Here is a 71,827-nt window from a genome sequence, read left to right on the forward strand (position 1 = left end):
AAACATACTTGCATATACTACTTTTTGGTAAGGGAGGTGTGGCTCACCGGAGAGAGTATGGCTATTATAAACTTTTCCAATCCATGTAGGAGACTAGAGTTGGAGGAGCTGGAGAAGATGTGGAAGAGAGATCGAGGGAAGGTTGTCTGGTGTGGAGATTTTAATGTCCACAGCATACTGTGGGGAGAGAGGGATGATGGTAATGGGAGAACCTTAGAGTTTATTGAGGACAAAGAGCTTGTCTGTATGAATGACGGAACGGGTACAAGGGTGGATATAATAAGGGCTCCTGAGTCAGCTATTGACCTCACTATAGTAACAAAAGACGTTGCTGGTAAGTGTGAGTGGGACATCCTGAGGGATAGTACCACTGGGAGTGATCATTATCCAATTGAAACTCGGGTAGGAGTCCAGTTTGTATGTGATGCTGAGGTGAGAGGGGAAACATGGATTTTAGAAAAGGCAGACTGGGATAAATTTAAGGCGGTCAGTGAAGAGTTGTTGCTGAGAGTTGATAGAAATCTGGACATTGATCATTTAAGCACAGAGATCAGCTGCGGTATACTTACTGCAGCTGCATTGGCAATCCCAAAATCTAAGCCTAATACACTGCATAGAATTGTCCCCTGGTGGACAGCTGAGTGTAAGCAGGTTATCAAAGAGAGAAATAGAGCGTTTAGGCTTTTGAAAAGGACACACAACTTCCGAAACCTGATTAACTATAAGAAATCCCAGGCAATGGTGCAGAAAACTGTTAAGAATGCTAAAAAGGAGTATTGGAGGAAGTTCTGTAATTTGATTGGCTGAACAACCTCAGTGGAAAGAATCTGGGGAACGATCAAGAAAATAAAGAGGAATAGAAAAGCTTGTGGGTACCCAGTGCTGATGGATGGGCAGAATGTGTTTACTGACAGTAGAGAGAAGGCAGAACTTATTGCAAGAACGCTGGCTAAAGTACATAGTATGGGTAATTTAAACCAGAAAGAAAAAAAGGAGTAGAGAAGAAACTGTTAGAACTTATCAGTTTGAGTTTGGAGATGAAGGTGGGGCAAATGATGCTCTTAATGTGGACTTCTCAAGGGCCAAGCTCAGTAGAGCTCTCAGGAAATTAGGAAACACAGATGGGAGGGTCGGAGTAGCCTATGTTGTTCCTAGGTTAAATGTTGTGGTAACAAAACGAATTACAGATGACCTTACCGTGTACCCCGCAGAGTTACTGGCAATATGGCTGCATTACACTGGGTGAATGATCATGACATAAAGAATGAAGTAATAACATCAGACTCAAGTGTGGCGTTAATCAGCCTTAAAAACATACAGTCTGAAACTAGACAGGATAGTATATGTCATCGTTTCCTTGATAAATAATCTCACAAACTCAGGAGCTCTCACAGCATTTATATGGGTCCCAGCTCATATAGGGGTCAGAGGAAATGAGCTGGCTGATAAGTTTACCAAACGAGCAGCAGAGACGTCCACCGTTGATACTGACATCAGACACAGTAAAGGAGAACTGAAGAGTTTGATCAAAGCTAAAGACATTAGCAAGTAGCAGCACCTATGGGATGCTGGGTACACAGGGCGCTATTTCCGTGGTATTCAGCGAACTGTTGGCAGGGGAAGGTGCACACGCCGAAACAAAAGAGAGAAGGATGTGTTCTCAAGACTGAGGATTGGTCACACAGGACTGAATCACTCACTGTTTAAAATTAATAAACATGTTGACAGAACCTGCAAACGTGGTGACAATCTGGAGCCCGTGGAGCGTGTTCTTATACAGTGTCCAAAGTACCAACAACACAGACAGCTACTGTCCATTCAGCTGCAGGGGAGACAGGTTGACCTCAGCTTACAGAACCTACTTAAGCTAGGAGTCTGGTGGGATTTGCTTCAATTACTTTTATGAATATCTGAAGACTACATGTTTACTGTACAGGGTATAAGTCTACTGCCTGTTTTTTTTTTGGGGGGGGGGGGGGGGGTGTTAGCCTCCTGGCCAACACTGTAGTCCAGTTGGTGGCGGTAATGCTCCATATAAGATGGTTGCCAACCGGCATTAAACACGAAGAAGAAGAAAAAGCTTTTATTTTGAAGGTCAAACTCTGCAACTTTCTACAATATCCTTTTGGTAGTTAGCGGTTCCGTTCATCTGGTATTCAGCACAGTTTAAAAGTCTGTGTGTTTGGATAATCCAGGACCCTGATTGTTTTTAATTTACATTTTTTTAAACGGACGGTTCGATGTTTTTTATATTTGCCCGCTGACTCTGAGCTGTTTTTTTTTTTTAATACTGACACCTCACTGCGTTGCCGTTAGCTTACATGCTAGCGGAGTTAGCTTAGCTTACTAACTGGGCCTTTAGTGCGCAGAAACCGTTTGATTTAAGTTTGCGTCTTTGTGTGAAAATGTCTAAAGTACAAATTCTGAGAGCGTTACTGAAGCAGCAACTACCTGCAGATGATGAAGAAGAGATATTTGAGCTGCTTGAAAGAACAACAGCAGAATACGAGGAGGAACTTTGTGGTTTAAAAGAGCAGAACGAACGACAAAGAAAACTACTAGATGCTGCTTTCAAAGGCGATGACAGTTTTTATGAAGCAGGTTTGTTTCTTTGTTCTTCACTGTGGAATGAATGTAAAATATTCCGGATTTATGCTGCGTTAATGACGACGGTAAAATCGGAAAATCCAGATTTAGAAAAGCTGTACGTTGAGTGATCTCTGAAAACAGTTTGGATGCCCGCAGCAACATAGTCGAGCTTTGTTGTTGTCTTTGTAAGAACCACGTAAATAAGTTAATATAGCTGTTTGCTGTGAGTGGAAGATGGAAAATGGGTCAAATGAGGTTACTTCTGTTTGTGGTCTGCTCTCAATGACAGTATCAATGATCGTAGACATGTTTGCAAAAACTGTAGTGCCGGTAACTTCACTGAGTGATGATTAATGAGGCAAAACACCTTATTGATATCTATTATGAATAGCAGAGATACAGAGGAACATCATAAAACAAATTTCACTGAAATCCATAGGGGGCGCACCGAGATATGGCCAAATGAAAATCACCAAATATCGTGTTCTTAACATAAAGAGCGCCACCTATGCAAAAGCACCCTAACTAAACCACCTCCATTTATGCAAATTTGGAAAGAACTTGTCCCAGTGTATCCAAATATGCATAAATGAGCAAGGTTTATTCAGGGCGCAGGCCCTGGGAGGGTCCCAAATGTAGCCCAAAATGTCAAAAGTTGTAACTTGAAGCGGCGCCCTCAGTTAGCCTTGAAAAATATAACGCTAAATGGGACAACTCCATCCATACATTCATATACCATAAGATAATTGAGGCTTACTGAGGGCGCACAAAGATATTCAAAGGTCAAAATGCACATTTTGACTATGTCACTGTCACTGTTTTGGCCCTTTAACCCCTACCCTAAAAAGGGCCGTAATTTTCCGCCCGAAGGGATCTTTGGATAAAAAACGTAATTTTTGTCCGTTTGTACAATATATCTTCCCCTAAAAAAAAAAAAAAAAAAAACTTCAGTGGCCTACTGAAACATGATATATCACCCACTTCTATGAACCATTCCACAGTTACAGACGATGGCTCTTAAAAGAAAGTCATTTGAGAAGTGCTAGGTAACTGAGATGGCAGGTTTAAAGCTTTGGTTTGACACCGCAAGTACACAGAAACTTGACAGGAGTGCAGAACCTTCTGAGTTTGTCCACATTTCTGCACTACATGGAACGATTACGTGCTGTCTGGACCAGATCAGACCCCATCTACCTCCCACGGGAGCAGTATCCACTGCTATTGGTGATCTGGGGACGTGCTCAGGGCCCCTGTTGCTAGGGTCTGACCAGTGAAGTACTTGCGCAGTGTCAGGCTCTGGGAACTGTTCATTCCATATGAAGTCTTCTTTCACAAGGCTATGAACGGTTTGCCAGATTACTGGTGGAAAGTCAGCTACAACTGGTACCAGAGCATTAGAGATCAGATCCGGTGGAATGGCCGTCTTAGTCTGCTAATCATCATTCAGAGAGGAACAACACCGGGTACTCTGTCATCCTCATTCATGTTTAATCTTATTCACCAGGATCTTATTATGTTACTCCCCAAAACTGTGGTTAATATGCAAATCAACAGGATCAGCTTTATTGTCTTGTTATGCAGATGATACATTACTTTCACATTCCACAGTAACCAGGTTTCAGTCACTTATAAATACAGCTAATGACCTCATCTGCCAACATGTATTATCTTTCAACCCCAGAAGACACTGTATGACAACAGGAAAATGTATTTTGACCCACAACCAAGCTGGTCTCTGGAAGGACCTCCCCTCTCAGTATGTGAAACACTAATCTGTTCATACCTTGGTGCTAATTGACCATCTGATGTTTGACTGTATGCTGACACTATATTCAAAGCCTGCAGTTTGGTGTTCTACAGCCTTCACAGAGCAGGTCTTCATGGTAATGCTTTTACATCTTCAGCAGTCACACAGATACTATGGAAAACAGTCATACAGCTGGTACTAGTGTATAGCATATGGTGTTTTGATGTCAGTCACACACCACGGAGAACACTGGACAAGTTACAAGCCTGTTTAGTAAAGAACACCATGAGATTATCTTAAGTATAGCAGGAACAGTCCACTCCTCAGGGCACTAATTAATATTCCATCAGTCTTAGAACTCTATGATGTGTAGGGTGGAGGTGCTTGTGCACTGTGTTGAGAACCACTGTTCCAAACAATTGTGTCAAATGTCTAACTTCAAACCCACTTCACCTCAGTCATGTGTGTGTTTTTTCATATAGTTGTGCAGCAGCTGTTGGTAAAAGAAGATATTCCTTGTCAGAAACCAGAGTGGATTTGCACTCCAGACCAACAAAACCCAGATTGTCAACATGTTAAAGAAGAGGAGGAGGAGGAGGAGGAGCTCTGGACCAATAAGGAACACCAGCACTTTCAGTTCCTGAAAATTGATATGAATAAGTTCCCATTCCTCACTTCCATTGTCAAGTGTGCAGACAATGATATGAAACCTCAATCCTCACAGTTTCATCAGCCCCAAATAGAGACTAGAGAGGATGATACGCCTGCCAGCAGTTCAACTGTACAGAGGAAAACAGGAGCTGATGGAGAGGACTGGGAAGGATCAGTACAACTTAGTAAATTGGACGGAGATCATTATTTACCACCATGTACAGATGACTTGGGTTCACATTCTTCTGAAACTGACAGTGATGATGGGGATGTTGATTGGACAGAGCCCAAAGAACCGAAGTCAGGTTCTGAGAAAAATAAGAAAATTCCTGTTTGTGACAGGAGTTTTAATGCTGGGATGAAGCCATTTACCTATGAATCTGATCAAAGGCTTGGTTGCAAAGGAAATCTGATTAGATGTGTGAAAATTCATACAGGAGGAAAACCATTTAGCTGTTCTGAATGTGGGAAAGCATTTAGCCGAAATAGCCATCTGAAAACCCATATGATAACTCATACGGGACAGAAACCATTTCAGTGTCCTGAGTGTGGTCAGTCATTCGGTCAAAACTCTAATCTGAAGACCCATATGATAATACATACAGGAGAGAAACCATTCAGCTGTTCTGAGTGTGATAAAACATTTAGCCAAAACAGCCATCTGAAGACCCATATGATAATGCATACAGGAGAGAAACCATTCAGCTGTTCTGAGTGTGATAAAACATTTAGCCAAAGCAGTCTTCTGAAAACCCATATGATAATTCATACAGGAGAGAAGTCATTTAGCTGCCCTGAATGTGGTAAAATATTTAGCCACAACAGCCACCTGAACACTCATATGAGAAATCATACAGGAGAGAGACCTTTTAGTTGTTCTCTGTGTGGTAAAACGTTTGGTCTAAAGGGCAATCTGAAGATCCACATGATCAGTCATACAGGAGATAAACCTTTTCATTGCACTGAATGTGGTAAAACATTTGGCCTGAAGGGCAATCTGAAGATGCACATGATTAGTCATAAAGGAGAGAAACCTTTTTGCTGTTCAGAGTGTGGACAGCGATTTGTTGAAAAGGGCGGTCTGAAAAGACATACGAGAAGGCACTTTTTGTAAACTGTTTTAGTTGGCTTGTGCCAGTTTTTGTCATGTAAAAACTATAATACATGCATTACACAAGAGAATTTGCTTAATTTAAAATGGAAAATACTCCAACTACTTCCCACTTTTTAAAAATACCCTTTCATTGGTTGTTTTATGTGCAACAAATGACCATGAAACTGACCTCAGCTGTCTGTTTGGAAAGCAAAGATATTATGGTATGATAAATATAATTGGATGTAGGTACATTATCACATGAGTAAAGCTTTACAAAGATAAGTGGTTGGACATGTGTCAGTAACAGTGTTCAGTGGTTTTTCATATGTGATGTCAGTTAAACTTTGTGTGTCATTAATTTTCTCTCTGATTTAGCATATTAATTCCACTACATGTCTGAACTACATTATTTGCTTGAAATGTAGTCATTAAGAAATACAAACAGCATGTCACTCCATTGCAAAGCAGTTCTTAAAAACTTAGTGACCATGCAAGAAGTAGCCTTTTGAGGGAAGCCACCAAGACACCCATGCTAGTGTTAAATTCTAAAGGAGTTAAATTCTTCTCTGGCTGCAACTTGATAGAGTGGGAATAGTGTGAGTTTTCTATTTTGTTTTACTGGTTACATAACATCATGGTGGAAAGGAGGAGAGATGGAATTTTGTTTAAAAGAAGTTGAATTTTCAGCTGCAGTTTGCTGAAAGGCATGCTGGAGATTCAAGTCTAGATCTGATCTGTTTCCTTGTATGAAAGTTCTTCTCTATCCCACTCCATCATGAAGCTGTGATGGGTGATGCAACAGACCAAATTTGCCATATGCATAAGCTTTCTATTCACACTGACAAAAGCCTATAATTCCATCAGAGATGCCATGTGTCTTGGTGGCTTCCCTCAGTGGTCTCCATGTACAGTCAATCAGTTTTTGAGAACTGCCTAATCCAGATAGATTAACCATACAGTAGCATACCGTTTGCATTTCTTAATGATTCATGTCAATAAAGTCCAAGATATATTCAGTGACTTGGAAATGTTCATGTATCCATCCCCTGACTTATCTAAAAACAACTGGGTGTAAAAGTGATAATTTACTTGAGTTATATGAAAGGGTACTATTTTTGGATATCTTTATATCAAGTTGTAGAGATTTGTTTTCGGTTTAATTTAAAAAATTTTAATGTAGGGAAGTCTAAATTCCCACCACTGATGGTATGAGCCAATGTTTAAAAGCCCAAAGGGGTGAATACGTTTTATAGGCAGTCACTGTGTAGCCTGATTCACAGCCAAAAGGATATCAAAACATTCACTGCACTTCTGTTCCCTATTTTACCTGTTGCACAATTGTACTTTACTGTAAATTGATTAAATAAAATTTTAACCAAGTGTTATATGTTTATATACTATTGATTTGATAATTTGACAAATCCTGATTTCACAAACCAGGGGACAAATGGGATGGAAATGCCCCCATCCACGGGGTGCTAGCGGTCACGAAATACCTTGAGTTTGACCATTAATGTAAATGACATTATAGATTTTACAGTCAACATACTCGTATTTTACACCTATAGGAGATTTTAGCACATTTCACCTTTTTTATTTATTTTTTCTACCTGCTTACTCCAAGTAAGAGTCATGGGGAGGCTATCCCAGCAGTCATAAGGTAAGAGGAGGCAGGGTACATCCTGGACAGGCTGCCATTCTGTTGCAGGGACACAAAATAGACAGACAAAGACATTCACATGCACACCTATGGTCAATTTAAAGTTTTCAGTTCATCTAACCCACATGTCTTTGGAAGAGGGAGGAAACCCACACAAACAAGGGGAGAACATAAAAGCTCCACAAGGAAAGGCACACGCAATCCCACAATGTTCTTGCTGTGCAGCAACAGTGATAACCACTAAGCCACTACTGTGTTACCGATTCTACCACCATGCATCATTAGAACATTTAATGAGCCAATACCTTAAGGAGGAATTGTCTTCCATCCCACTAGTAGAGTTCTAGAGACTTGAATTAGTGCCAAGGTGAACTGAATCTGTTCCGGTAGCCCAACTCCGTACTAAGACACATTATGTGTTTTACCCTACGTGCCAGCGACGCATTGAAGAAGGATATGATCTATCCTGTGTCTGTCTGTGAACAAGATAACTAAAAACAGTGTCTCACTTGTTTGTAAGTGGCTTGTCCAAGCAATTTAAAGAGAACTTCCCACATTCATCATTTTTCTCATATTCTGAGTTGTCTGTGGTGCAACCAAGATTTCAGAGTGGCCCAGACCTGTAGCAGAAGTGCTGGAGTTAGTCTGCAGTCACCCCAACCTACCTTTTCAGTAATCTGCTGCAGATTTCATTACTCTGAAGCAGCTTTAATTTGAAACATGTCCCTGTTGTTGTAGTTACATACTGAAGCACAGTTGGTGGCGCTAGCGTGCAATTTTACAGTTCGTCAGCCACCAATGAAGAACTTCGCTAAGAAGATGGCTGCGTGTTCGTGAACTTTGTTAGCTGTGTTTTGTTTTGTCTTTCCAAAGTTCATGTGAGCTGCAACAGGAACGACCCACCAGCGCCTCTGTGCGTCGGGATGAAGCTTTTTTGGGGGAGGGGGGGGATGAGTCTCTCTGAGTGGAATTTGTGCTGTTTCACCGCTTTGTCATTTCCCGTTAGCTCACAGGGCTACGGAAATGAGCTTGCTAGCTGTGTAAAAGTGTCAGAAAACACGTCAAAATAAACCCAAATCTGAGCAAAAAACAGCATCGAAACAGACGAGAAAAGAGACGATATGGAGAATAAACTGCCGAGGACACTTTTAAAAGATGAAGAGACACAGCACATAACAGGTTTGTTTCGTTTTTAATTGTGTTGGTAATAATGCTAAGCTAACAGGCGCTAGTAGCTGCATGAAAAATATTTTAAAGCTTTTCTTGCTCTTATCTCCGTTTCCTACAAACGTCTCGATCTGTCTGCAAATCTGGAATTTGACGGTTCGATGTTATTATGATCAACTTCCACCCCGAACCAGGACCGATAAAATAATCATTTTTTAGTCCCACGACGGGGAAATATACGATGTTACAGCAGCAACGGGACAGAACAACTGTGCAAGTATGCAAAAATAAGGCAAAAGAAAATAAATACCAAAAACACATTTAAGTCAAGTTATGTGCAGAATAATAATGTATACCGCAGAATACACTATTTACAGGCAAGAAAAAAAGAATGCATTGTAATATTGCACATTGTTGAAGTGATGTTGTACATGACTGTACAAGTTACTACAGACGGCTGCCCAGTTCCAGATCACCTTTTTTCCGGTCGAGCTTGTGGTCGTTTGTAGACAAAACATCAATCTTTCCATTGGTACCAAGTATTAGCTGATTCGTGCTGATTACGAGAAACGGCGGTGCAAAAACTACAGCAGTGATCCGGAACTGGCAATGATCTGGAACTGGGCAAGTGACTGTATTGAACAAGAATGTGTAGTATTATTGCACATGGTAGACAGAAATATTGTTACTATAATGACAGCGATTTGGGTGATGTGAGTGCTGTTTGTGGAGCCTGAGAGCAGCAGGAAGGACCTGTGGTGCCGCTCCTTCGTGCACTGTGGGTGGAGCAGCCTGTCACTAAAGGAGCTTTCCAGTGCAGGCAGGGTGTCACGCATGAGGTGGGAGATGTTCTCCAGCAGGGATGACAGCTTAGCCACTTTCTCTCATGTCCTGCACTGAGTCCAGGGGACTTCCCAGGACAGATCTGGCCTTTCTAATCACTTTGTCAAGTCTCCTCCTCTCAGCAGTTGTGATACTGCTGCTCCAGCAGACCACTCTGTAGAAAATGGCTGAGGCCACTACAGAGTCTAAGAAAGTCCTCAGGAGTACCCCCTGCACTCCAAAGGACCTGAGTCACCTCAGCAGGTAGAGTCTGTTCTGGCGCTTTCTTGTAAAGTGCAGTAGTGTTGGTTGACCAGTTTATTGTTTAGACAAACACCCAGCTACTTATAGGAGACCACTATCTCAATATCTGTTCCCTGAATCTTTACTGGTGTCGGTGGAGAGTGCCTGTGCCTGCGGAAATCCATCACCAGCTCTTTTGATCTCCCCACATTGATCTGGAAATGGTTCGGCTGACACCAATCCACAAAGTCTTGGTTCACCCCTCTGTACTCTCTGTCATCCTTGTCAGTGATGAGGCCGACGATTGCAGAGTCATCAGAGAACTTTTGCAGGTGACAGTTGACAGAGTTGTACATGAAGTCTGCAGTGTAGAGGGTGAAGAGAAAGGGAGCCAAGATGGTTCCTTGCGGAGTCCCATGCTGCAGATGACAGATGCAAATTAAGGATGAAGCTAGGCTTCATTCATAGAAATAAGTCATGGTATTCCTGAAGACATCAGAAGTTCCTGATAACTGCTACCTTCTTCCATGTACTGGACTACAGTGATGTTGTGTATATGTGCACTTCAACCAGTTGTCTACAGTCCTTGACACCAGTGTACCCTTGCGCTCTGAGATCCATCACTTGTTGTAGCCACCTCACCCATCAGCAGTGTTGGTTATCACACAGTGTCACACTCTGTGCTGTAGCAAAACAATTTTTTAAAACATATTTTGCTCTCCTTTGCTTTGACCAAGTCTGTTTCTGGTAGATGCACATGTCATATAATCTTATTACCAGCTGATCAGGTAGCGATTTCCACATATTCAATTTCTGGTGACTCCTCTTTATTTAAAGTCTACCTTCCGAACAGTTTTGGTAGCCCAATAGGGCGACGTAATGGCATGGAGACACTGAATAACTTGACATCAGTCTTACCTAGCAGGATGTTTAGCCAAATCTTCAGCCAGGGTCAACTTGAATCCAATGATCAATGATACCTTAAATTAAAAATATATTCTAATTATGAACTGTTAAGTAATGCAGGGGTGGTGGCCAAGTAGTTAGTGTGCTTGGTTTCAATGCAGAAGGTTCCCGGTTCCAACCCCACCCGTGCCACGTGTCTCCATGTAATGTGGAATTGTGTCAGGAAGGGCATCTGACGTAAAACTTGTGCCAAATCAATGTCCACCTTGGATCTGCTGTGGCGACCCTGAGTGAAACAGCTGAAGGGACTTATTATGAACTGTCAAATACTGGTATTTATTTATTTATTTTGACTAACCTTCAATTTTTTGATAGTGGATCCCTACTCGACAAGCAGGATGTTCTACAAGGTGGAGAAATGCAGTGGTGGGCACAGTCCCGCTAATCCGCTAATTATCGAAGCTAACATTTTCATTCGCGGATTAGCTTTTCCGATAACTTTGAAAACCATCAGCGGACCAATTAGTTTCTGATAGATTTAGTTCCAATAACTTTTAGACTGCTAACATATTTTTGCGGGCATAGTGAATAAAGCTTAACAGTTAAAAACATTTGTAAAGTCTGAAATCATAGATTTTAATGCCTGTCTGTTACATGTTTTCTAGCAGACAGACAGCTATAAGTGGCAGCTCTCAATCCTCTGCCAGCAGAGGAGAGCTGGTTACCAGAACGAAAGGAAGAGGGAGGGGGAAAAAAAAGGATTTTTTTTTTCATGCCACGCAGACTTGCAGGCATATCACACAAGTCATGCAGAGGCAGACAGTTTTGACTTATGGTTAAAATTTTAAACAAAGTAATTCAGGACAAGTTATTGAAATTACCGTCACCTCTGTCATTTTACATAGTGAAAATATCAGTTATATGTTTTAGTTTTAAAGTAATACACAAATTTTTAAGGTTTTAGCTTTTAAAGACACACATGCATTATGGGAAAAATAGTTTCCTGACATTGGTTGGTCGGTATATAACACACAAGTAACTGTAACGTGTGGTGGGTTTTACAAATAAATCTGTACTTGTAAATATGTCATTTTTTTAATTTGTAAAAAAAGGCAATTTGAAAACTGAAACTTCTGTTTAAGTGATTCAGCACTTTTAACGAATGTGTGGCAATTGCTCTTCACACTGCCATGAACACTGCCATCTACTGGATGGCCAGTAGATGGCAATTTTCCCATAATGCGCGGCATGTGTGTCTGTAATCAGTAAACACTAAAACCTTCAAAATTAGTGCATTACTTTAAAACTAAAACATATAGCTGATATTTTCACTTTGTAAAAGGACAGAGGTGATGTTAATTTCAATAACATAACAGGAATTAGTTTGTTTAAAATTTTAAGCATAAGTCAAAAAACTGTCTGTCTGTGCATGACTCGTGTGATACCCCTGCATGTTTGTATGGTGTGAAAAATAAACGGGTTTTTTTCTGTCCTCTCCTCTCCCCTTTCCTTACCCGTCTCTCTGGTCACCAGGGGCCTCATGTACAAAGATTAACATGGACCTTCTACTAAATGTTGGCGTACACCAAAACCCTGAATCTGGCGTAAGCACAAATATATTCAGATGTATGAAAGTGTGCGTAGGCATAAATTCACGCACGTTCCGTTTGTACATCCCACTGAATGTGGAACTGAGCGTGGAACCAAACTTCTCCCTGGCCCCGCCCCATTTAAATATGTAATTTCATGTAAATAGGAGCAGGGATTCCCCACAACGTCACATCAGACAACATGAACACAGAAAAGAAATTGTACTATAGATGACTGGAAATTATGTGGAGACACGCAGGGACAGTTTATTCAGTGCGTTGTTAAACGGATTAATCATGAAACTGGAAAAATGTGTGTTCGTTGGAGCGACAGACTGCGAGTGTGTGAGGCCGACACGCAAAACAGCGCGCACACACTCACATTAAAAAGGTGAGGCGCGCCTCCGCTGACAGTGTGACGTTCACAATTTGCACTTATTTATTGACAAATACGGAACACAGGAAGCCTGTTAAGAAGCTCTGCAGCTCACCATCAAGCAAAAATAAAAAAAGACATTAATAATAATATTAATTGTAATAATAACATACAACCCCTGGCAAAAATTATGGAATCACCGGCCTCAGAGGATGTTCATTCAGTTGTTTAATTTTGTAGAAAAAAAGCAGATCACAGACATGACACAAAACTAAAGTCATTTCAAATGACAACTTTCTGGCTTTAAGAAACACTATAAGAAATCAAGAAAAAAAGATTGTGGAGGTCAGTAATGGTTACTTTTTTAGACCAAGCAGAGGAAAAAAATATGGAATCACTCAATTCTGAGGAAAAAAATTATGGAATTACCCTGTCAATTTTCATCCACCAAACTAACACCTGCATCAAATCAGATCTACTCGTTGACATTGACCCTATGCCATGACATTGACCCTATGTGTCTTTTTACAAGGAATGTTTTCGCAGTTTTTGCTCTATGGCAAGATGCATTATCATCTTGAAACATCCCCAAACATCCTTTCAATTGTCCAAAATATCAGTGTAAACTTGTGCATTTATTGATGATGTAATGACAGCCATCTCCCCAGTGCCTTTACCTTACATGCAGCCCCATATCATCAATGACTGTGGAAATTTACATGTTCTCTTCAGGCAGTCATCATTATAAATCTCATTGGAACAGCACCAAACAAAAGTTCCAGCATCATCACCTTGCCCAATGCAGATTCGAGATTCATCACTGAATATGACTTTCATCCAGTCATCCACAGTCCACGAATGCTTTTCCTTAGCCCATTGTAACCTTGTTTTTTTTCTGTTTAGGTGTTAATGATGGCTTTCGTTTAGCTTTTCTGTATGTAAATCCCATTTCCTTTAGGCGGTTTCTTACAGTTCGGTCACAGACGTTGACTCCAGTTTCCTCCCATTCGTTCCTCATTTGTTTTGTTGTGCATTTTTCGATTTTTGAGACATATTGTTTTAAGTTTTCTGTCTTGACGCTTTGATGTCTTCCTTGGTCTACCAGTATGTTTGCCTTTAACAACCTTCCCATGTTGTTTGTATTTGGTCCAGAGTTTAGACACAGCTGACTGTGAACAACCAACATCTTTTGCAACATTGCATGATGATTTACTCTCTTTTAAGAGTTTGATAATCCTCTCATTTGTTTCAATTGACATCTCTCGTGTTGGAGCCATGATTCATGTCAGTCCACTTGGTGCAACAGCTCTCCAAGGTGTGTTCACTCCTTTTTAGATGCAGACTAACGAGCAGATCTGATATGATGCAGGTGTTAGTTTTGGGGATGAAAATTTACAGGGTGATTCCATAATTTTTTCCTCAGAATTGAGTGATTCCATATTTTTTTCCTCTGCTTGGTCTAAAAAAGTAACCGTTACTGACTGCCACAATCTTTTTTTTCTTGATTTCTTATAGTGTTTCTTAAAGCCAGAAAGTTGCCATTTGAAATGACTTTAGTTTTGTGTCATGTCTGTGATCTGCTTTTTTTTCTACAAAATTAAACAACTGAATGAACATCCTCCGAGGCCGGTGATTCCATAATTTTTGCCAGGGGTTGCATCTGGATGCGCACATCCCCAAATGCGCCACGCTGGTTTTCATTCGGAACAGTTACACAAACAAACTATTTAAACACAGAACCCCGCCCCCCATCGTGCACCGTGCAGCCTCCACATATGATTTGAACATTGATGGAATGAAAAAAACAAATTCATCATGTGATAGCGCCTTTATAGCAAAATGTGTGCAGTCAGTTGCTCCAGTTACATTCAGGAAACCAGCAAAATGTGCTGTAATGTTGGAATGTGCCTGGATGAGATTTGGATGATTGGTAATCGAGTGGCCTTGGTAATCGAAACCGGTTTATGAGCCAATTATCTTCATTTGGACATAAATCCTCGCATTCTCTGAATACACACTCACATCAGATTGCACCATTTCCAGGGTCCTCTGACAACGCCACTGTTAGTGCCATTTTATGCAGCACTTTGCGTGTGGCTTTACATCCATACATATAATTGTAAACACATGGGTGTGTTAAATGTTCATCAGTGTGTGTCTCTGATGTGCACATCACTCTGATGACTTAACGGCTCTCAGCATCACCTTTACATGTCCACAGTGGAACAATAACTGTAGAAATGTGCGCACGCCAGCCTGGATTTTTGCGTGACGCACCGCACATTTCCATGGTCGCGTCACTTTTGATACATTTGCACGTGAACGTGGAGACGGGTGTACGCCAGGTTTTTGTGTGTAAACACTCGTACATGAGGCCCCAGGTCTCTTTTGCTGAGAAAAGGCTGATCTGAGACAGAAGTGCTGACTCGTTGTTTTGTCAGTAGCTGCCAGTGTACTGGTGTCAATACTAAAAGTTATCGATTTAGCTTTTAGCTGTAACTCCTGCAACATTTTTTTTTAGGGGTTTATCAGTTTAGCTTTATAAAAGCTAACTTTTCAGCTAGCGAAGCTAATTTTTTGGTTAGCTGTGCCCACCACTGGAGAAATCATATGCAAAAGCTCTCATTTTTTTATCATTCAAACTTTTTTAAGAAGCTACAAAACGCTGCTCAACACAAGGCTGAGTAATTGAACTAAAGTACTTGGATCAAAGTTTAACATGAGGTCACATTTTAATATTTGATTCATTGTGTCCAGCAGATATGCAGCAACTGTTGGTGACTAAAGATGTGGTTCCCACAGAGCAGCACAATGGGAACCACAGTCTTGACCTGGACGATCCAAAACACCCATATATTAAACAAGAACAGGAAGAATGCTTGATCAGCCGGGAGGGAAGACATGCTCAAGGACTGGAGGAGGCTGATATCACCAAGATTACACTGACGTCTAGCCATGTGAAGATTGAGAATGATGAAGACACTACTCAGTTCTCACAACTTCAACAGGCACAGACTGAAGAGAGTAAAGAAACAAGACCTACACACCGCAGCTCAGCTGAACAATTTAAAACTGAACCTGATCAAGATGATTGTGGTGGATCAGAACGAGCCAGTCACTTCGATCCACATAGTTACTTACAAACAAAATCTAATGACAAGAAGTCACCATCTTACAAATTTGTGATGGAAAACAGCAATGACAGTGTAGACAGTGATTTTTGGAAGGAGACCAGGGTACGCAAATCAAGTTCAAATGATAAATATCATATTGATGAGAATCTATTTAGCTGCTCCAAGTGTGGGGAAGGATTTGTTCTTCAGCATCATCTACAGAAACAGTTGAACATTCCAAAACAGAAACCATTCAACTGCTCTGAATCATGTCACAGGTTTGATTACAAGAAAGGCCAGGTGGATCATTTGAAAATTCAGACAAGAGAAAAGCAATTTAGTTGCTCTGAGTGTGGTCAGAAATTTAGTCGCAAGAATGATTTGAGGAGTCACGAGAGAATTCATACAGGAGAGAAACCATTTAGTTGCACAGTCTGTGGTAAAAGATTTACACAGAGGGCAAGCTTAAGTAAACACATGAGAGGCCATACAGGTGACAAACCATTTACGTGCTCTGAATGCAGTAAAAGATTCATTCAGCAGTCACAATTAGTTAGCCATATGAGAATTCACACAGGAGAAAAACCGTTTGCCTGCACTAACTGTGGGCAAAGATATGCTTTCAAAAACAGCCTGAAGATGCACCTGAGAATTCATTTAGGTGAGAAACCATTCAGCTGCTCAGAGTGTCACAAAAGCTTTATTTACCAGAACCAGCTAAAGAGACACATGAGAAGTCACACAGGAGAAAAACTATTTAGCTGCTCTGAGTGTGGTCATAGCTTTGGCTACAGGAACAATCTGGTGGATCACATGAGAATTCATACAGGAGAGAAACCATTTAGCTGTTTTGAGTGTGGTCAAAAATTTAACTGCAAAAACGATATGAAGAGACATTTAAGAATTCATACGGGAGAAAAACCATTTGGTTGTTCCGTCTGTGCTAAACTATTTCCTCAGAGGTCAAGTTTAATTAAACACATGAGAAGTCACACAGGAGACAAACCTTATAGCTGCCATGACTGTGGTAAAACTTTCAGCTGCAACAATGATATGAAGACTCACTTTAGGATTCATACAGGAGAGAAACCATTTATTTGTTCAGTCTGTGGCAAAAATTTCACTCAGAGGTCAAGCTTAAAGAAACACATGAGCGGTCATACAGGTGAGAAACCATTTAGCTGCTCTGAATGCAACAAAAGATTCATTCAGCAATCGCAATTAACTTACCATATGAGAATTCACACAGGAGAAAAACCATTTACCTGCACTATCTGTGGAAAAGGATTTGCCGTCAAGAATAGTCTGAAGATGCACCTGAGAATTCACACGGAAGACAAACTCTTCAGCTGCTCTGAATGTCATAAAAGGTTTACCTACCAGAATCAGTTAAAGAGACACATGCGAATTCATACGGGAGAAAAAAATATTTAGCTGCTCAGTGTCTTCTTCTTTTGGCCGCTCCCATTAGGGGGCACCACAGCAGATCAATCATTCCCATCTCATCCTGTCCACTACATCTTCCTCTGTCACACCAACCATCTGCATATCCTCCTTCAGAACATCAATAAGCCACTTCTCTGGCCTCCCTCTTCTCTTCCTGCCTGGTAGCGCCATCCTCAACATCCTTCTCCCTATTTACTCAACTCTTCCAACTCAACTCAACCTTTATTTCTAAAGCATGTTTAAAATGACAGCAGTTGACAAAACTGCTGTACAAAATAAAAATGGGCACCAAGGTACCCCAATGGTAAATAAATAAGTGAAAAATAACAATGAAATTACAACAGGCAATAAAACAAATAAAAGGCAAAGTAACATAAAGAGTAAAAAGTAGTAGGACATAGAGATGTAATCACTCATTTGGGAAATGCTAGAGAAAAGAAATGGGTTTTTAAAGAGGATTTAAAAGTATTCAGGGACAGGGATGATCTAATATTAAAGTGCAGACTATTCCAGAGCCTTTGGGCAGCTGCCTCAAAGGCTCTGTCACCTCTCATCTTTAATCTGGTTTTTAGGCTCTGGTTGGGGTGTAAGGAAAAAGAAGCTCTGAAGGGTACACCGGGGCCAGGCCATTGAGGGCCTTAAAAACAAAAGAAGTTTAAAATTTACACTGTAATGGACCGGAAGCCAGTGAAGAGTAGCCAAGACCAGCGTCACGTGGTTGTGGTTGTACTTTTTCTTTCTCAAAAGAAGATGAGCAGCAGTGTTTTGAATAAGCTGAAGGCGGTTTAGAGAGGTATCATCCAAGCCAACGTACAAAGTTACAATAATCTAGTCTACTTGTGACGAATGCGTGGATAACCTTCTCAAGGTCAGTCCTCGAGAAATGTGGCTTGGACTTGGTTAAGAGATGGAGTTGGAAGAAACTTGTAACAGCACTGATCTACTTATTAAATTAAGAAGCAGATCAGTCAAAAATCACCCTAAGATTCCTCACACAGGACTGAATGTTGGAACCCAGGCTGAACAGGCTGTGGAAGTGCTCCCCCCAAACAGGATAATCTCCGTCTTGGATTCATTAAGATTTAATAGATTAGCACTCATATAAGATTTAACCTCACTCAAACAATGCAATAATGGCTGCCTGGGTCCCTCCTCTGCACATGTCCAAACCATCTCAATCTCACTTCTCTGTCTCCAAACCGTCCCGCCTGAGCTGTCCCTCTGATATGTTCATATCTAATCATGTCCGTCCTTGTTACTTCCAAAGAAAAATCTTCAGCTCTGCCTGCCTCCTGTCTTTTTGTTAGTGCACAGTAAATTTTGCAGAGTAAAATTTACTCTGCTGGGATAACATTTGGTCCCAGTCCAAATAGAGTTAAATATACTCTACTACAGTGCTAAATGAACTCTTATCACAGTGTAAAAACTCTTACTGGAGTAGAAACATTTGGTTTGACAAGATGGTAGAGCTGATTTCACTCTATAATAGTGTATTTTACTCTGTTTAGACTGGGACCAAATGTTATCCCAGTACAGTATATTTTACTCAGCAAACTTTACTGTGTGCCACCTTCTCTAAGCTGTACAACTGGTCTCACTACTGTCTTGTAAACTTTCCCCTTCACTCTTGCAGATACTCTTCAGTCACAAATCACTCCTGCCACCTTTCTCCACCCATTCCACCCTGCTTACACTCTCTTCTTCACCTCTCTACTACACTCTCCATTACTTTGGACAGTTGATCCCAAGTATTTAACCATCTACTTTCACCACTTCTACTCCTTGTAACCGCACTATTCCACTGGGCTCCCTCTCATTCACACACATGTACTCAGTCTTGCTTCTACTGACTTTCATTCCCCTTATTTGCAGAGCATATCTTCACATCTCCAGGCTACGCTCAACCTATTCTCTACTCTCACTACAAATCACGATACCATATTCCATGGAAACTCTTGTCTGGTCTCATCTGTCAACCTGTCCATCACCACTGCGAACAAGAAAGGACTCAGAGCTGATCCTTGGTGTAATCCCACCTCCACCTTGAATGAATCTATCATTCCTACTGTGCATTTCACCTCTGTCACAATGTCCTTGTACATGTCCTGCACTACCCTCACATACGTCTCTGCCACTCCAGACTTCTTCATACAATACCACAACTCTTCTCTTGGCACCCTGTCATAAGCCTTCTCTAAATCCACGAACACACAATAACTCCTGTCCTTCTCCATACTTCTCCATCAGTTGCTACAAATGTGACCACATGTAAAGCTACAGAACAATTCCATTAATCCCATGAGAATTGGTACAGGACAAACTGTTAACTTGTGAGTGCAGTAAAAAATGTTGCTGTAAGAATGCCAAGAAGAGACATGCAAGCATTCTTACAGAAAATAAACCATGTAATTGCTCAGTGTGTGGTAAAATATTTATTTGTGGTTAAAGATGTAGTCCCTTTCGATTTTTTTATGATCAAAAAAATTAAAAGGATGTAAGTCATAAAAATGCTTTTAAAAAAAAAAAAAAAAAAAAAAAAAAAAAACACAGCTATAAGTTTTTCTAGGTAGTCTTTATAGCCATGTATGAGTGAAAAGGCCCTGGTCCATCAGTCAAATAAGAGTGTTGAATGAAATATCATAGTAAACCATTAAGGGCCCTATCTTGATTTACAGCACACAGTCTAAAGTGCACAGTGCAAGTGCATTTGGGATGTTTCAAACTCCACTTTGCTATTTACACAGTGCATAATGTGAACACAAAGTAGGGTTCAAAGGGCTGTATTCGGTCACATAAATAGGCACATGTATGTTTTGGGGAACAATGTAAACCAATGACAGTGTCAAGTGTCATTCCCTCTGAGAGTCAGGAACAATAGCAACTGGCATGTTGCTATTTTGTTTTCAAACAGAACTGAGAGGTTTTCTGGTGAGGAAAAAATGTGCACTGGAGCAGCAGTTGTCCACCACAGCTCCCTGAGGTAAAGCATTTGAGCACCTCTTGCAACATCTTATTCTTCTCGGACTGATCTCTACCCCAACAAGCACAGACAACCACTGGCTCAACCATAATTTGCAGTTTTCCTGAAACCGAACAGTAATGCCTGATTTGGCCTTTGACCCTGATGAACTGGCCCCTGACTCTCCCAGTAACGACTGATTTTGGGTTTAAATTCAGGGATCTCGAGCTGGCATTTGATTGGCCAACAGGCAGCACTATGTCAGGCTGAGGGACACCACATCTGACACTGATCAGCAGCACCGGAGCAACCCAGGGCACGGTGCTGGCCCTTCTTCTCTTTACCCTGTACACCTCAGATTTCTGCTACAACTCTGAGCTCTGTTACATCCAGACATTCGTGGATGACACAGCCATCGTTGGCTGCATTAGGGATGATATAGAGGAGGAGTACAGGAGCCTAGTGAGGGACTTTGCTGCCTGGTGCCACACAAACCATCAACTATCTACCTCCAAAACAAAGGAGCTGATCATTCACTTTGGGAAGTCAAGACCAAGACCACGACCAGTTCTGATCGAGAGAGCTGAGGTGGAGGCTGTGGATTCCTACAAGTACATCAAGCTGTGGCTGGACAGCAAACTGGACTGGACAACCCACACCAACCACCTGTACAGGAAGGAACAGAGCAGGCTGGACTTCCTGAAGAGACTGCAGTCATTTAACATCTGCAGGAAACTGCTGTGGATGTTCTACTCATCCGTGGTAGCCAGCATCCTCTTTTACACTGTGGTGTGCTGGGCAGCACATCCAAGAAGGACACATCCAGGGTGGACAAACTGATCAAGCGGGCTGGTCTGTGGTTGGCATGAAGCTGGACTCTGGTGACGGTGGCAGAGAAGAGAACACTGGACAAACTGCTGGACATTCTGGACGATGCCAGTCAGCCTCTGCACACCGTCATCAGCAACCAGAGGAGCCTCTTCAGCCACAGACTGCTCCTTCCCAAGTGCAGGACCAACAGACTGAGAACCTCCTTTGTCCCTCAGGCCATCAGACTCTACAACCCCTCACTCAGGGGGAGGTGGAGTAACAGGAAGACAGAGGACGGGAAGGAGAGGAATAGTAGTCGCCAGTAAGCTAGTAGTAAGCAGTATTTCTGGTACTTATATTTGTATTTACATTTTGCAATTATTTTTTACTTTCACTTTTGATACTCAGTGTGCTTCTTACACTGTGTGCTGCTATACAATGCTGCTGGAACCTCAATTTCCCTGAGGGAGTCTTCCCAAGAGATTAATAAAGTTCTATCTCATATAATCTAATCTCTAATCTAATTTTTGCCAATTTTTATTTTTTCTTCAAAAACACCAATGGATTTGATGAAACAACATTTTTCCTCAAAATTCCCACTTTAACTTTTGACGAGAACATAAGGCCTCACTAGAAACAGCAAACTCAAGGAATTTTACACATCTGTGGGTCCCAGTTTCCATGAGTCATTTGGAGTCCCTTGAGTCAATGTTAGTAAGAATTCAGAATTACCACTGAAACAAATCCACTGCCTCCAACTGCAAATAAATAAATTGGGTCGAGCCTACTCTTTGTGTATTTGTAGTTTTGATTTAGTGCATTAAACACTGCATTAACATATAGTGAAAATCTTCTAAAATATGGACTCTTAGGCTGTAAAGTTAGTTAGTTAGGAATTAAAATATTAATATCATTCAACTACTGACCCTAAAGTGGATATTTTCTATGGTGGGAGGAAACCCGTGCAGACAGAGGGAAAGTGTGCAAACTTTGTAGAAAGGAACTGGGTGTGGGCTGAATCAAATCTCAGACCTTCTTGCTGTGATGCAAGAATGCTAACAACTGAGCCACCGTGCTGCCTTGGTCAAAATAAGTGAGATAGTCAGAGAGATGAACATAGACAGGAGTACAAGGAGATGCAGCGTAAGGTGAAAAGAGAAGTGGCAAAAGCAAATGAAAAGGCATATTGTGAGCTGTACAAGAAGTTGAATAGTAAGGAAGGAGAAAAGGACTTGTACCGATTGGCCAGACAAAGGGACAGAGCTACAAAGGATGTGCAGCAGGTTAGAGTGGTAAAAATGCACATGGTAATGTGCTGCCAAGCGAGGAGAGTGTGTTGAGAAGGTGGACGGAATATTTTGAAGAGCTAGTCCATGGGCCAAGCAGGTTTTTGGTACCACTTAAGGGGAATAAACAGCACTTAGAATCCAGCCTCAGTGTATCATGACCTACACAAAAATGTATGATAGCAATCTCAGGGTGGTAGCTGTAGCCAGGTAGGGGTCAGTGAGGAATTACACAGAGGTCAAACTTTAAAAATGCTCCAATCATGTTGAAACCTATATCACATTATTTGTCTGGTCATAACGATTCCAAAAAGGTATAGTTTGGACCATCTGTAATGGAATGTTTTGGAGTTATGGAGTAAAAACAGAAAAAATGGTGACAAAGGTCAGTTTCAGTTTGTACAGGGGTCAAAAGTTAAAGTTGCTCCAATTTCAGTACGCACATGCACTCATAATTACTGGTCTTTGATGTTTTTTATTCCTCTCCCTGAGCAAGCTAACGGGCATTTCCGGGAAACCTCTCACTCTGCAATTCTCGTCGTGTGACATACATATTAGCAAAACAGAAACATTCCAATGGTTGACAGACAGAGCGAAACAAATGCGGTTATATCAGATAACGAAGCTTCAGAGCTTTTATTTGAAAGTGATGGCTTGGATTTACAGAAGAGATGACACACTTCACCCCGAAACTCTTAACTTTTTCAGAGTCTGTTGGATTTTGGAACCTAAAATTGTCATGACGCTGCTGTTTGGGGAAAAATTAGCAGAACACAGTGTTCCTCATTATTTTGAGCAGTATATTTCAGCCTTCACTTAATTGACACTATGCATACAGTTTTCTGAGCCCATACATTTGCATGTGTTAGTTGTGAGGAATCTATGATCAATATGCATTGTTTTACATTTGACCAAAACAAACTGGAGCTGCCACTTGTTAGACCAGTTGTCCTTTTGTTGTAATCCTGTTGTAAGTTTAAAGTACACACCATGCCAACAAGGAGGTGTGTCTGAATCACTTCAGACATGCATAAAAGTAAAGTCTGAGGAAGATTCAGATTCATTCAGTGAATCTGTCAGTCGTGAGGAGCGATCAAAGAATCTAACTCCATTATGATTTACACTGAAGATCCATTTGCGGATGTTATCTGGTGGTACAGTGGGTGTAGGACCAGAAGGATGTGGGTTAATGGAGACCACTAACTCTCAGGTTGGCAATGGCAACCGCATGAATGATCCCACTAAATGGGGATTCACCAAACTCTATCCCTTTCTATATTTCAGTACATGATCAACAAAACAGTTTCACTGAAGAGGTAAAGTTGACACAACGTAAAAAATCGTGTGACTATGTTTGTACATCACTTTTATTTTGAAGTTCCACGTTACTCGCGCGCCTCCCTACGTTTTCAAACTTTACTAACAACATGGCGTCGTGTTCCTGAGCATTTTTTTTAAAGCTGTAATTTGCTCTTCTCTTTCTGAAATTCATATGAGCTCTAATAGGAACGTAGGAACAAACGGTCAGAGCGTCTGTGTGTCTGGATGAAGCTGTTTGAATGGACTTTGTGCTGTTAGCATACAGACCTGCGGAAGTTAGCTTAGCTTATTAGCTGCGTGAGAACATGTCGAGCGAAATCCAAATCTAAGTACAAGAAGCGTCAACGTACACGTTTGGAAACAGATGAAATGGACCACAAATTGCCAACTATAATTTTTAAAGTTGAGGAGACGCAGCAGAGAATAGGTTTGTTCCCTTTTTACTCTTGTGTTAATGGTGCTAAACTGACGGAAGCCAATGATTCACTTTGACGTTTTGATGACATAAAAAAAAAAATCCATCCACAAAATTCTTCTTTTGTACAGATTCGTGTCTGAGGTCTTTTTTTCTAGATATGATTCATACAGAGTGCCCAATGTGCATTGACCTTTGATTTGTATCCGTCAAGATTAAACTTCAGTTGCCGATACAGCTGCTGTTTTCTGCTGACGTCCTCTATGAAGTCTGATAAATATCTGAACTACATTTGGACACAAACACAATGGGCCCTATCTTGACAGTCTATGGCACACACAGAGCGTAAAGCCCCTTTCACACCGGGTTCGCTTCAAATTGTTTCCTGTGGCGTCACGATGACGCAGGAATGTCTGCGTCAGGGGGGCAGAGAGGAGATGAGGACGCAGAGGAGAGATCAGAGTGCAGACAAACTGTGTGCACTCTGATTTCTCCTCTAGTTTCTATTTGTTCTTGTGCTGAGATGCAGGTCTGCGCTCTGAGTTCTGTTATAGTTTATCTTTCTTCCTTTGTGAGCTGTGTGCGCACGTGAACATAGAGATGTCTGGAGTGATACTTGATGTGGACATGTCCTGTCTCTGGCAATCAGTCTGTGAGCAGGACTTGTGTCCTTTTTTGTCCTTTATTTAACAATGATGAGAGAGTTTGAGGGGAGCGCGAGGAACTGCCTGCAGCCAGCCAGTTTTTTGTTCACATGTGGACTGAAGATGTCCGGACTTTTGATGTGGACATGTCCTGTCTCTGGCAGTGAGTCTGTGAGCAGGACTTTTATGGACTTTATTTAGACACAGTTGTGAGAGAAGAGCGAGGAGCTGCAGCAGCAGTCAGGCTGCAATCAGCGTTTTTTTTTTCCTCTCTCTGCGCTTTTTGAACGTGTAGTTTTACTGCATTGTGCACATGGTTTAAAAACAATCCTGTGTGATTTATACTTCGGGAACAATAGAACACAGCAGGAATCATAAATTGGCCTCAGGTAATGTATTGTGAGGGTGTGGCTTCCAGTCACATTAAGTACCGTTGCGTTGCTTTGAGTTGCGCTGAAACCACTTAATTTCTGTGTCCTGTGCTTGACGCAGAAAAAATTAAAAATGTTAAATTTTTGGCGTCCGATTCACTTCGTCATTTCAACAAGACAATGCCAAGCCACATTCTGCAGGTGTTACAACAGTGTGGCTTTGTAGTAAAAGAGTGCGGGTACTAGACTGGCCTGCCTGCAGTCCAGACCTGTCGCCCATTGAAAATGTGTGGCGCATTACGAAGCACAAAATATGACAACGGAGACCCCGGACTGTTGAACAACTGAAGTCGTACATCAGGCAAGAATGGTAAAGAATTTCACCTACAAAGCTTCAACAATTAGCGTCCTCAGTTCCCAAACGCTTATTGAGTGTTGTTAGAAGGAAAGGTGATGTAACACAGTGGTAAACATACCACTGTCCCAGCTTTTTTGAAACGTGTTGCAGCATCCATTTCAAAATGTGCAAATATTTACACAAAAACAATAAAGTTTATCAGTTTGAACACTAAATATCTTGTCTTTGTGGTGTATTCAATTGAATATAGGTTGAAGAGGATTTGAAAATCATTGTGTTCTGTTTTTATTTACATTTTACACAATGTCCCAACTTCATTGGAATTGGGGTTGTATCAAAATAAACTGCAGTATCCATTTCTTTAGAATTCCATGAAAAACTCTCATCACACTGCACAAAATGACAGAGGAACCAACAAAACTCATTTGTTGCCCGATCGCTCGGAGCAACAATACTTTGAACATGTTAGACATAATGCCACAGTTATTGTCATGTGACTTTTGAATTTCATTCCAACTGGCATTTAAAAAGTGTTAACTCTGTCTTTCCGTCAGCTGTAGTAACCCTGTGTATGTGTCGCTGTGTTCACAAAATAAGTGAAATGGGTGAAAAGATTTTCACCAAAGCTGGTAGGAATATTTGCTGGGTGAGCAGCTTCAGAATTATGTTTTTTTTAAGCAGATTTTCAAAAATATAGTTTGAAAGACACATTTTCCAGGATATCGCCACAAAATGAACGTCTGGCCTATTTGTCTTGTAGCTGCCACTATTATATCTTGAAGTAATATAGGCCTACATGCACTCACAGGCTACGCTTCACCCTTTGTTTACTTGTTGATTATGAACTTTTATGTACTTTTTCACCACAGAGCCTGAACAACAGGAATGGAGCTCCACTCTGAACCAGGTTGACCCAAAGCCCCCAAAGATTAAAGAGGAACCGGAGGAACACTTTAGCAGTGAGGAGCTACAGACGTTGGCTGTGGAGGATGTCATTATGTTCCCACTCACTTCTCTGCCTTTGAAAACTGAAAGCAAAGACAAACTGGAGTCCTTACACTGTCATCAAAGCTGGGCAGAAAAGAGAGAGGCTGAGCCTCTGACCAGCAGCTCAGTAAAACACATGAAGATGGAAGCTGACAGAGACCCGATGAAGACAGAAGCTGGCAGAGAGGACTGTAGCGGATTGAATCCAGCTGGCAGTTTAGATCCAGATGGTTGTTTACAACTACATACTGATGTCAAGTCAAACATCTGTGATCCACATGCAACTGAAGGTGGCAGTGATTGTGTCAACAGTGACTTGAGGAACAAGATCAGGAAATGTCAACCAGGTACAAATTCATTCATTGATTTTCTATACCACTTACAGTAGTGTTCAGAATAATACTAGTGCTATGTGACTAAAAAGATTAATCCAGGTTTTGAGTAGATTTCTTAGTGTTACATGGGAAACAAGGTACCAGTAGATTCAGTAGATTCTCACAAATCCAACAAGACCAAGCATTCATGATATGCACACTCTTAAGGCTATGAAATTGGGCTATTAGTAAAAAAAAGTAGAAAAGGGGGTGTTCACAATAATAGTAGCATCTGCTGTTGACGCTACAGACTCAAAACTATTATGTTCAAACTGCTTTTTTATCAATCCTGTGAATCACTAAACTAGTATTTAGTTGTATAACCACAGTTTTTCATGATTTCTTCACATCTGCGAGGCATTAATTTTGTTGGTTTGGAACCAAGATTTTGCTGGTTTACTAGTGTGCTTGGGGTCATTGTCTTGTTGAAACACCCATTTCAAGGGCATGTCATCTTCAGCATAAGGCAGCATGACCTCTTCAAGTATTTTGACATATCCAAACTGATCCATGATACCTGGTATGTGATATATAGGCCCAACACCATACTAGGAGAAACATGCCCATATCATGCTGCTTGCACCACCATGCTTCACTGTCTTCACTGTGAACTGTGGCTTGAATTCAGAGTTTGGGGTTCGTCTCACAAACTGTCTGTGGCCCTTGGACCCAAAAAGAACAATTTTACTCTCATCAGTCCACAAAATATTCCTCCATTTCTCTTTAGGCCAGTTGATGTGTTCTTTGGCAAATTGTAACCTCTTCTGCACATGTCTTTTATTTAACAGAGGGACTTTGCGGGGGATTCTTGCAAATAAATTAGCTTCACACAGGTGTCTTCTAACTGTCACAGCACTTACAGGTAACTCCAGACTGTCTTTGATCATCCTGGAGCTGATCAATGGGTGAGCCTTTGCCATTCTGGTTATTCTTCTATCCATTTTGATGGTTGTTTTCCATTTTCTTCCAGGTGTCTCTGGTTTTTTTTGTCCATTTTAAAGCATTGGAGATCATTGTAGATGAACAGCCTATAATTTTTTGCACCTGCGTATAAGTTTTCCCCTCTCCAATCAACTTTTTAATCAAACTACGCTGTTCTTCTGAACAATGTCTTGAACGTCCTATTTTCCTCAGGCTTTCAAAGAGAAAAGCATGTTCAACAGGTGCTGGCTTCATCCTTAAATAGGGGACACCTGATTGACACCTGTATGTTCCACAAAATTGACAAACTCACTGACTGAATGCCACACTACTATTATTGTGAACACCCCCTTTTCTACTTTTTTTACTAATAGCCCAATTTCATAGCCTTAAGAGTGTGCATATCATGAATGCTTGGTCTTGTTGGATTTGTTTCCCATGTAACAATAAGAAATATACTCAAAACCTGGATTAATCTTTTCAGTCACATAGCACTATTATTATTCTGAACACTACTGTATATCAGTTAAGGGTCTATACGAGGTCTATTAGAAAAGTATCCGACCTTATTATTTTTTTCAAAAATCATATGGATTTGAATCACGTGCGATTGCATCAGACAAGCTTGAACCCTCGTGCGCATGCGTGAGTTTTTCCACGCCTGTCGGTTGCGTCATTCGCCTGTGAGCAGGCTTTGAGTGAGGAGTGGTCCAGCCCCCTCTGCGGATTTTCATTGTCAGGAAATGGCGGAATGATTTGGGCTTTTTTTTTCCATCAGAATGTTTTCAGAAACTGTTAGAGACTGGCAGCTGGACAGGTTGGAGTGTGATTGAGTGTGTGAACAGGTGTCTTTTATACAGGTAACAAGTTCAAACAGGTGCAATTAATGCAGGTAAAGAGTGCAGAACAAGAGGGCTTCTTAAAGAAAAATTAACAGGTCTGTGAGAGACAGAATTGTTGCTGGTTGGTAGGTGTTCAAATACATATTTCATGCAATAAAATGCAAATTAATTATTTAAAAATGATACAATGTGATTTTCTTATAATTTTTTTTTTTTAGATTCTGTCTCTCACAGTTGAAGTGTACCTACGATAAAAAATTACAGACCTCGACATTTTTTGTAGGTGAGAAAACTTGCAAAATTGGCAGTAGATCAAATATTTCTTTGCCTCACTGTATAATTTCATTGCTGCTTCTACAACAGACTTTGGTTTTTTCCAGTCATGTTTTCTCCTGCAATCTCCAGGTGAAAAATCTTCTCTGAATCCTTCAGAATTTCAGTTGAATCCCTCTGCTGTTAAAAGACACGGGGACTATGTTGTTGATTGTCATATTCTTTGATATGCCATGGCCTTCTTGCTGACCTTGCAGCTACATCATGCTAGTGTGGAGTGATTGTGAGCTAGTTAGCTAAATGAAACTTGGCTAAGTTCTAATTCAATTAAACTTTGTTGATGTAGGAGTTTATGTTCGTAAAATTTTAACTTAGCTCTGTTTTCTAATACACAGTGGCTGTTGGAGAAGAAGAAACTGATTTGGTGGCAGATTTACTTGGAAAGCCTTTTTCTGGAAGGACCTTCCAAGAAAAGTTGGAAATTGTCAGGAAGGGTCGACCTATGCCACAGCTAGCAACCCTGAAACAGCAGGGGAAAGGATTTGTGAGGCACTTTCAAACTAGCAACTACGAGAGGTACAAATGGCTTACGGTGTCTACAGAGCGATGCAGGTTATATTGTTGGGGATGCCTGTTATTCTCTACAGACTGGAATGGTGTTTGGAGCCACGCTGGATTTGCAAACCTGAACTGCCTCACCAAAGCAGCACTGAGGCACCAAAGCACCGCGGGACACTTGTATGCAACGGTACTGTTGAAAACGTTTGGAGACACCCGAGTGGATTTGTCAGTTGATGAGCAAGTGCAAAGCAACGTGGAGCTCCACAACGAAAAAGTCAAGAAAAACCGGGAAATACTGAAAAAACTCATTGATTGTGTCATTTTTGGGAGTAAACAGGAGTTCCTGATTAGAGGATGCGATGAAAGTGAGGAGTCAATAAATCTGGGTATTTATGTCCAGCTTCTTTCCTTTCTGGCTGAGCATGACAAGGACTTGCATTATCACCTTTCCACTAACAACGTGTTTACCGGGACTTCAGGTACAATGGTAAATGACCTGATTAGTGCCGCAGCTGAAGTGATGGAAGAGGAAATAAAACAGGAGGTCAGTAGAGCACCCTATGTTGCTGTTATGGTGGATGAAACCTCAGATTTGAGTACTGGGGCACTGCTGGCATTAGTGCTCCGTTATGTGACAGACACTGGTGTCAAGGAGAGATTCATAAGACTTGACAGTGTCGCTGATGATAAAAGTGCTGATGACGCCGCTGCACTCATCATCAAGTTCCTGGAGGAATACAAATGTCTGGAAAAAGTTGTTGCCCAGTGTTTTACTGGCACAGCCGTCACAGCCTCTGGAGTAAATGAGGTGCAGGCTAAAGTTAAGACGAGGGCACCTATGGCATTATTTGTGCACTGCTATGCACATCAACTTACTTTAATATTGACTCAAGGGGCATCAAAACTGAGAGAATGTAAGATATTTTTTGCACATCTCACTAGCTTAGCTGCATTTCTTTCCAGATTTCCTAAACAATCTCAGCTGTTTGGCAATATCTGCCTTCAGGTGGTACCAACAAGGTGGCAGTGTAGTTCCAGGTTGGTCAGCATGGTCTATGAGAAAAGAGTTTCTCTAAAGAAGTTATTTGAGGACATTTTGGAGCATTATGACGAGTACGACCAGGAATCTGTGCGCTCTGCTGATGAATACATGGTGCGTCTGGATGATTTTGAGTTTTGTTTTTTGCTTTCCACTTTTCAGGGAATCTTTAAGTGTTCAGATATGCTTTTTGGAATATTGCAAAACAAATCACTGGATGTACAGTTCTGTCTGAAAAGAGTGGAGGAGTTTTGTAACACCATCGAGGTGGAGAGAGGCAGATTTGGTGAGATTTATGAGTGGACTGTGCGCCAGATAGGTCCACCAAGCACACAGAGAGACCAAGTACAGGGGGACAGTTGTACAAGATACCAGAAACTCCACAGTGATATTTTGGACAACATCCTTGCCCAAATACAGAACCGGTTTAAAGACCACAAGAACTTTATGTTTTTCTCCCTCCTCGACCCTCAGCAGTTTCAGACATATCGGAAAAAATTCCCAGATGCTGCTTTCTCCAGCCTGTCACACAGCTACGGAGCTCTGTTTGACCTGCCTCGGCTTAAGACAGAGCTGACTGTAATGTATGCCATGGCTGATTTTGAAGGAAAAAGCCCTGCTGAGCTCCTCATGTTCCTTCAGCAGAAGGTTCTATGTGAAAGCTTGCCTTACCTTTACGCGTTGGCGTGCTTGACAGTGACTATCCCGGTATCTGCTCCCTCTCTCAATCTGGGGTTTTCTGCCCTAAAACGCTATAAAATGTATTCAAGCAGTGCAATTAAGCAAGATCGGCTGTTAGCACTGACCTCCATGGCTATCGAGAAGGAGCTTTTATTGGAACTGAAAAACACTGATGTACTGTATGACCGAGTCATTGAGCACTTCATAAAAAAAGAAAGGAGGATGGACTTTGTCTTCAAGTGATGAGCTGCTTTGGTAAGTTTGATTGAATTTTATATATCTTTTCTTGCTGCTGGTGTGAATGATGTCGATATTCAGTGACCTGGTTGTGCCAGTTGAGTGTGGCAGCTGGCAGGTGCAGAAATGTCTGACAGCTTGGCTGGAATCTGTTGAAATGTGATTGTTTACGGTGTTTTGTTTGTTTCGTGGTTATGTGGGTAAATGTGGCTGGCTGCTGTGAGTTGTGTTTCTTTGGTAATGACCGTTAATTCAACTTTAATATTTGGTGTTTATTTACTGATACTGTGCGCCTTCATCATTTCTTAATGTAAAGGTATGTGTTCATTTTGGAACTGTCACCGTACCTGACAAGACTGCCATCTGTTTGCCACGGCTACAGCTCTGGTCACACAGACTAATTATTTTCCTTCATTCATTTAAAATATTGCTGCAGTTTGTTATACAAATTTGTGATATTTTTAACATTAAATATGTAAATAACTGACACGAGATTTTTCTGTGATGAGTTTGAGACAACTGTGCTCTTATGATGTTTGTTTTTTTAACCTACAGATTTATATTCCAGTGATCAATCTGTGATTTTTTTTTTTTTTTTAGGCATATTCGCTGAAGAACATTATCTACATGTTGAAATCATAAGAAGAAGAGATGCATGTATCATGGATATATCCAAGGACAGTGTGGATAATCCACGGGTTGGGTCGTCCATGTAATTTAAAAAATGGCAGTCTGATTAGTTGTAGGTGGATGAAAAATCATTTTATGTACATCAGCGAAAATCTTTACAGGCGGGTGTCGCTGATTATTAAGATACTGGTGTATATCTTGTATGTCATACTTTCGCACATATCTTCTAAATCTTGGTCAGTAAGTAAGATAAGTTTGAGAAACGGCACAAAAATGCTGGTAGCAAAGTTTGACTTTTAACACAAAGTCACCTTTTAATATCCATTTTGTGTCCTACAGATATACAGCAGCTGTTAGTAACTGAAGATGTAGTTCACACAGAGCAGTACAATTGGAACCACAGTTTGGACCTGGAATATCCAGAATCCCCACATATCAAACAGGAATATAAAGAACTGTGGATCAGTCAGGAGGGTGGACATCTTCAAGGACAAGAGGAGGCTGATGCCACCAAGAGCACACTGACTCCTAGCACTGTGAAGAGCGAGATTGAAGTAAATCCTCAAACCTCACCGCTTCAACAGTCCGAGGAGAATACTGAAGCAAAACTGGACAACAGCTCAACTGAACACAGAAACAGAGAAGCTGATGAAGAAAAGTTAAATGCAAATAGGTCTTTGCAGAGCTCTTACAAATATGTGCCGAATGACAGCAGTGAGAGTGATTTATTGAAGGAGACCAGGGTATGCCAATCAGGCTCAAATGATAAATGTAATATTAAAGAGAAACCACTTAGCTGCTGTACGTGTGTGGAAGAACTTGTCTGCAAGCAGCATCTAAAGAAACACATGATGGTGACAAAAGAGAAGCCATTCAGTTGCTATCAGTGTTGTCACAGACTTATTTACAGGAACAGTCTGACAGACCATATGATAATTCATAAAGTAGAAAAGCCATTTAGCTGCTCTGAGTGCTGTCAAAAATTTAGTCGCAAGAATGATATGAAGAGTCACGTGAGAACGCATACAGGAGAGACACCATTTAGTTGCTCAGTGTGTGGCAAAAGATTCACTCAGAGGTCAAGCTTAAGTAGACACATGAGAGGCCACACAGGTGACAAAGAGATCCCAGCAGGAAGACATATCGAAGGAGGTGCAGTAAAACCTGATATTGTCATTTGGAACAAGCAAGAGAAGACAGCAAAAATTATTGATGTGACAGTCCCCAATGACTATGGCCTGAATAGAGCTAAGAGGGAGAAAATCACGAAATACCAAGACCTTAAAAATGATCTACGAATAACGTGGTCATTGAAAGAAATTGATATCATACCAGTCGTGGTGGGAGCAACAGGGCTTATGAAGAAGAACCTGAAGAAATATCTTGAGGCAATCCCTGGTCACCCAAGTGCCCATGAGGTGCAGATATCCACAGTTAAAGGAACAGTTACCATCTTGAAGAGAGCCCTCAGATACAATGCCAATAATGATTAATGATTAGGATGCAACTGTAGACCCCAGGGTTGGGGCCCATTGCACTCTGTAAAAAAAGAAATTGAAGAGAAATAAAAAAAAAAAGACAGAAACCATTTACTTGCACAGTTTGTGGTAAATGTTTCACTCAGAGCTCAAGCTTAAGTACACACATGAGAGGGCATACAGGTGAGAAACCATTTAGCTGCTCTGAATGTAGTAAAAACTTCATTCGGCAGTCACAGTTAAATTACCATATGAGAATTCACACAGGAGATAAACCATTTAAGTGCATTAACTGTGGGAAAGGATTTACATTCATGAACAGTCTGAAAAAACACCTGAGAATTCATTTAGTTCGTAGACCGTTCAGCTGCTCTGTCAGAAAAGCTTTATTGATGAGAACCAACTACAGAACCACATCAATCAATTTCAATCAATTTTATTTATATAGCGCCAAATCACAACAAACAGTTGCCCCAAGGCGCTTTATATTGTAAGGCAAGGCCACACAACAACCACGTAAAAACCCCAACGTTCAAAACGACCCCCTGTGAGCAAGCACTTGGCGACAGTGGGAAGGAAAAAACTCCCTTTTAACAGGAAGAAACCTCCAGCAGAACCAGGCTCAGGGAGTGGCAGTCTTCTGCTGGGACTGGTTGGGGCTGAGGGAGAGAACCAGGAAAAAGACATGCTGTGGAGGGGAGCAGAGATCGATCACTAATGATTAAATGCAGAGTGGTGCATACAGAGCAAAAAGAGAAAGAAACACTTAGTGCATCATGGGAACCCCCCAGCAGTCTAAGTCTATAGCAGCATAACTAAGGGATGGTTCAGGGTCACCTGATCCAGCCATAACTATAAGCTTTAGCAAAAAGGAAAGTTTTAAGCCTAATCTTAAAAGTAGAGAGGGTGTCTGTCTCCCTGATCTGAATTGGGAGCTGGTTCCACAGGAGAGGAGCCTGAAAGCTGAAGGCTCTGCCTCCCATTCTACTCTTACAAACCCTAGGAAATACGAGTAAGCCTGCAGTCTGAGAGCGAAGCGCTCTATTGGGGTGATATGGTACTATGAGGTCCCTAAGATAAGATGGGACCTGATTATTCAAAACCTTATAAGTAAGAAGAAGAATTTTAAATTCTATTCTAGAATTAACAGGAAGCCAATGAAGAGAGGCCAATATGGGTGAGATATGCTCTCTCCTTCTAGTCCCCGTCAGTACTCTAGCTGCAGCATTTTGAATTAACTGAAGGCTTTTCAGGGAACTTTTAGGACAACCTGATAATAATGAATTACAATAGTCCAGCCTAGAGGAAATAAATGCATGAATTAGTTTTTCAGCATCACTCTGAGACAAGACCTTTCTGATTTTAGAGATATTACGTAAATGCAACAAAGCAGTCCTACATATTTGTTTAATATGCGCTTTGAATGACATATCCTGATCAAAAATGACTCCAAGATTTCTCACAGTATTACTAGAGGTCAGGGTAATGCCATCCAGAGTAAGGATCTGGTTAGACACCATGTTTCTAAGATTTGTGGGGCCAAGTACAATAACTTCAGTTTTATCTGAGTTTAAAAGCAGGAAATTAGAGGTCATCCATGTCTTTATGTCTGTAAGACAATCCTGCAGTTTAGCTAATTGGTGTGTGTCCTCTGGCTTCATGGATAGATAAAGCTGGGTATCATCTGCGTAACAATGGAAATTTAAGCAGTGCCGTCTAATAATACTGCCTAAGGGAAGCATGTATAAAGTGAATAAAGTTGGTCCTAGCACAGAACCTTGTGGAACTCCATAATTAACCTTAGTCTGTGAAGAAGATTCCCCATTTACATGAACAAATTGTAATCTATTAGATAAATATGATTCAAACCACCGCAGCGCAGTGCCTTTAATACCTATGACATGCTCTAATCTCTGTAATAAACGTTTATGGTCAACAGTATCAAAAGCAGCACTGAGGTCTAACAGAACAAGCACAGAGATGAGTCCACTGTCTGAGGCCATAAGAAGATCATTTGTAACCTTCACTAATGCTGTTTCTGTACTATGATGAATTCTAAAACCTGACTGAAACTCTTCAAATAGACCATTCCTCTGCAGGTGATCAGTTAGCTGTTTTACAACTACCCTTTCAAGAATTTTTGAGAGAAGGAAGGTTGGAGATTGGCCTATAATTAGCTAAGATAGCTGGGTCAAGTGATGGCTTTTTAAGTAATGGTTTAATTACTGCCACCTTAAAAGCCTGTGGTACATAGCCAACTAATAAAGATAGATCGATCATATTTAAGATCGAAGCATTAAATAATGGTAGGGCTTCCTTGAGCAGCCTGGTAGGAATGGGGTCTAATAGACATGTTGATGGTTTGGATGAAGTAACTAATGAAAATAACTCAGACAGAACAATCTGAGAGAAAGAGTCTAACCAAATACCGGCATCACTGAAAGCAGCCAAAGATAACGATACATCTTTGGGATGGCTATGAGTCACTTTTTCTCTAATAGTTAAAATTGTATTAGCAAAGAAAGTCATGAAGTCATTACTAGTTAAAGTTAAAGGAATACTCGGCTCAACAGAGCTCTGACTCTTTGTCAGCCTGGCTACAGTGCTGAAAAGAAACCTGGGGTTGTTCTTATTTTCTTCAATTAGTGATGAGTAGTAAGATGTCCTAGCTTTACGGAGGGCTTTTTTATAGAGCAACAGACTCTTTTTCCAGGCTAAGTGAAGAGCTTCTAAATTAGTGAGACGCCATTTCCTCTCCAACTTACGGGTTATCTGCTTTAAGCTGCGAGTTTGTGAGTTATACCACGGAGTCAGGCACTTCTGATTTAAAGCTCTCTTTTCAGAGGAGCTACAGCATCCAAAGTTGTCTTCAATGAGGATGTAAAACTATTGATGAGATACTCTATCTCACTTACAGAGTTTAGGTAGCTACTCTGCACTGTGTTGGTATATGGCATTAGAGAACATAAAGAAGGAATCATATCCTTAAACCTAGTTACAGCGCTTTCTGAAAGACTTCTAGTGTAATGAAACTTATTCCCCACTGCTGGGTAGTCCATCAGAGTAAATGTAAATGTTATTAAGAAATGATCAGACAGAAGGGAATTTTCAGGGAATACTGTTAAGTCTTCAATTTCCATACCATAAGTCAGAACAAGATCTAAGATATGATTAAAGTGGTGGGTGGACTCATTTACATTTTGAGCAAAGCCAATTGAGTCTAATAATAGATTAAATGCAGTGTTGAGGCTGTCATTCTCAGCATCTGTGTGGATGTTAAAATTGCCCACTATAATTACCTGAGCTAAGCACTAAGTCAGACAAAAGGTCTGAAAATTTACAGAGAAACTCACAGTAACGACCAGGAGGACGATAGATAACAAATAAAACTGTTTTTTGGGACTTCCAATTTGGATGGACAAGACTAAGAGTCAAGCTTTCAAATGAATTAAAGCTCTGTCTGGGTTTTTGATTAATTAATAAGCTGGAGTGGAAGATTGCTGCTAATCCTCCGCCTCGGCCCGTGCTATGAGCGTTCTGGCAGTTAGTGTGACTCGGGGGTGTTGACTCATTTAAACTAACATATTCATCCTGCTGTATCCAGGTTTCTGTAAGGCAGAATAAATCAATATGTTGATCAATTATTATATCATTTACTAACAGGGACTTAGAAGAGAGAGACCTAATGTTTAATAGACCACATTTAACTGTTTTAGTCTGTGGTGCAGTTGAAGGTGCTATATTATTTTTTCTTTTTGAATTTTTATGCTTAGATTTTTGCTGGTTATTAGTGGTCTTGGAGCAGGCACTGTCTCTACGGGGATGGGGTAATGAGGGGATGGCAGGGGGAGAGAAGCTGCAGAGAGGTGTGTAAGACTACAACTCTGCTTCCTGGTCCCAACCCTGGATAGTCACGGTTTGGAGGATTTAAGAAAATTGGCGAGATCTCTAGAAATGAGAGCTGCTCCATCCAAAGTGGGATGGATGCTGTCTCTCCTAACAAGACCAGGTTTTCCCCAGAAGCTTTGCCAATTATCTATGAAGCCCACCTCATTTTTTGGACACCACTCAGACAGCCAGCAATTCAAGGAGAACATGCAGCTAAACATGTCACTCCCGGTCCGATTGGGGAGGGGCCCAGAGAAAACTACAGATGAGAATCCATACAGGAGAACAAAACAGTTAGCTATTCTGAGAGGGAGGGGTCATCGATTTGGCTACAGGATCAAAAATTGATGGAGCGCATGAGATGTAGGAGAAAAACCATTTAGCTGCTCTGATTGCTGTCAAAAATTCAGCTCTTTCTGATGCTTTGCGAACTGGACTACGGGTACTTTGTCTACTGTGTATATGTTTGTTCCATTTTGTAAAAAATAAAATAATTTGTTCAGCAATATATAAACATGAGAAACTGTTTAGTTCCTCGTCTGTGGTTTAAGATTCACTTGTGCTCAAATTCACACAGGTCATATTGGTGACAAACCACTGAGCTATTCTGAATACAATAAAAAATTCGTTCAGCAGTCCCAGTTAAGTAGCCATACGCAAGACCACGTTGGAGGGGGGGAAAAAACAGTAGCTGTACTAAATGTGGGAAAAGATTTTACTTCAAGAACAGTCTGACGAAACACCTCACAATTAAGACAGGGTAAATGCTGTTTAGCTACCTTGAGTGCTGTCATAAATTTAGCTCCAACAAAGACATTAAGAAACCTGCAAGAATTCATTCAGGACAGGAGCAGTTCTCTTGTGCTTGCATCAGAAAATTCACTTTTCTGATGCAACAAAACACTCACACTTTGTATTGGTACAGTATGTCCTCAGAACATCATCAAGGCTCGTCAGTCAAAAGCAGAGTGGTACCTCACCTGTGAACAGTCCAGCTTAGAAAAAAAAGAAGCTGATATAGAGGACTGAATTATCAGACCCAGATATACTTTTACAGTCATGTGTGAAAAAGGGCTTTTCAGAGATTGTTAGTTGCTTCTGCATTATAGGTGACCCACACTTTATAAATGCATTGTTCATGTTTTGTTTTATATGCTTTGAGTAGTTGAAAAATGCAGACATTTAAAGCAGGTATGTGAAATTGGCCCCTTTCACAGATTAAAGCAGGTTAGTGGGTGAAATAGTGTAATATTAAAACATTACGTGTGGACAAATCATCTGACCAGAAGCCATGGCGGATGTGCCACAAATGTGGGAATGACAGGAATTACTGTATTATTGAAAAGAAACTAATTTTCAGTAGTTGTTTAGCCCACACACCTGGGGGTTGTTCAGATTATACTCAAGGAAAAAAAATGTAATGATGGAAATAAAAATTATACTGTATATGTAAAACCTAAGGGCGTTTTCACACATCACAGGTAATTGACTGTTTCTTTTCTTCTACTCTTTAATGGGTGAAGGTAACCTGCATCCTTCCTGTAATTCGTCCATGAGTCTGCACCATCCATAAAGTGTTTTCACACTTCAAACACATACTCTGGTTTAGTTTGACCTGGACTGAGACCACTTTTGGCCAGACCAAATTAGGGTTCTTTGGGTGAGACTGTGGTCTGAGGCAACTTTCACACCTGCTATTTTGCACAACACTGGTTATCATTGGGGGGGTCAACAGCAGTGGGGTGTACTTCATCAGGATACACACGGGTGGATCAAGAACACCCTCCAGAAAGTTGGTATAGACCTCTTCAGAGCAAACAGATTTCCACAGGGGGTGAACATTGAGAAGAGTGTAGAGGAAGAAGAGGACCAAACTATTAGATTAAACTTTATTGTCCACCTCAGTGGAAACTTGTCTTTGGTTCACCACAAAAAAGTTTAAATAATCACAAAACATGACAGTTAATATACAATAGATAAAATTATAATAAATGATTTCATAAAAATTCATCCAATATCATGTGCTGCACAACTTCACTAGCACCTGTTCAGTAGACTGACTGCATTAGGCACAAATGACCCCAAATACACCTTTGTTGCAAAAGGCATTCTGTAACGGCGCCCAGAGGGCATCAGTTCAAACTCCTCAAACAAAGGATGGTCCTTGTCACTGATGATGGATTTCGTCATTCTCTGCAAAGCTGCCTGGTAAAGAACATCCAGTGACTTTTTCTGCTGATCAATCACCTTCGCTGCATTTTTAACAATTTTGTTCAGTTTGTTCTTGTTTACAACTGTGAGACAGCCAAACCATACAGTTATACTGAACACAAGAACTATTGATAATCCACATGTATCACAACCTTCTTGTATTTAACACAGAATGAGTAATTTAGGAATGTGTATGGAGCAAAGAGAGACTGTTAATGCCACTGTGGGTAAATAATAATAAAAAAGTTTTGAGTTATCGGCCCTGTGTTTCACTCAGTCTACAAGGTGATTGAAAAAAAAAAAAAAAAAGTAAAACGGAAACAGCAGTTTTCATTGTGATGTAACCTCACTAAGAAATAAGAAAACCTACAGAAACTCATGCAAAGCACAAGAATAAGTGTTCAAGTTACTAATTAATTGCCATAAATATAATGAGAACTGTGCTTCTCACAGGATCTTGATAGAGCTATGACATGCTAGAAATGCACAAGGCATCATGGGGAAATGGACAAAAGCACATAAACAACTATTCAGTGATGCTGAAAAATAATTTACTAAGTGCAAAAATCCAATAGCTGTTCTGTTTGCTGGACCTTGATGGAATTTTAGTGGGTTGGATATGTGTGATGGGAAAAGGACAAAATGGTCATATCAAGTGCTCAAAGGCTGAAGAAATGTTTTGATGTAAGAAAACATACATCTGCTCGTGTAAACCCAAGAAGTAGTTTGCAGGAGCATAACAGCTTTGTGGTGCCATTCTTGAGTGTAATGTTAGTGTTGCTGCATCACTGTGGACAGTGATCCTGTGTTTGCATCATGATGGGCTCCAAATATACGAGGTCTGTCCATAAAGTATAGGTCCTTTTTATTTTTTTCAAAAACTATGGATTTCATTCATATGTTTTTACGTCAGACATGCATGAACCCTCGTGCGCATGCGTGAGTTTTTCCACGCCTGTCGGTGACGTCATTCGCCTGTGAGCACTCCTTGTGGGAGGAGTCGTCCAGCCCCTCGTCGGAATTCCTTTGAGAAGTTGCTGAGAGACTGGCGCTTTGTTTGATCAAAATTTTTTCTAAACCTGTGAGACACATCGAAGTGGACACGGTTCGAAAAATTAAGCTGGTTTTCAGTGAAAATTTTAACGGCTGATGAGAGATTTTGAGGTGATTCTGTCGCTTTAAGGACTTCCCACGGTGCGAGACGTCACGCAGCGCTCTCAGGCGGCATCAGCCTGTTTCAAGCTGAAAACCTCCACATTTCAGGCTCTATTGATCCAGGACGTCGTGAGAGAACAGAGAAGTTTCAGAAGAAGTCGGTTTCAGCATTTTATCCGGATATTCCACTGTTAAAGGAGATTTTTTTAATGAAAGACGTGTGGACGGGTCCGCGCATCGGGACGCAGCCGGCGCGGAGCGGCGGCACAGGAAAAACACCTCCGTGTTGATAACCATTTGTAAAATCCAGGTGGCTTTTGATGGCTTTCAGTGGAGTGAGTATATGAGAAATTGTTTAACAGCTGGACATGTTCCAACTTGTCCTTAAAGCTTCCAACAGAGGTGTTTTTCCTGTGGCGGAGCGTCGCATTGGCTGCGAGCCGACGCGCGGACCCGTCCACACGTCTTTCATTAAAAAAAATCTCCTTTAACAGTGGAATATCCGGATAAAATGCTGAAACCGACTTCTTCTGAAACTTCTCTGTTCTCTCACGACGTCCTGGATCAATAGAGCCTGAAATGTGGAGGTTTTCAGCTTGAAACAGGCTGACGACAGCGCCTGAGAGCGCTGTGCGACGTCTCGCACTGTGGGAAGTCCTTAAAGCGACAGAATCACCTCAAAATCTCTCAGCCGTTAAAATTTTCACTGAAAACCAGCTTAATTTTTCGAACCGTGTCCACTTCGATGTGTCTCACAGGTTTAGAAAAAAATTTTGCTCAAACAAAGCGCCAGTCTCTCAGCAACTTCTCAGACAAAGGAATTCCGACGAGGGGCTGGACGACTCCTCCCACAAGGAGTGCTCACAGGCGAATGACGTCACCGACAGGCGTGGAAAAACTCACGCATGCGCACGAGGGTTCAAGCATGTCTGACGTAAAAACATATGAATGAAATCCATATAGTTTTTGAAAAAATTAAAAAGGACCTATACTTTACGGACAGACCTCGTACAATGCATTACACAAGCATTTAGCATTGTTGCTAAAAGATTGACAATGTACCTGAAGGAAAACAACATGATAGACACATCTGTGTAGAAAGCCGGAATACCTGGGTTTTCAGGATGCTTAGAACACACAAGCATGATATGGCACCAGATCCAATCAGCCAGAAGGGAAGGAAGAGATCTGCACGTCCTGTTCCTAGACCTTGCCAATGCCTTTGGATCTGTCCCCCATTCTCTCATCTGGACAGCCTTTGACTTTTTCCACATCCCAAATACCATCACAAACCTGGTGAGGAACTACTTCCTGTTGGGAAAGTGTAGGTACACGGACCCACAACAGGGGGCGCAAATGAACGGACAATGGAGGAAGTCAAATAACAACACTTTACTGTTGTGAATGGGCACAACAAATACAACAGATTACAACAATAGACAAAAAGCCAAATCACAAAAGGTGTCGTGTGGGCAGGCTCGAAGATAGGAGACGTCTGTCCAAAGCAGAACCGGAACCACACGATTTCCTCCGCCACAAGACCCCGGGAATACTGGAGCCGCCAAGTCCCGAACTCCCAGGTGGCCACTGCCTCCGCTTGTCGGATCTGGTACTGCTGGCGAGGAACAAAAACAGTTAAATGTGGGCGCGTTTGCACCCAGCAATCCGCACGGCAGAAAAACTACCTCCACCTCTCGTTGGAAAAGGAGTCAGCTAAACAACTCACAAAAGTCACAAAAGGTTACTGTCACACAGTCAGCTGAGAACGTTACCTTCCAGGTTGAACGATATCTCGGCAAAGAGGTGGAGACGTCGTCCTGCTGATGTACCCCTGCTGATCGGATGATTGGTAACAGCTGTTGCAGGTGATGCGTGACAGCTGTCACCCTGGCTGCTCCTGTGAGGCGGCTGCGCCCTCTGGTGCCTGGAGCCCGCACTCCAGACAGGGCGCCCTCTGGTGGTGGGCCAGCAGTACCTCCTCTTCTGGCGGCCCACACAACACTTCCAAGATCTTAAATTCTGTATTCAAACAACAGAATACATACACTCAACAAAAATATAAACACAACACTTTTGGTTTTGCTCCCATTTTGTATGAGATGAACTCAAAGATCTAAAACTTTTTCCACATACACAATATCACCATTTCCCTCAAATATTGTTCACAAACCAGTCGAAATCTGTGATAGTGAGCACTTCTCCTTTGCTGAGATAATCCATCCCACCTCACAGGTGTGCCATATCAAGATGCTGATTAGACACCATGATTAGTGCACAGGTGTGCCTTAGACTGCCCACAATAAAAGGCCACTCTGAAAGGTGCAGTTTTATCACACAGCACAATGCCACAGATGCCACAAGATTTGAGGGAGCGTGCAATTGGCATGCTGACAGCAGGAATGTCAACCAGAGCTGTTGCTCGTGTCTTGAATGTTCATTTCTCTACCATAAGCCGACTCCAAAGGCGTTTCAGAGAATTTGGCAGTACATCCAACCAGCCTCACAACCGCAGACCACATGTAACCACACCAGCCCAGGACCTCCACATCCAGCATGTTCACCTCCAAGATCGTCTGAGACAAGCCACTCGGACAGCTGCTGAAACAATCGGTTTGCATAACCAAAGAATTTCTGCACAAACTGTCAGAAACCGTCTCAGGGAAGCTCATCTGCATGCTCGTCGTCCTCATCGGGGTCTCGACCTGACTCCAGTTCGTCGTTGCAACTTCGCACAGCCATTGAAGAGGAGTGGACCAACATTCCACAGGCCACAATTGACAACCTGATCAACTCTATGCAAAGGAGATGTGTTGCACTGCATGAGGCAAATGGTGGTCACACCAGATACTGACTGGTATCCCCCCCCCCAATAAAACAAAACTGCACCTTTCAGAGTGGCCTTTTATTGTGGACAGTCTAAGGCACACCTGTGCACTAATCATGGTGTCTAATCAGCATCTTGATATGGCACACCTGTGAGGTGGGATGGATTATCTCAGCAAAGGAGAAGTGCTCACTATCACAGATTTAGACTGGTTTGTGAACAATATTTGAGGGAAATGGTGATATTGTGTATGTGGAAAAAGTTTTAGATCTTTGAGTTCATCTTATACAAAATGGGAGCAAAACCAAAAGTGTTGCGTTTATATTTTTGTTGAGTATAACATCGTGACAATCCTTGGAAGTGGGAATAATGGCTGGCTGTACCATCTCCCCTCTAGCCTTCACCATGGCAATGGAGGTGATCATTCGAGCCTCCAAGTGGGTTGTGGGAGGAGAATGTCTGCAATCTGGACATCGTCTACCCCCCATTGGTGCATACATGGATGATTTGACAACTCTGACCTCGACCATGGCATGTACAAAACACTTGCTGGGAAAACTTCAGGTCAACATTGAACGGGCACGGATGAAGTTTAAACCCAGTAAATCCAGAAGCATATCCATCATCAAAGGAAAACTTGTGGACCAGAGGTTTCACATCAAGGAGACACCCATTCCGCTGGTATCAGAACTGCCTGTGAAGGGCCTGGGACGCTGGTACAATGCCAGCCTCAAAGACTCTGACCAGGCTGACCAGCTGAGGAAAGAAACCATCAAAGGCCTGGCCAGCATAGATAAAAACCTTGCTTCCTGGGAAATTAAAATTGTGGTGCCTACAGTTTGGTCTGCTGCCACGCCTGATGTGGCCCCTGACGGTATATGAGATCCCCATGACCAAAGTTGAGAAGCTTGAGAGGACAGTCAGTTCATACATCAAGAAGTGGCTTGGCCTCCCACGGTGCCTCAGTAACATCAACTTATTTGGACATGGTGCCCTGGATTTGCCCGTCTCTAGCCTCACAGAGGAGTTCAAATGCACCAAAGTGAGGCTAAACATGACCCTGACCGACTACCATGATGACCGGATTCAATTGGCCGCTCCCAGACTGGCAACTGGGAGGAAATGGATCCCGTCTGAGGCCATAGAGCAAGCAAAATCTGCTCTCAGGCATGGAGACATCGTAGGCCAGGTGCAGCATGGAAGAGGTGGGGTTGGGCTCGGGACAAGCCGACCCACGTGGCACAAAGCAACACCAACCCAGAAGAGAAAGCTGGTTGTGGCCAAGGTGCGGCACCAAGAGGAGGCAGACAGACGCACAAAGGCAGTTTTGCAGTCCAAACAGGGCCAGTGGACTAGCTGGGAATGCCTGGAACAAAGAAAGCTCAGCTAGAGGGATCTCTGGGAAATGGAAGGGAGCCAAATCAGCTTCATCGTCAGAGCCACCTATGACGTTCTTCCAACACCCACAAACCTCAGCCAGTGGTTTGGTGAAGATCCCTCTTGTGTGCTCTGTCAAACCCCTGCAACTCTGAGGCACATCCTCACAGGCTGTAAAACCAGCTTAGCCCAGGGCCGCTATACGTGGAGACACAACCAGGTGCTACGACAGCTGGCCATCTCTTTGGAAAGAAGGAGAACCAGCACCAACGCCCTCCCTCCGTCAGTGCCTGGACACATATCCATCACAACATTTGTAAGAGCAGGACAACTCCAAGCAAAACCTGCAGCGAATATGGAACCACCAACCCTCTTAGACAGTGCCCGGGATTGGAGAATGCAGGGTGACTTGGACCAGAGACTTATATTCCCACCTGAGATTGTTACAACTAATCTCAGGCCAGATCTGGTCTTATGGTCAACCTCGCAGAAGTCTGTTTTCATTGTGGAGCTAACTGTACCCTGGGAAGGTGCAGTTGGTGAAGCATATGAGCGGAAACGACTGAAGTACGCTGACTTAACAGCAGACGCCAAACAACGCGGGTGGCGTGCCCAGGTGCTTCCTGTCGAGGTTGGCTGTAGAGGGTTTGTTGCCACATCTACAACCAAGCTGCTTAAGGTAATGGGAGTGAGAGGACAAGCCTTCCAACAAGCTGTCAAGTCACTATCAGGACCGGCTGAAGGAGCAGCAACTGGATCTGGATGAAAAGAAAGGACTGCAACTGGGCTGCAAGATGACCACCGAGGGGTAAAAGCAGAGGGGGGCAAATCTGGGATGCCAGATGTTGCCGTTGAGCCCTCTGGAGGTGTCGTGGGCCTTTCAACGAAACACCAAAGAAGGAGGGTGCCCACCTGAAGACCCCTGTGAAGCGTTTACCCCTCTAGCCCTAACCCCTCACCAAGTGCTGATTAGTTAAGGGATTGTACTACCTAGTCCTATAAGCTCAATAGATAAAATTACAATAAATAATGATTTCATAAAAATTCATCCAATTTCATGTGCTGCACAACTTCACTAGCACCTGTTCAGTAGACTGACTGCATTAGGCACAAATGACCCCAAATACACCTTCTTTGTTGCAAAAGGCATTCTGTAACGGCGTCCAGAGGGCATCAGTTCAAACTCCTCAAACAAAGGATGGTCCTTGTCACTGATGATGGATTTCGTCATTCTCTGCAAAGCTGCCTGGTAAAGAACATCCAGTGACTTTTTCTCCTGATCAATCACCTTCGCTGCATTTTTAACAATTTTGTTCAGTTTGTTCTTGTTTACAACTGTGAGACAGCCAAACCATACAGTTATACTGAACACAAGAACTATTGATAATCCACATGTATCACAACCTTCTTGTATTTAACACAGAATGAGTAATTTAGGAATGTGTATGGAGCAAAGAGAGACTGTTAATGCCACTGTGGGTAAATAATAATAATAAAAAAGTTTGAGTTATCGGCCCTGTGTTTCACTCAGTCTACAAGGTGACTGAAAAAAAAGTAAAACGGAAACAGCAGTTTTCATTGTGATGTAACCTCACTAAGAAATAAGAAAACCTACAGAAACTCATGCAAAGCACAAGAATAAGTGTTCAAGTTACTAATTAATTGCCATAAATATGAGAACTGTGCTTCTCACAGGATCTTGATAGAGCTATGACATGCTAGAAATGCACAAGGCATCATGGGGAAATGGACAAAAGCACATAAACAACTATTCAGTGATGCTGAAAAATAATTTACTAAGTGCAAAAATCCAATAGCTGTTCTGTTTGCTGGACCTTGATGGAATTTTAGTGGGTTGGATATGTGTGATGGGAAAAGGACAAAATGGTCATATCAAGTGCTCAAAGGCTGAAGAAATGTTTTGATGTAAGAAAACATACATCTGCTCGTGTAAACCCAAGAAGTAGTTTGCAGGAGCATAACAGCTTTGTGGTGCCATTCTTGAGTGTAATGTTAGTGTTGCTGCATCACTGTGGACAGTGATCCTGTGTTTGCATCATGATGGGCTCCAAATATACAATGCATTACACAAGGTGGTGGAATATCGCTGGATGTGGAGCGCTGAAGATCCAGAGACATGAATGTCAGAGTAATAAATAACTTAAATCTCTCTGCAAGTACAGACACACTTCTGATGAGTCCTAAAGTCATTAAAAGTCTGGATCTTCACCTTCATTCAGGGCAACTGCAAAACCAGAACTTCTGACTGTTCAGCTTCTCAAGAACTGCAATCAGGGCATTTCTTCATTCAGCAAAGATCACAGCAGCATTATGTGAAGTCAAGGTCAGTAAACTTTTCCTTGCCAGCAAAAACAACTAAGCCTCTAATCACCACAACCTCACCCAACACCTATTTCAGGAAAGTCAGAATACATGCTCCAGCTCTGCATAGCACTCGCACTGTGTACAGACTGGCTTCTTGGGGATCCTGCTGATTTTCAGGAAGTCCTAGAGAGCTACTGCATATGGTTAAGAAAAAATTAGAGTAAAATTGTACCTGCTTTGGTCAGGCTCCAGTACTATAAGTCCTGACAGCTGAAACACTAAACATGATTGACATCACAGTGGATGTGGTGGTCTCCCAGGTTCCCAAAAGTGTCGACCCTTTACCCCTGCACTGATCCATTTACTGTCCCTGAGGTGAACAGTGGTACATCTCATCAGTTCCTGCTCCTATGGCAGGCAGAGGATCTCTCCTAATCCTGTGCCTGAGGTGGTTGATGGACGGTGTGGTCTCACCTGTCCCTGAAGCAGCTAAAATTCACTGTGCCTCTCCTGATCCTGTCCTTTAAGTTGAGCGAGCAGTATGTCTCTCTGCTCTTCTTGCAACACTTCCAGTCTCTGAGATCACTGACAGTAAATCCATGTCTCCTGAGTTGGATCCTTTTCTTGAGAATTTCTTCCATTCCTACCCCTGCTGACTGAGATAGCGCTGATGCCGCACACCTCTTCCATGCTGTAAATGTAGCCGGTGTTGATAATGCAAACCTGTCCTGATCTTGTTTGTGTCCATGAGATGGCTGATGGACAGTTTGCCTTCTCTGTTCCAGACCATTAAGCAACAGGACTCTTCCGCGTTTGGTCCTGCTCCTGTGGCGTCTGACTGCATTTCTACCCGACCTACTTCAAAGTGGTTGAAAGTCAGTACACCTCTTTAGAAAATGAACTGTCCCTGAGGCCAGGTCACATCTTCTGATCCTGGGGTTAAAATCAGGATACCCATAAGGTAATGCATGGTCCTGTGCCTCTTTAGACTGCGGAAGACGCACGCCTGTTATGAAAAGTTGAATTTTTGTTGTAATGTTTCTTATTTTGAAGGGCCACCGGACTGACGTTCATTCGAACTGTGTCTAACTTTACTAATGGCTGTGTGTTCCTGAGGTGTTTTTTTTTTTTTTTAGCTGTTTTTTGTTTTCCTCGTTTTAAAGTTCATTTGAGCTCTAACAAGACAGAACTGTCAGACCCTCTCTGTTTGCATCAACCTTGGTGAATGGATTTTGTTCCGTTCGCTTACAGAGTTATAGACGATAGCTTGCAACCATAAAAAACAAACAGACGTTAGCTTAGCTTGTTAGCAGGGTGAGGTGTCAGCGAACAAATCGAACTACATTCAAACCAGAGTACAAAACACGTCGAAAAAGACTTTTGGAAACAGAGAAGATGGACCATAAACTACAGGAAGTATTTTTAAAAACCGAAGAGACGCAGCAGAGAACAGGTTTGTTTCCTTTTTGCTGGGACTAATTATGCTAAGCTAACTGTAGCTCGTAATTCACTTTCAGTAATAAAAACTGTTTTAAAAGTTCTCTTTTGTGCAGCTGTCTCCCTCCTCTGCGTACGTCAAACATCTCAGAAGTGACTTTTTCCTCTTTGCTCAGTGTTTCTGATGTTTGTGATCAGCCTGCTGTCGTTTTGTGTGAGACTTGTTTTTATCTTTCGGCTTATTTTAGCTTCACACAAATATTTATGAGCAGAACAAACACAGTGTGACTCAAACAGTGATGAAACAAGAATAAAAGTGCTTTTCCAGTATCCGAGTTAATATAACTCTTGTATAAATCCTTGTCGTTGGGTTGGTGGATCATGTCACGTGTTTATTTGTCCCATTGTAAAGAAATATCCATTGTTTGATTTTTTTTTTGTGCAAATTGGTTCCATTTATCATTCATGTTCCTTCCTTCCTTCTTTTTTTTTTTTTTTTTTTTTTGTAAAAATGCATCCATGATGCGAGGCCGCTATTAAAAGCACACAGACTTTGACTCGACTGATCTATTAGACTCTGTTGTGTCACAGCAAGAAGGTCATGGGATTGCTTCCTGCCCTTTCTGGCAACAGGGGAGTTTGCATGTTCTCCATGTGTTTGCGTGGGTTCCCTTCTTGTGCTCCGGCTTCCTCCCACATCCAAATACATGTAGATTAGGTGAACTGAAAACTTTAAATTGACCGTATGTTTGAACGAGTTTGTCTGTCTCTATGTGACCCTGTGGCAGACTGCCGTCCTGTCCAGGATGAACACCGCCTCACGGCCTGTGACCGCTGGGATCAGTTCCTGCCTCCCATGACCCTTAATTAGAGTAAGCAGGTATAGAAAATGGATGGATAATAGTAATAATAAATTTCTTTGTAAAGCTCTTTCCATCAATGTGCTGCACAACAAATAATTCAAAATGAACAAGAGCAGGTTCTAATCACAATCACATTATGATGACAATTTGATTAGTTAATATAATTATAATCATAGCTGTAGCACCACAACTCATGACTCATACCTAAAAGTAAATAAGTGACTTCAACATGGCTTTAAATACATCAACAGAACCTGCCTGCTGGATGTCAAGGGGCAGGCTGTTCCACAAAGTTGGTGCACAAAAGGAAAACGCTCACTCACCAACAGTCATTTTCCAGAGCCTTGGGATGCACAGAAGACCAGAATCCTGGGAGCACAGTGTACGAGCAGACACTTATGACTTCACCAGGTTGGACAAGTATTCTGGCGCTAAACTATTAAGAATTTTGTAAGTAAGAAGGAGCACTTTAAAATCTGCTCTAACCCAAACTGGGAGCCAGTGAAGAGCGGCCAGCACTGGAGTAAAAGTAAATCCCTTGAGCTGCTCCCTTGTTTTTCACTTGGGGTTGCCACAGCAGATCCGTTTTAGATCTGCATGCTGATTTGCCATGCCAGCAATGGAGTGATGTGTTCAAATTTGCCAGCTCTGGTCAGGATGCGAGCTGCTGCATTTTGAACAATTTGGAGACCTTGAGTAGTCTTCTTTGGCAGACCAGATAATCCAATCGTCAAGTCACAAAAGAGTGGATTAAAATCTTAGCATCCTTAAAAGACAAGGCAGGGCTAACCTTCACGATGTTTCTCAAATGAAAATAGGCAAGTCTAGTCACATCCTTAATATAAAAATCAAAGGAAAGTGGTTTGTCTAAAAACTCACCAAGATTATTAATTTTGTCTTTGCAGTGAATAACACAGTCATCCAAAGACAGAGTAAAAGTGTTATAAAGGTGACTCTGTCTTAGGGATGCACCATGCCACAATTTTTGTCTTCCGATCCAGATACCTGAATTTGGATATCTGCTGGTACCAATACTTTTCCGAGCCGAAAGCAGAGCTCTGTTTGTTTAATATTATTATTATTATTATTATTATTATTATTATTATTATTATTATTATTATCATTGTTGCTTTTATATGAGGATTTTCTTAAAAAGGAAACCTGAAAGTTCAGCTACAATTTGCCAGATGATGTATCTAAGATAAAAGTCTAGATTTGATGCTTTGGTGAAAACAATTAAGTACTTTTATTTTTTATAGACTTAAAGATCTCTCTCTCTCTCTCTCTCTCTCTCTCTCTCTCTCTCTCTCTCTCTCTCTCTCTCAAAACTGACTTTTATACAGTCTAAATCTGTGGGGCCCACAAATTGACCGTGAGTAAAGCCGAAACGAAACTTGCGCAAATGCAAGTTAACAAGGTTTACCTGTACTTAGGCGGACAGTAAATCACAGCAATCAATAAATAGTAATAAAACAAATAATGAATGTCTGCTCTGTGTAAGCCTGATCTCAGAAGCTAAGCAGAGTGGGTCCCGGTTAGTACTTAGATGGGAGACCTCTTAGGAAGACCAGGGGCTGTGTGTGTTTCTCCAAATAAAATTGAAGTTGCCTCAGGATGCGCATCCAGTGTAAAAATTGTGCCAAATCTCAATGTGGATCTGTACTGGATCTGCTGTGGCGACTCTGAACAAACAGGGGCAGCCATAAGTCAATCAACAACAGTGTCAAACACATAAAGAATGTTTTCCATTTGTGCAATGGAAAGAATATTTTTATTTGTTGAAAGATAGAATGTTCCATTCAATGAGATGAAGCCTGTTAAGTTGTGTCCCCAGTGTTTTGTGGTTAGCGCCTCTCCTCCAGCCAGGATTGTGGATACATCTCCAGCTTTTATCAAGTGTATTTTGATTGTGTCCCATTGAGGTGGGATGGGGGGTGGGGGGGGGGCAGTTTTCAGTTGTGTGGGAAGGTTATGGCCCTGAGAAGCATTCTTGGGAGCCAGTAAGTAACATCACTGACAGACATAAGGTGATGTCTTGGTTTACGTTCTGGTGTCAGTTTTATGATCTCTAGGTTGCTGTGCCTACTAATGTTATCTCTTATGCATTATATTTTGAGTGTTTATTTGTGGTGGCCAAGTGGTTAGTGTGCTTGGTTTCAGTGCAGAAGGTTCCCAGTTCAAACCCCACCCCTGCCACATTTCTTAATGTAATGTGGAGATGCATCAGGAAGGGCATCCGATGTAAAACGCTTGCCAATTCAACATGCAGGTCCTCTTTCGATCTGCTGTGGTGACCTCAAGTGAAAATCAAGCAGCTGAAGAGACTTGCACTAGTGTAATTTCTTCCATGTTGTTATTCTACTCATAACTATATGTATTTTGGTGGTCCTGTTCCTGATGCATATCATTGTTTTTACTTCATGCGCACTTGGGCTTCTGGGTTCATGTGCATGCTTATTCCCAGATGAACTAAATCAAATCAAATCAATTTTATTTATATAGCACCAAATCACAACAACAGTTGCTCAAGGTGCTTTATATTGTAAGGCAAAAGCCATACAATAATTACAGAAAAACCCCAACGGTCAAAATGACCCCCTGTGAGCAAGCACTTGGCGACAGTGGGAAGGAAAAACTCCCTTTTAACAGGAAGAAACCTCCAGTAGAACCAGGCTCAGGGAGGGGCGGTCTTCTGCTGGGACTGGTTGGGGCTGAGGGGAGAGAATCAGGAAAAAGACATGCTGTGGAGGGGAGCAGAGATCAATCACTAATGATTAAATGCAGAGTGGTGCATACAGAGCAAAAAGAGAAAGAAACACTCAGTGCATCATGGGAACCCCCCAGCAGTCTAAGTCTATAGCAGCATAACTAAGGGATGGTTCAGGGTCACCTGATCCAACCCTAACTATAAGCTTTAGCAAAAAGGAAAGTTTTAAGCCTAATCTTAAAAGTAGAGAGGGTGTCTGTCTCCCTGATCTGAATTGGGAGCTGGTTCCACAGGAGAGGAGCCTGAAAGCTGAAGGTTCTGCCTCCCATTCTACTCTTACAAACCCTAGGAACTACAAGTAAGCCTGCAGTCTGAGAGCGAAGCGCTCTATTGGGGTGATATGGTACTAAGCGGTCCCTAAGATAAGATGGGACCTGATTATTCAAAACCTTATAAGTAAGAAGAAGAATTTTAAATTCTATTCTAGAATTAACAGGAAGCCAATGAAGAGAGGCCAATATGGGTGAGATATGCTCTCTCCTTCTAGTCCCCGTTAGTACTCTAGCTGCAGCATTTTGAATTAACTGAAGGCTTTTCAGGGAACTTTTAGGACAACCTGATAATAATGAATTACAATAGTCCAGCCTAGAAGAAATAAATGCATGAATTAGCTTTTCAGCATCACTCTGAGACAAGACCTTTCTAATTTTAGAGATATTGCGCAAATGTAAAAAAGCAGTCCTACATATTTGCTTAATATGCGCATTGAAGGACATATCCTGATCAAAAATGACTCCAAGATTTCTCACAGTATTACTAGAGGTCAGGGTAATGCCATCCAGAGTAAGGATCTGGTTAGACACCATGTTTCTAAGATTTGTGGGGCCAAGTGCAATAACTTCAGTTTTAAAGCAGGAAATTAGAGGTCATCCATGTCTTTATGTCTGTAAGACAATCCTGCAGTTTAGCTAATTGGTGTGTGTCCTCTGGCTTCATGGATAGATAAAGCTGGGTATCATCTGTGTAACAATGAAAATTTAAGCAATGCTTTCTAATAATACTGCCTAAGGGAAGCATGTATAAAGTGAATAAAATTGGTCCTAGCACAGTATATACAACAGTATATAACTACATTATATACTGTTGGAACAGGCACAGTTCCTTCACCCAGTGCCAGATTGACTCACGTATACCAGCTTTCTCACATTCGTCTCCAGTGTTTTGGTCTCTATGTTATCAGCCTGTGCTGCCTTCCTGTTTGTTCTGAGTTTAGCCTGTTGTCTTTTGGATTTCCTTCGTGGTATGTTTGATTAATATTTGTCAAGACTCCTAATGTCTAATATTGTTGTTCCTGTTGATGCTGCCCTCATGGACATGGTTGCCCTTTGAACTGATTAACTGTGTACTGGACCCACCCCCGTATTGCTGAAGATGGTACCGGTTGTTCCCACACAAACACTGTTAAGTACGGACCATAGCCACTAACAGCTATCTCTGCGTAGCAGCAACTACAGACTGTCTGAACTTCCTGTCGGTGTTATTTTCTTCTCAGGGGTCACCAGTTGTACAAGAGTCACTACAGCTGTGGAGACAGTTTACCATCCTCTTTTTCTCAGTGGGAGTCAACTTAAATCCAGTTACCAATAAAAAATGTACTTGTTGACTGACTAATTAAGACAGTGATTATTTTTTCTACACAGGACTTGAACAACAGAAGTGGAGCTTCTTTCAGAACCAAGTTGATTCACACATTAAAAAGGAACAGGAGGAACTTTGGAGCAGTCAGCAGCATCATGGGTTGGCTGAGGATCATGTTTCACAGATTCAATTCACTTCACTCGCTCTGAAGAGTAAAAATAAAGATGAACCTCAGTCTTTGCAGTGCCACCAAAGCCAAGCAGATGAGAAGAGAGAGACAAAACCTCGAGGCAGCATCTTGGTGAAAACAGGCAAAGATGAAGGACAGATGAAAACAGGATCTGATGAAAAGGACTGTGGAGGACTGAATCCAGCCCACAGCATCAATCAAGATAATCATTTACTACAAACTGACTCATACATCTCTTATCCATGTTTGAATGAAGATGACAATGAGAGTGTTGACAGCGACTTTTGGAAGGAGACCAGAGAACGCCAGCCAGGTACAAATGCTGATTGTAATATTAGTAAGAAACTGTTTAGCTGCTCTAAGTGTGACACGCGATTTGCTTTGATGCTAAATAAGTGTTGACTGTGAAAAGAAATTTGGCTACAAGAGTAGTCTTATGGACTACATGATAATTAATACAGTAGGAAAACTATTTAACTGCCCTGACTATGGCAAAATATCACTTCCTGCTCTGTTAAAACCTCATTAGATCACTCATGTACTCAATCAAGTTTACTGAGACAAACAGCAATAGATATACCAGATAGAGACAGAAAATCTGAACAAGTGAACATTTCTGCTTCTGTGTTTACATACAGGTTTCATTGTGATTCTACAGAGTTTTATAAATGAGGCCCCTGTTGTCAATGTTTGATTGCAACTTGAAGTTGCATTTCAGTATTTGTCTGTTCCGTTGTGTTCTGCAGATACGCAGCAGTTGTTCGTGACAAAAGATACAGGTCCCTCAGAACAGCACAGATGGAACTCCACTTTGGACTCAGACAACCCACAACTCCCTCATATTAAACAAGAACAGGAAGAACTCTGGATCGGTCAGGAACGAGAGCATGAACAAAGACTCAAACAGGCTGATATCACCAAGAACCTACGGACATCTGGCTCTGTGAAGAGTGAGCATTATGAAGTGAATCTTCAGTCCTCACAGTGTTGTCAGGCCCAAAGTGAAGAGAGAACACATGCAAAATGTCCAGACAGCAGTTCTGCTGAACTATTGAAAAAGGAAGCTGATGGAGACACCTGTGCAGACTCTCAATCAGTCAGCGACTTTAGTCCAGATAATCACTTCCAAACAAAGGCTAATGATAAAGAAACCGCCATCTACAAATATGTGACAGAAGACAGTAACGACAGTGTTGACAGTGATTTTTGGAAGGAGAACAGAGCACGCCAGTCATATTCCGCTGATAAATGTAATGTTGATGAGAAACCATTTAGCTGCTCCAAGTGTGGTAAAAGATTTGTCTATAAGCATCATCTGAGGAAACACATGAGAGTAACAAAAGAGAAACCATTCAGTTGCTCTGAGTGCAGTCAAAGTTTTGGATACAAGAACAGCTTAATGGCCCACATGAAAATACACGCAGGAGTAAAGTTATTTAGTTGCTCTGAGTGTGGTAAAAGATTTGTCTTCAAAAACAGTCTGAAGATGCACCTGAGAATTCACACAGGAGACAAACCGTTCAGCTGCTCGCAGTGTCATAAAAGGTTTATCTACCAGAACCATCTAAAGATACACATGAGAGTTCATACAGGGGAAAAACCGTTTAGTTGTTCCCAGTGTGGTCACAGATTTGGCTACAGAAACAATTTAATGGATCACATGAGAATTCACACAGGAGAAAAACCATTCAGCTGTTCTCTGTGTGGTCAAAAATTTAGCTGTAAAAATGATATGAAGAGACATGCAAGAATTCACACAGGAGAAAAACCATTTAGTTGCTCCATCTGTGCCAAAAAATTCACTCAGAGATCAAACTTAACGAAACACATGAGAGGTCATACAGGCGAGAAGCAATTTGGCTGCTCTGAATGTGGTAAAAGATTTATTCAAAGATCACAGTTAACCACACACATGAGAATTCACACAGGAGAAAAACCATATATGTGCACTAACTGTGGGAAGACATTTGGTGACAAGAGCTCTCTCAATAGACATGTCAGAATTCATACAGGGGAGAAAAGCTTTCGGTGCTCATTTTGTGGTAAAGGATTTACACAATCTGTGCATCTGGCACAACATGTAAGGGTCCACACAAGAGAAAAACGTTTCAGTTGTGATGTTTGCAACAGCAAGTTTATTTCAAAAGCATCCCTCACACGCCATGTATGTACTGGTATGTCCACAGAGCACCATCAAGATCAAAACAAAATGAACAGAGAAGCAAAGCCACAAGGCAGGAGCTCACCTTGAAAATGTAAGCTGATGTGGGCTGGAGCATCAAACAGATTCACAAACTTTGGTCCAGATAGGTTTTTTTTTTTTTTTTTTTACAGCCATATGAGTCAGAAATACACATGAGCGGTTATTAATTATAAATGTATTTCTCATAGGCTTTCCACCCACACTTACAGGCCTTTGCTGTACGTTTGGGTGGAATATGAAGTGGGTGGGTTGGTGACAGAATAATTTGTTGGGGAACAGAAACTCCTTTGCAGCAGATGAACAGATTAAAAAGAAAAACACCATCCAGGAGGGTGGTGTATGTCTCTTCACCAGTGCAAATATTTTCTGTAAGATGTGCATGTTAGGGGAAAAAATACTAAGAAAGCAAATAAACTAAGAGTTCATGATCCACATGTATCACACCCTTCCTGTATTTCACAATTGAATGCACACATGGGGTGTTTGGAACATGTTGATTTCTGTGTGTGAAGAGTCAGTGCTTTTTTTTTTTTTTTTTTTTTTTTTTTTTTGTGATCAAATTTTTATTATTCAAAAATTTTTTCCAAAAAGGAGAAAGAAAAAATGAAAACATGGCAAAAATGAAATTAGATACATTAACAAAAAGTAAGAGTAATCATCTAGATGAAATAAGCATAACCCAATAAATAAATAAAGTCAGTGCTATTGCCATTGTAGGTAAATGAAAGTTAACATTTGAGTGTAGGTCACATATTATGTCATGTAGGTCACATATTATGTCATGTTTTATTGAATATTTGAGACTAAAATTAAACAGCAATTTGAAATTTATCCTTTCCTGGTGTGCATTTTCTGAAGAGATAAATATTCAGATTTTGAACCACGCGCCACTAAATCCAGGAACTTTCAGCCCAGTCACAACATTGGACAACAAGGAGGAAGTGACATCAGAACAAGAGCCATTGTCTGAATAGCCCCATTAATTTATGGATTTTTACAGGCTACTGACAGCCCCGTTTCCACCAAGTGGTTCGGGTCAGAGCTGCACCCTGTTTTAGGTGTGAGAACAGTTATTCTCGCCGGCAGAATCCTTTTGATTGGCAGGTGGAAACATTTATATTGAGTAGTGTGCACTTGCACGGTGTCTGCAGCTTCTCCACTCGACACGGAGGCAAAACAGTATTTTTGGATTTTTTTTTTTTGTGGATCATGACAATTTCGTCGCATGAGACGTTATGAGCAGATGAGGAACTCTGGGAGTCTTTTAACTTGTAGCGCAAAGCAGCTCATTAAGAGCAAAGACTTGATCAATCAGCTGCAATAACGGATTACAGCCGGCACTGTAATTTGGCATCAAACTCCCATGTGACAAATGGACTTTTTTTCAGCCAAGACAGAAGGAATTAAATTATTTTCAGATGTCCTTTTGTAAAATTGAAATCACTTGCATTATTTATTTATTTTATAATAACCATTCTGTGTTCTGAAGTCTGCCAATAAATATTGTCACTTGTCAGACTGAAGATTTTCCTCCAAGGTTTTGTCTCCCTCATTGTGGTCTACATAAGGCTCAAAACCATAAGGTTGTGTCCTCCAGAGCTGCTTCAGAAAAACCTTCAGACTGGACTTAAAAAAAAAAAAAAAATCATCCAATACCACCTTGACCTCCACCGTGTTGACAATTGATTTGGACTTGAATCAGCAGGTCCCATTCTGGATATGACTTTCCCTAAGTAATTGTTCATTTGATGCAAAGTTATTCTAGCACAAGGACACATCAGACAGGCCTTGTGGCCATCAATGGAAATAGCCCGTGGCTGTCCGTTTGTAGCCATATTTGTATAATGAACTTCTGTTGGTACATATTGTCTCTGTCATTGGTCAATATAGGTCATGTGATCATTAGGCTACGTACTTAAACAAGTATTTGCTATTGGTGCATAGATTACTTAACATTAACCACAACCCCTAACCCTAATCATAGGCCCTAACCATAACAAGGCTGTGTTACATACAAATACAATCTACATACAAATGGCCACATCCATGGAAATAAGTGGTTTCACTTTATTGTGTTATATGTGTTTCATGCATATACTTTGGTATGTGTATTGAATTGAACTAAAGAAATTCAATCCACTCAGGCCAAGCACAAACACGGTTTTTTTTTTTGTTTTTGTTTTTTTTGAGCACCACTTTTATTTTAAAGGTCCACATTTTACGCTCGTCCCGTCTGTGTGTAACTTTACTAACAAGATGGTGGCGTGTTATTGGGGCTTTGTTAGCCGTGTTTAACTCTTCTGTTTCGATGGTTCCTTTGCTCTCCAACAGGAACGAACCATCAGAACCTCTCTGGGTCCGGATGAAGTTCACAGAATGGCTTTTGTGCCGTTCACCTGTTTTTATTCCGTTAGCGTACACAACTACGGCATTTAGCTTAGCTTGCTAGCCGCGTGACGTCAACATGTCCTAAATCCAAATCAAAGCACAAAAAGCCTAAATAGACTTTTGGAAACAAACGAGATGGACCACAAACTGTCTAAAGTATTTTTAAAATCTGAAGAGTCACGGCAGAGAACAGGTTTGCTTCTAATTATTGATTTTAAAGTTGTTAGCCTTCAGTTAGTGCGCAGCCTAGTTTTACAATGATACTGCAGCTAAAGACGTAGTTGGCAGCTAACTCGATTAAAGACGCTCTAATTCACATTTTATCAAACTAATAGCAGCCAGTAATTATTTTCTGTGTGTAGATTTAATAGTTTAAAGGTGTCTCCCTCTGTGCTCTGAGCTTTTCTGTCCCGCGGTTACATGATCAGTGTAGTGCATGTTTGGTTTGTCATGTTTCTTGCTCACAGAAACCAGCTGTAATAATTAATTTGCTCTTTGTAAAGACGAAAACAAAGGTGGAGCATGTTACTTTTTCAAATACCAGCTTTACATTTGATCTAAAATGACATTCTAATGTCTTGTCAACATTGATACAACAGATACAATCTTTGTTGTTTTTAAAGTGTTCTGTAAACATGGCACCGTTTCAAGAAGCATCTCCGTACCTTAGACTATAGTGTAGATACGCCAGGCCTGTATGTGGTGCTGTAACACTCCCACAAAAAAACACAGAAGACACGGAGAATGCACATAGCTGAAAAACACACAAACATGCATACATACAAAAAATACAAACACACTGCTTCTCTTTAAATAAGCAGTAAGTCTATTTCTTATATATAAGTCTTCTTCTTATATGGTTTTATTTTTCTTAAGGTGACCATATTTTGATAACCGAAAACCAGGACACTCGGCCCAGCAATGAGATACTCAAATGATACTCAAAGTTTACTCAAAGATGAAAACAACAAAAACCAGGACATTTTCATCACTTAAAAAAAAACAAAAAAAAAACAGGATGGCCAAGACAGGACATTTGGTCACCCAAATTTTACTTGTTTTATTTTAAGTTCTCGCTTCTGCTGCTACATTGATTAGCTCCTGACACCAGTTATGTGCATGCACCATATCATCATCTCCATTTATGTGGGATCGTTACAGCTCCACATACAGGTTTGGCATATATGCTACACCATTTTCAGTGGATTTGTGTGCATGCAGATATTTCTTGAAATGCCGCTGTGTTCATGGAACATTTTTTTTTAAACTACAAAGAAATTTCATTATCTGTTTTCATGTGGACAAGAGCTTAGTTTGTAACTTTAGATAAGTTGCAGGAAATGGCTTCCGATAATATTTTTAAAACGCAAAATGCTAGAGCTTCTGCCTTTCCCCCCCCTCAGGACCACACCTGATCTGACCTCTTTAAGTTGAATAACAGTGTGTGTCTTCTCACTGTGTTTTATATTGCGGTAGTGACGCAATGAAAAACAGCAACTCAACTGGGGCAAGTTTTAAATGCTTATACTTTCTTTCTTTCAAATATGCACATTACTAACAACAACAACAATGAATATATTGTAACAACTAAAATGTTTAATCAGTGTTACTCTGTGGCCATGTTTGACGCAATTCTGTACTAAGTGGAATTGATGCGTCATATGAAAATGTTTAACTTTTGCATAACTCAGGTGGGATGTAAAGCAGGACTGAGGACCTTCTCCCCAGAGCCCACAGCACCACCAACTTACATCCACATACCAATGCTCACACTGCAGCCCACTCCCCATGGATAGCCTTTGCGTATCAGAGAGTTGCAACCACAGACCCTCTGAACATATATTGAAGGGACCTCAGTCAGCACCTGAGCACCCCCCCCCCCTCCCCATCCTGGATGAGGAAAAAAAGTCATTCTGTGCAGTTTTCCTGCAACAAGTTTGAAATATTTGATTTATGATCTCAAGTCAGATGCACTATCCAGCTTCCACACATGGCTGGATAGTTCAACAGTCAGAGGAACAAAGGGTTTACCGTGTGATTATACAGGACGGGCAGTTCATAGGGCCAAAAAATCCTGGGGCCTCATGTAGAAGGCGTGCATATGCACAAAAACCTGGTGTAGACCCGTCTCCACATCCACGTGCAGATGTATCAAAAGTGACTTCAGCGTGAAAATATGCCATGCGTCACACAAAAATCCAGGTTGGCGTACACACGTTTCTACAGCTATTGTACCATCTCTGACATGTACAGGTGATGCAGGGAGCCATTAATAGTGTGAAAACAAGAAGTCATCAGAGTGATGTGCACAGCAGAGACACACTGATGAACATTTAACACACATATGGATGGATAAAAAACACGCGCAAAGTGATGCAGAAAATAGCGCTAATTACAGTGGCTGCATTAGCATCAGAGGACCTTGCAAATGGTGCAATCTGGCTTGAGCAAGTATTCAGAGAACGCGAGGATTTAGTTGCAAATGACGATAATTGGCTCATAAGGCGATTTCAGTTATCAAGGCCACTGTGACTGGAGTTGCGTGCAGAACTGCGGTGGCCCAGAGCACAATACAGCGAGGGCCCAGGGGTTGTCTGTGCCCACACGGGTCCTGACCACGCTGGGCTTGCTGGCATCAGGGGCATTCCAGCGTGAGCTGGCTGATCGGTCAGGCGTGTGCCAGTCAACCTTGCGCCGAGCCACCAGCTGTGTGGAACGCAATCATCCGAATGTCATCCAGATACATTCCAACATTACAGCATATTTTGCAGCGAGTTGGTTTCCCAAATGTAATCGGAGCTGTTAACTGCACACATATAAAGGTGCTATCACATGATGAATTTGTTTTTGTTAATAGGAAACATTTTCATTCCATCAGTGTTAAAATCATATGTGATGTGCAAATGTGCATTAGACAGCTGGCACGGCGAGCCATGAGGGGGCTGCATGTATTAAAATAGTTTATTCATGTAATTGTTCTGAACGAAAACCAGCGTGGGCACATTTGGGTGTGTGCACATTCAAATATGTTTTTATTATTATTAATGTCTTTTTATTTTTGCTTGATGGCGAGCTGCAGAGCTTCTTAACAGGCTTCCTGTGTTCAGTATTTGACAATAAACGTGTCTGTAAATTGTGAATGTCACACTGTCAGCGGAGGCGCGCCTCACTTTTTTAACATCAGTGTGTGCGTACTGTTCTGCTCCGTAGTGCCCATGAACATTTTTCCTGTTTCACGATTAATCCATTTAACAGCGTATTGAATAAACTGTCCCTGCATGTCTCCACGTCATTTCCATTCATCTGTAGTATAATTTATTTTCTGTCTTCATGTTCGTCGTGGTAAATCCCTGCTCCAAGGGCCTATTTACATGAAATTGCATATTTAAATAGGGCGTGGCCAGTGAGGAGTTTGGTTCCACGCTCAATTCCACATTCAGTGGGATGTATAAACGGAACATGCATGAATTCATGCCTACGCACACTTTCATACATCTGAATATGTTTGTGCTTACGCCAGATTCAGGGTTTTGGCATACGCCAACTTTTAGTAGAAAGTTGGTTGACACAAGTCTTTGTACATGAGGCCCCCAAAGAGAAACATTTCAAACAAATCATTTAAAAATGTTTCTGTCCTAAAATGATTCAATATATAATTCAAATTTGTGTCTGTTTTACTGTATTCTGTAGACATTCAGCAGCTCAACCCTCAATTTGCACAGCAGGAGTGGACTCCAGAACACCCACACATTAAAGAGGAGCAGGAAGAACTCTGGATCAGTCAGCAAGAACAGCATCAACAGCAAGAAGAGTCCGATATCACCAAGTTTCCGTTCACTCCTGTGAAATTTGAAAATGAAGAGAAACCAGATTTCTCACATCTTCAGCAAAGACATTCTAAGAGCAGAGAAACAGAATGTCCAACCAGGGGCTCAAGAGAACAGTTGAAAACAGAAGCTGATGAATACAACAAGGAAGGACCAGAACCAGCCAGTAACTCTGATCACATTCTTTATTTACAACTAGATACTGATGACAAGGCGTCAGTGTTTGATAAAAATGGGATTGAAGACAGTAATGACAGTGATTTTTGGAAGGAGACCAGAGAACGTCAGTCCATATCAAATGATGGAAACAGTATTGATGAGAAACCATTTAGCTGCTCAAAGTGTGGCCAGAGATTCATGTATAAGTACCAACTGGAGAGACACATGAGAGAGACAAAAGAAAAACCATTCAGTTGCCCTGAGTGTGTGCAAAGGTTTTGCTACAAGAAAAGTTGGATGGATCATATGAAAATACATACTGGAGGAAAACTATTCAGCTGCTCAGAATGCAGTAAAAGGTTTGTTTACAATAAAAGTCTCACAGTGCATTTGAGAATTCACACAGGAGAGAAACCTTTCAACTGCTCTGAGTGTGATCAAAGATTTGTGTCCAAGGTCCACCTGAAGAGACACATTAGACTTCATACAGGAGAAAAACCATTTTGTTGTCCAATCTGTGGTAAAAGACTCACTGAAAGGTCCATCTTAAATAGACACATGAGAAGTCATACAGGAGAGAAACTATTTGCTTGCTCAGTCTGTGCCAAAAGATTCACTCAGAAGTCAGAACTAATTAACCACATGAGGATTCACACAGGAGAAAAACCATTTAGTTGTTCAATCTGCTGTAAAAGATTCACTCAAAGGTCACATCTGACTAAACACATGCGAACGCATACAAGAGAGAAACCATTCAGTTGTTCTGTTTGCAGTAAAACATTCACCCGTACGTCACATCTGACGAGACATATGAGAGGTCATAAGTGGGAAAAAAACCACTGAGCTGAGCTGAAAATTTACACAGCTGAAAATTTACATACAACGTCAGAAACTGTATAACTGCTTTAAGTGTAGTTCATGATTTGAAATCAAAAAGACTTAAAGCCGCTGGGCAGCAGCTCAGCTTGAAAATGCGAGATGATTGTTGTGGGCCGCAGCATCAAACCCAATCACAAACTCTGTTTCAGAGTTTCTTTTTTTAATGCCATATTTGAGTCAGATATGTCAGGAATATAGGTAGGTACATGAGCAAATTTCATAAATATAGTGTTCATCTGGTTTTGTTCCTCCCCTTGCTGTAAGTGTGGTTGGAATATGAGGTGGGTCGGTTGATGACAGAAGAATTTGTTGAAGAGAAACTACTTTGCAGCAGATGAACAGATAAAAAAAAAAAAAAAAAAACATCCAAGAGGTCGATGTACATCTCTTCACCAGAGCAAATAGTTTTCCACAAGATCAGAATCAGAAGAAGTTTATTGCCATTGCCAATGAACAGGATTCACAGACTAGGAATTTGCTTTGATATAAGATGTACACTTTAGGGAAACATAGTAAGAAAACAGAGTTCATGATCCACATGTATCAGCACACACATAGCCTTCCCTATTTAACAGTTTAATGCACACATTGGGTGTTTGAAACATGTTGATGTTTATGGGTGTTTTCAGCATCATGGAAAACTAAAACGTATGTGTGTATATAGTGTGAAGAACCAGTGTTACTGCCATTGCAGGAAAAAAAGTTAACATTTGAGTTAAAGTACATACCTCTGGTAAATGAAATGTCAAAATGAGCTGACTGTTCCAAATAAATCATTTTGAAAATATTGGTGTATTTTGCCCTGAGATAGCTAGCCATAAGCATGGGGAATTTAGCCTGGTTTCACCTGCTACTTTGAAAAGTTTAGATTGGTAAGCCTGCAGGAAATGTGGATTTCTGTGACTTCACCTTGTCGACTTCCCTCCAGAGCCATTTCAGCTGGTGTGTTAAAACAGTCTGGAAGAGGAATTTGGGTGGTTTTGGTAGTGTTGCACTCAGAGGCAATTTTAGACTTCCAGTTTTAGGGGTGCTTAGCACATTTTTAAAATCTAGATGTCCAGAAATACAATTTCCTATGATTTCAGAGTGAAAACATTGCTTGTAAAAGCTGCATTCATTGTCAGAATGATTAAAAAAAACGCATATTAGCAATGGATAACGGCCCATACATAAAATTCCTGCATTCTGGTGCAGTTTATATAACAAATAATTTAATCTCCTAATGTGGTGAGGGCAATTAGTAATTGCAACTTTGGAGCAGGTCTGAAATGTTCACAGGCTGAGTACAGTATATTATCCTTGTTTTTATATTAGTCTTTTGAGCCTATAGTTATTGAAGATTTTTTATTTCATCTTAACAGATTATGATGTTATAGTACTTAGTACAGAACACTCACCCTGGTATCACTTTTCAGTTACATTTAGACAGTTTTAGGCATTACTTAGATTGTGTTTTAGTTTTGGCTATTCATTTATTTATTCTACAAACTGATGTCTCGGTTTTTCTGGCAGCACGAACATCCACATTGTAAGTCAGAAAAATACAGTAGTTGCAGTTGGTCTGATCAGTGAGGTTTAGTGCCGTGTGCAGGAGGACCTGGTTTAGCACAGCTACAGCAGCACTCCACTATAAGGCTGGATGGAGAACACAGATGGTATACTGCACATAAATGGGTTCAGGATAAGAAATATATGAATATGAATTATTTATTGAATTAACAGCAAAGCATAGAAAGGACAGACAAGATCTAATGAAGTCCTTAAAAGTAAGAAAAATAAAAATGTGAAAACACCAGTAACACAAGTAAGACACCTCCACAGTCTGATACACATATTCAGTTTACCCTTAGCTTCACTTTCCATCCTTTCCTATTCTCAGTATCCATATCTACTATCACATAAGGTCTATAGAGTGCACAAACCTCACCTGAAGCTTTTTTTTGCTTTTGAAAAAAATGCTCTGATATCCATCACTGCATTGCAGGCTTGGTTTGCCACTTACTGCCAACAAATAAAAATACAAAATGAGTTTTATGATTTATGCCTTTATAGCAGGAATTTAAATGATTCACTTAATATCATGCTGTGCATTAAACTTTGTGGTAAAGTTTACTGTCTTAATTCTGAAATGCTTAGTTAAGGACCTTAACTAAGCATTTAAGGTCAGATCTGTGTACATGGGATTTGATGTAGGAGAGGGATTTGTTAATGGAAGCTACACAGATTGAAGGTCCAGCACCATTTAGTAGCTGACAAGAGGATTTAGTTGAAAAAAAAAAGGCAACACTGAATCAATCTTACATTTGACCACGCACAGCGCGCACTAATTTGTAGAGCAATATACTGTGTTTAGTGATAGGTAGCCAGGTGAGTAAAATAAGCACTTTTCAGAAAGTTGTACTTGCCCTTCACATTCAGAGACATAAACTGTGAATAAATACCTCGCAAATGTGACAGTTGCCAGGCAATCACTTGAGCACCCCTAAATATAGGCTAACTCCGCCCCTGGTTGCACTCTAAATGTGTCAAAATGGTGAACAGGTGTGTTGTGGAAGTGTAGGATGTAGTAATTGGCCTTGGTGACTTTCAGCTGGTGTTGGGTTCCAGCCAATCGCTGTGAGAGAATGCCGTATAAAGCTGAGCAGAGAGGTCTTACTTGCTGGGTTTATGTTGTGGTCTGGTGTGTTACAGTTCTGTGTTGCTGTAGGGGCAGAAACACGCGAGTGTTATTGTTGGCTGCATGCTGTTTATCACTCCTCATGGCAATCACTGGTTTCTGCAGGTTGCTGCTGTGTCGTGTTGATGTTCCGCTCCACATTGTGTTGACCAGCACGTAGGTTGTGGCTTTGGCTTCCTGCTTCAGGAATTTTTGTGTACTTACAGTTGTGTGTGTTAGAATTTTAGGACCGTGGCTGAGGGTGGCGTTGCAGTGTGACTGATTTGCTGGAGGAAACTACTGCTGCATCATTTTGCGCTGCTTTGCCCGGCCGTTTTGTTCTGTCTTGCTTGGTTCGGTGTTATTTGTCTTATTTTGTCAAGTTATATGTCATACTGACTGCTGTGCCTGGCGGTGTGCTGTGGCACTGCCTTCTACAAATGGACCAGAGTGCCTTTTTGCTTTAATTGAAAGAAGTCCCTTGGTAAAACTCCCAGGGTGGTGGTGTTGAGCAACAATATATCATCCACACTGCCCTAACTACCTGTCTAGTACTGCCACTCTTTGGCATCATGGGCAGGATACATTATCATCCATTAGTCAACATCTAACATTGTCCATTCTGCCACAGAAGGCTCAAGCAATACCACGTGATGTTTATTAGGTGCACAGTTTTCCCAAGGATAAACTATGGAGGGGAGAAGTGAGTTTTTGTGTGCCTCCTGAAATCCTCCAAACATGCAACCAGCACAGCGTGAGAAATGGTCTTCAAAATAACTGATGTAGTTCTCCTTTGATTTGTGCTGCTGTCGCATTGTAACCTATGCAGGGGGCAGATGAGTCTGGTGGAGGAAGTGTGACCACGGAGAGTCAGGGAGAACGCAACAGTACTGTCCTGAGGTCCAAGTGGGCAACATCCGAGACAGACTGGTCCAACCCAGCCTCCTTAACATAGCTGTTTCTCTGCCAGGTGAGGCGCTGGCTGTGGGTTTGTAGTTGATTTGGGGCACCAGTATGGAGGCACCTGCATGCTGGATCGTGCACAAACATGGCTGTAATGTCATAGATATCATTTCATGATGGAAGTACTATGCTTTGTCACTTTCCTTAAAGTAATCGTTCATTTGATGCAAATGTTATGGAGGCCAGCAGGAGTCGCTGTGCAATAGTTTTTTTTTGTTTTTTTTGGCGATTGGTCAGAGGGTCCGCCTCCCATCGCGAGCTCGCGTCCCAAAGGGAGCGAGTAGGAGGAGTCAGAATCAGAAGAGCGAGCGTACAGCCATTACACTGATCATTCCAACACACAAGGACCCTTCAGACGAGTCTGTGGCCCCAATGGAAATAAGTGTTTTTACTTTTTGTTCCATGTGTTTGATGCATATACTTTAGTATGTGTAATAAAAAAAAAGTCCCTTCGGCTGCTCCCTTGTTTGCACGCGGGGTCGCCACAGCAAATCCAAGGTGGATCTGCATGTTGAGTTCGATTCAAGCAAAGATTAAACATTTTTATCACGACTTTTATTTTGAAGGTCCACATTCTTACGCTCGTCCCTTCTGTGTCTAACTTTGCTAACATGTGTTTGGTTTTGAGCTTTGTTAGCTGTGTTGTCTTGTTTCGAAAGTTCCTTTGAGCTCCATCGGGAACGGGTCCAGATGAAGCTCCCAGGATGGACTTTGTGCTGCTCACCTGTTTTTATCCCGTTAGCCTACAGCTACGGAAGTTAGCGTAACGAACATGTTCTAAATCCAAGTCAGAGCACAAAAAGCCTAAATAGACTTTTGTAACAAACGAGATAGACCACAAACTGCTGAAAGTACCTGTAAAAGCCGAAGAGTCGCAGCAGATAACAGGTTTGCGTCTAATTACTGATTTTAAAATTGTTAGCCTTCAGTTACTGCACAGCCTAGTGTTAGAATCTGGTACTGCAGCGAAAGACATAGTTGGAAACTAACAATTAAATACGCTCTAATTTACATTTGAAGTTGCTCAAGTTGTGGCAAAAAGTGAATTATTGTTTGAGTTAATAGGATGAATACATAACTTTTAACCCCTGTACAAACTGAAATTGACCTTTGTTGCCATTTTTGCTGTTTTTACCCCATAATTCCAAAACATTCAGTCCAAACCTGTGTGGAATATTTATCAGACATTTAATGTGGTAAACTTTTCAATATGATTAGGGCATCACACCCAAATTTTGAATTCTTCCATTACCCCTACCTGGCTTCAGCTACCACCCTGGATGGCCACCATACATGTTTGTGTAGGTCATGGTACACTGATGCTGGATTCTAAGTGTTTAGTGTCCTTAATTGGTAGTGAAGTCCTGCTTGATTGATGGAGTAAAACAGCTTCCATTCATGGCTGCATAGTGCAACAGAAGAACAAAAGCTTTTTTGTTTTTACACAGGACGGAGAGTTCACAGCGCCAAAAAGACCTACAAAGGATCAGAGTAGGCCTCACCAGCACCGTGCCCGCAGGGTTTGTACTTATGCCATCCTGACGCAAAAAATAAGTTTGTTTCTCCTGTCATCAGTGAGTCGCTGCTTCTGCAGAAGGAGGTGGGGTCGGCGTGCTCTGTGGGAGGGGCACTCTGCCAGTCTGCATCACTCTGTCCAGAAAGTTTGGAAAATAAATGGATTTGGTTAATTTGTTTTCCCCCCAAACTAGCAACCTAAAATCCAAAGCATACAGATCCACATTTGTGTTTAATCGCTGTCCCTGTATGAGATCGTTGGGAGACGTGCTCACAACATCCCTCGATTAAAGGTCCACTTTTGGAGACATTTTTCATACTACTAATGGTAATTTTAACAACTAAAATGTTTAAATCTGTATTGCTCTGGGTCTGTTTTACTATAGTTCTTGAATAAGTTAGTTTAATTATATTGAGCTATATAAAGATAAGTTTAGTTCATTTAAATTTTCTGCATAACTAAAGAGGGATGTGAGGCAAAACTTTTTTTTTAATGTAATGTCTAAGCTCAGTATTACTGATCTCTTTGGGGTTGGAGCTTTAAAATCAGGTTAGTTAAGATGAGGGAAGCCAAAAATATGAAAGTGATTATGGCGCATGTGGTTAGTAATCTGATCAAACAAATGTGTAGGTTGTGATATTAATTTAGGTTAAAGGCAAAGAAAAGGTGAAAATGTGCAAAAGAGAATACAAATACAACACATCAAGCAGTGCAACTAAATTCGGGGGGGGGGGGGGGCTCAGTGTGAGAAAATGCTCATCCAAAAAAAAAAAAAAAAACCCTCCAGAATGCATCGCTGGACATCATAAACCCAAAATATTCTTGGGGCCTTGAACAGACCCCCTACCAAGGAAAGTCTACTTTCCCCAAAAAAGAACACCCCCACCCCCCATTTCAGATTCTGACTATAGGTCTGAGATTTTAATTGGTATTGAATGAAGTCCTATCACATGGTGATGTGATGGTGCAATTGATTAACATCTGACAGTTTTGATTGGTCAAAGTTTGACTTTTTACTACTTGGATATCTGGGTGATTCTTTAACTACGGGCACTATTGGCCTTGTAAATGTAATTTCCACCACACCATTGCCTTACAATATAAAGCGCCTTGGGGCAGCTGTTTGTTGTGATTTGGCGCTATATACATGTGCTCTGATGTTACTGTTTATCTCCATAGAAACTACCCAAACAATTTTTCATACAAACTTTTTAAAGGGACATTATTGTTGTGGTGGAAATTACGGCAATAGTGTGGGACAACTACATTTTGTTTAAAAAAAAAAAATCACAACAGTTGTATGACATTGAATACCCCAATTATGTTTTGATCATTTTACTGATATTTTATTCAGAGATATTTTAAAACATTAGAAAAAACGTTTGTTTACTGTTCATTTTTATCATTGAAGATCATAAGTCTGGGTGTGGGACAAGCACAAAACGGCAATATTTGCATATAATGATGCTGAAAAAAGGTGAAAAAGTCATCATAGACTACTAGAACAAATTTCTTAAAACATTCATTGTAAAGATAACTATAAAAGTGTGAAATTTCCCCTTTTTTCTTTTTTTCATAAAATATGATCAAGGGACATAAAAGTGCCCGTAGTCTAAGAATCACCCATCATTTATTCTAACTTACTCTTTTACCTTGTCTTGTTCACATAAGTTGTGAAATGTGATTGATTAAACAGTTTATTCTATTGAAATCATGTATTCATTTTACCCAAATATGTATGATAAAATACAGGATATGTATGGAAAAAAGACCTAAGTTAGAAAACATTTTCTGGGTGAGCATGCCCTGGACCCCCCTAACTTTGTCTTTTATTTCAGTTTGCTACTCACAGCTCTGAATTTCATGTTTTATATGAATTGGTGTAAGATTTCACAGATGGGGTGCTTGCTGATATGCTGCCTACGATCATTTTTAATCTATACAGAGTGATGTTTTGTGACATGCCATAATTTGTACAGAACAAACTAAAAATTGAAAATGTCGAAGGCAGTCTGGTGCGACTTGTCAAAAAAATGCTGCAGAGTAAATTCATCCAACATGAATGACAAGTGTTGTAGTCAATCAAAAATCATTTAATGAAAGGAAAAAAAAGACCTCACACTTACACTGTGTCACAGTGTTAAAGTGTCTGATGCTGCTCTCTGCTGCTCACAGGTTAAAGATACTGTATGAAAATCTTTCAAAACAGCAGCAAACACTACATCCAATATTAACTGTGTTTTAACATTTTAAACATTACTCATGACCTACAGTGGCTTTCAAAAGTATTCAGCCCCTTGGTATTTCACACATTTTAATTTGTTTATGGCATTTCAAATACAAAAAGTAAATCAGGCTTCTCAATATAAAAATTCTAAAATTATCTTCCTTAGACTCAAACTGAAAGCAAATCTCTACAACTTTATAAATTAATTATAAATATAAAAGCCAAGATGATGGGTTGCATAAGTAATCAGCCCCTTTGGTATAATACCTGTAAATCAGTTTTATTGCCAGTTTTCTTCAGACAAGTCAGTGGATGGATGCATGAACATTTCCAAGTCACTGACTATGTCTCAGACTTTATTTACATCAGTTATGAAGAAATACAAACAGTATGGCACTCTGTTAAATCTGTGTGGAATTGACAGTTCTCAAAAACTGAGTAACTGTGCAAGAAGAAGAGTGAGGAAAGCCACCAAGACACCCACACAACCCAGAAAAAGTTACAGGCTTCTGTTGCTGTGATTGGAGAAATTGTGCACAGTGTGTGTTTTGCATTTTGTATCGCCAGTTATACAGCTTCATGATGAAGTGGAGCAGAGGAGGGTTTTCTTTCACCAAAACATCAGATCTAGGCTTACATATCAGATGTACCTTCTGGCAAATTGTAGCTGAACTTTCATGGTCTTCTTTTTAATAAAATCCTCCAGTGACTTTGAAATGTTCATGTATCCATCCCCTGACTTGTCTGAAGAAAACTGGCAATTAAACTGATCATTTACAGGTATTATACCAAAGGGACTGATT

At 41.1% G+C, this 71,827-nt stretch overlaps 4 protein-coding genes and 1 pseudogene across 5 annotated transcripts; all 5 read left to right on the forward strand.

The window, feature by feature from the left end:
• Positions 1-2,246: 2,246 nt before the first annotated feature.
• On the forward strand, positions 2,247-7,386 carry LOC117526923 (gastrula zinc finger protein XlCGF57.1-like). The gene is made up of 2 exons (XM_034189053.1): positions 2,247-2,601; positions 4,819-7,386. The coding sequence occupies exons 1-2, from the start codon at positions 2,406-2,408 to the stop codon at positions 6,099-6,101; spliced, it is 1,479 nt and encodes a 492-aa protein (XP_034044944.1). The 5' UTR covers positions 2,247-2,405; the 3' UTR covers positions 6,102-7,386.
• A 1,273-nt stretch (positions 7,387-8,659) lies between these two features.
• On the forward strand, positions 8,660-23,780 carry LOC117525743 (annotated as a pseudogene).
• Positions 23,723-32,583, forward strand: LOC117526921 (zinc finger MYM-type protein 1-like). 2 transcript variants are annotated; one of them, XR_004565384.1, is made up of 5 exons: positions 23,723-24,207; positions 26,438-26,902; positions 29,361-31,501; positions 32,084-32,195; positions 32,453-32,583. XR_004565384.1 is itself a non-coding variant. In XM_034189051.1 (4 exons), exons 1-3 carry the CDS (start codon positions 24,150-24,152, stop codon positions 31,487-31,489), a joined length of 2,652 nt encoding a protein of 883 aa, XP_034044942.1. In that variant the 5' UTR covers positions 23,723-24,149; the 3' UTR covers positions 31,490-31,501; positions 32,084-32,413. The 2 variants fall into 2 exon arrangements, 1 of the variants encoding a protein (XP_034044942.1); XM_034189051.1 differs by lacking the exon at positions 32,453-32,583 and having other exon boundaries at positions 32,084-32,413.
• A 16,024-nt stretch (positions 32,584-48,607) lies between these two features.
• Positions 48,608-56,537, forward strand: LOC117526922 (oocyte zinc finger protein XlCOF22-like). Its single transcript, XM_034189052.1, has 3 exons — positions 48,608-48,824; positions 54,079-54,519; positions 54,953-56,537. The coding sequence occupies exons 1-3, from the start codon at positions 48,767-48,769 to the stop codon at positions 56,455-56,457; spliced, it is 2,004 nt and encodes a 667-aa protein (XP_034044943.1). The 5' UTR covers positions 48,608-48,766; the 3' UTR covers positions 56,458-56,537.
• A 2,125-nt stretch (positions 56,538-58,662) lies between these two features.
• LOC117526926 (oocyte zinc finger protein XlCOF6.1-like) lies at positions 58,663-64,345 on the forward strand. The gene is made up of 2 exons (XM_034189056.1): positions 58,663-58,990; positions 62,488-64,345. The coding sequence occupies exons 1-2, from the start codon at positions 58,933-58,935 to the stop codon at positions 63,624-63,626; spliced, it is 1,197 nt and encodes a 398-aa protein (XP_034044947.1). The 5' UTR covers positions 58,663-58,932; the 3' UTR covers positions 63,627-64,345.
• The last annotated feature ends 7,482 nt before the right edge of the window (positions 64,346-71,827 follow it).

The sequence above is a fragment of the Thalassophryne amazonica genome, chromosome 15 (genome assembly GCF_902500255.1).
Source record: "Thalassophryne amazonica chromosome 15, fThaAma1.1, whole genome shotgun sequence".
NCBI lineage: Eukaryota > Metazoa > Chordata > Actinopteri > Batrachoidiformes > Batrachoididae > Thalassophryne > Thalassophryne amazonica.

Bases quoted from the DNA above. Each gene is read 5' to 3' on its own strand.
- LOC117526923 (XM_034189053.1), top strand. From the start codon at position 2,406: ATGTCTAAAGTACAAATTCTGAGAGCGTTACTGAAGCAGCAACTACCT. The intron at 2,602-4,818 runs GTTTGTTTCTTT...TTTTTCATATAG, and splicing joins TGACAGTTTTTATGAAGCAG to TTGTGCAGCAGCTGTTGGTA.
- LOC117526921 (XM_034189051.1), top strand. From the start codon at position 24,150: ATGGACCACAAATTGCCAACTATAATTTTTAAAGTTGAGGAGACGCAG. The intron at 24,208-26,437 runs GTTTGTTCCCTT...TTTTCACCACAG, and splicing joins GGAGACGCAGCAGAGAATAG to AGCCTGAACAACAGGAATGG. The intron at 26,903-29,360 runs GTACAAATTCAT...TCTAATACACAG, and splicing joins GATCAGGAAATGTCAACCAG to TGGCTGTTGGAGAAGAAGAA.
- LOC117526922 (XM_034189052.1), top strand. From the start codon at position 48,767: ATGGACCATAAACTACAGGAAGTATTTTTAAAAACCGAAGAGACGCAG. The intron at 48,825-54,078 runs GTTTGTTTCCTT...TTTTCTACACAG, and splicing joins AGAGACGCAGCAGAGAACAG to GACTTGAACAACAGAAGTGG. The intron at 54,520-54,952 runs GTACAAATGCTG...TGTGTTCTGCAG, and splicing joins GACCAGAGAACGCCAGCCAG to ATACGCAGCAGTTGTTCGTG.
- LOC117526926 (XM_034189056.1), top strand. From the start codon at position 58,933: ATGGACCACAAACTGTCTAAAGTATTTTTAAAATCTGAAGAGTCACGG. The intron at 58,991-62,487 runs GTTTGCTTCTAA...TGTATTCTGTAG, and splicing joins AGAGTCACGGCAGAGAACAG to ACATTCAGCAGCTCAACCCT.